Here is a 72,089-nt window from a genome sequence, read left to right on the forward strand (position 1 = left end):
ATTGCTTTTCACAAGAGGACCTCAACATCACGCCAACAGTTCATTGTGACACGTGCCATGTGTGACCAAGCATTGTTTTGTAAAGAAATGGCTCCACAATACTGCGAAAAGTAAAATATCAGCTCCTGGCATTTCCGGACATACCGTTGTTCCGTCGATTTGTCTCAATCACTCAAGTTATGACCTGAACTCATACACGATAGCTCCGATACCATGACGCCAGGAGTTAATACCACAGTGCCTCTCAAAAGCAATGAAGTTACCAGACCTCTCCACGTGGCCATCATACTCGGCGACGATGGTCATTTGGAACGATGAACTGAGATTCCTCGTTGACGCCATACGTATACAGTCTATGTTTCCCACTCGCGTTAGCAGTCCAAAGCAGTTGTTATTTGTTACCGTAAAGAAATTTACATAGTTCAACAAAATAATTTTAAAACGATTAATTAAACCGTTATGAAAATAACTATTTTCAAGGTCGCATTGCCGGCCGCTGTAGCCGAGCGCTTCTAGGCTCTTCAGTACGGAACCGCGCTGCTGCTATGGTTGCAGGTTTGAATCCTGCCTCGGCCATGGATGTGTGTGATGTGCTTATGTTATTTAGGTTTAAGTAGTTCTAAGTCTAGAGAACTGACGACCTCAGATGTTAAGTCCTATAGTGCTGAGAGCCATTTGGACCATTTGAAGGCCGAATTATCTGTATATGTGTAGGTTCCTTTATCAGGCAACACAACCCGTTTCACACCATTATAGGTGTATGCTCAGGTGATAATCTGTCATACAAACAGCAGCAGGAAGTGGTATAACTGGAGTAGGATTCGTTATGAGTAGGAAGGTAGGGCAGAGAGAGAAGTACGTTACCGTCAACAGTGCAGTAACAGGGTTGTTTTTACCAGAATCGACAGCAAATCAACACCGACAACAATTAGGTAAACATGCCGAAGCCGGAAGATGAAGAGATAGAGGAAGTATATGAAGATATTGAAAGGGTAATGCAGTACGCAAAGAGAGAGGAAAATCTAAATGTCGTGGGGGGACTGGAATGCAGCTGAAGCGGAAGGAGCAGAAGAAACAGTTAAAAGAGAATATGGGTTTTGGACAAGGAATGAGAGGAGAAAAGCTAACTGATTTCTGTAATAAGTTCAAGCTATTAATAGCAAATACTCTGTTCAAGAATCACAAGAGGAGGAGGTATACTTCGAAAATGTTGGCTGATATGGGAAGATTTCAGGTACATTACATTATGGTCAGGCAGATTCAGAAACTCTAAGGCTTGCTGGGAACAGATATGGACTCAGATCACAATGTAGTAGTGATGAAGAGTGGGCTGGAGTTTAAGAGATTAGTCAGGAAGAATCAATTCGAAAATATGTGGGATACCGAAGTACTAAGTAACGACGGAATACGCCTGAATATCTCTGAGTCTCCAGATACCGAAATAAGGAATAGTTCAATAGGCAGTACAGTTGAAGTGGAATTGATGTCTCTAAAAAGGGCAATCAGGGACGTTGGAAAGAATAACACAGATACAGAGCTGGTTGAAACGTAGTACTCACTGGACTTAAGGAAAAAGTGGAAGGGAAGGCTCACCAATATAATATTCTTTTCACACAACTCGTTTATTTAACAATATATATGATCATAATTTTTGTTACAAAATGAACAAATTTGCAAAAAGAATAAGCTTTTCCAAGAGAAATCAAAGCAGCACACAATATGACAATAATTACAATTCGCTCGGTTCTACAGCCCACCAGTTATCCGGTGAAACGGCGGTGTTTACTACTGCGCTGGAAACATTTTCTCTTATTAAATGCCCTTCTGCAAAACATGAAAACTATATAAGCACCATTGGTGACAAGTGTGATTCAGTTACAGAAAACACATGACGTAACTTTCAATTTGAAAGTTGCATGTCGACAGGTTCGGGGTTAAGATGCGCACGTGTTCTCGAAGGTTACACAGATTAGGAAACAATATGACAATGATAAGGATTACTTCAAAGCAATCAACCTCTTAATATCAATCGGCAACCAAGATGCGACTGGATCCAAACCCATCCCTTTTGACAATCTTCTTCTGACTAAAACCCTGATGACAGTTGGCTGTTAATAGTTTCAAATTTAAACTGAGTGTCAGTTATTAAGACCGTTCTGAAGGAAAGTCTTAAAGTATTACTTGTGGACAAGAGAACGCACTCCGCGGAATCACAAAATCCAGATAAAAATACACCAATAATGACCCGGTCTTTCAAAGATAGCAACGCACAGCATAGAAAACCAGGTTGTCCAGATTGTAACTAATACAATTATAATCAAATAATCAACCCATTAACATCTAAATCTAACCACAAGTCCCTGTTTAACGGCAACCTGTGCCTTAGTGCAATTGCTACAGCTGTATTTACGATCAGGAGCTAATTCATTAGAACATTAACGATCGAGTATAAACCAGAAAGGAAAGGCAATATAATAGGGGGACAAATTTTCAAAAGAGTCGTAGTACAATACTATGGTCTATATTTACGACCAAAGAGCCGACCGAATAAAAGTTTGAGGGTCTGGTACAAATACGAAAATAATTAGGAGGGTAGGTAGACAATGACAAATCACAACGAGGATTACAGAATGTTACTCCCCTTTATCACCAAGCAGTTCCATGAATCCACGGTACGCCACTGCGGTTACTGAATGGTGTTGATGAAAGCCAGGTAAAAGAGGGCAGCCAGGCCACGAGCGGTCGTCCGACACGAATGTTGCCAATCAACGGAGGGGATGTCGGCCTGCCGTTTGTAGTCGACTCTGATCCCGGTGAAGTACTCCCGTATCTTCGCTGTGCCTGTGCTGTGCCTGCGCGCAGCTTGTGGCCCCGGCCGCTCGGACATCGTTACCACTTCTTCTCGCGACGCTGCCGCCAATCCCCAAACATGATGCCTCCTTTTGTACCAGCGAACGCCCTATATCCATCGGCAAGCAAATACCTTCTATGGACACAGCTGACAGATACCAACTCTCCCTGACAGATAACGGCAATGGGGCCGCAAGAGGGATAGTCGATACTGCACCTGAGCCAGTGACACCATATAGAAGAAACTACAAATTCAGTGGTGCCACGGCTCACAGGTAACTGTAAAGCAACCATGAGTAACACATGAAATATTTCAATTCATCAGTGTAAGAAGGAAGTGCAAAAATGTTTAGCGAAATTCACGAGTAAAGAAGTACAAGTAGCTGCGAAATGAAATAAATAGGAAGTGCTGTGGAGCTAAGACGAAATGGCTACATGAGCAATGTGAAGACCTCGAATAATTATTTTTTTTAAATCCCATTTTGTTCGTTTTCGTTCGTTGTATCTGCTAGGGGTGGACGTCCAATGACACCCGTTTCATTTCATTGTCGATCCATTAACTCAGTTTGTTTAATACAGAGGGCAGCTAGCCCTCTGAACAAACACGCTGACTTACAGTGCTGGCGCTGTCGAAAGGATTGTCTCAGCATATAGGAAAGTCAAAAAAATTCGGTGTACTTCAGAGTAAGGGTGGTAACATTTATACTACTACTGTAATTCCACTGTTAATGCAGAGCAGAGAGCAGAAGTGAAAAGAGTACATTGAAGGCCTCCATGAGGGTGAAGAATTGTCTGATATCATAAAAGAAATAACAGGAAGTGATTTAGGAGAGATAGTGGATCCAGTATTAGAATAGAATTTAAGAGAGCTTAGGAAGATAAAATAAGGCACAAGGGATAGATAACACAGCATCAGAATCTCTCAACTCATTGGCGGAAGTGGCAACAAAACGAATTACTCACATTGAAGTCATACCATCTGAATTTCGGAAAAATATCGTACACAATTCCGAAGAGTGCAATAGCTAACATGTGCGAGAATAATCGCGCTATCAGTATAAGAGCTCATGCATCCAATGAACTTAAAAGGACAATATACAGTAGAATGGAAATGAAAATTGAGGATGTGTTAAATAACGATCACTTCTGCTTTAGGAAAGGTAAAGGCACGAAAAAGGCAATTCCGACGTTGAGGTTGACATGGAAGCAAGGCTAAAGAACTATCAAGACACGTTCACAGAATTTGTCGACCTGGAAAAACCGTTCGAAAAATTAAACGGTGCAAGATGTTAGAAATTCTGAGAAAATAGCAGTAAGCTATAGGGCGGGACGGGAAATATAAAATATGTACAAAAGGCAAGGGTGAATAATAAGAGTGGAAGACCAGGAACGAAGCGCTTGAATTAAAAAGGATGTAAGACAGAAATGTAGTCTTTCACCCCTAGTGTTAAATCTGTACATCGATGAAGCAAAAATGGAAATAAAAGAGTGGTTTATGAATGGGATTAAAATTTACAGTGAAAGGGTATAAATGACACGTTTCGCTGTTGACATTGGTATCCTGAGTAAAAGTGAAGAATAATTCAACGGTTTGTAGAATGGAGTGAACAAGCTAATGAGTACAGATTATGGGCTGAGAGTAAATCGAAGTAAGAAATAAATATTGAGAAGTAGCAGAAATGAGAACAGCGAAAAACTTATCAATAATGACGATCTCGAAGTAGATGAAGTTAAGTAATTCTGCTACCTAGGCACGGAGGACATCAGAAGCATGGACTGTGCGAAAACCTGAACAGAAGAGAATGGAAGCATTTGAGATTTTGAGCTACAGACAAGTATTGAAATTTAAACGTACTGACAAGGTGAAGAAATTCTGCACAGAATCTGAGCGAAAAGGAATACGTGGAAAACAATGACAAGAAGAAAAGACACGATGGAAGGACATCTGTTAAGAAATTATGAAATAACATCCATCGTACTAGGTGTAGCTGTAGAGGGTAAAAACTGTAGAGGAACAGAGACAGGAATATAGCCAGCAGATAATTGAGGACGTAGGTTTCAAGTGGTACTCTAAGACGAACAGGTTGTCACAGGAGAGGAATTCGAGACGGGCCACATTTCTATATCCTTCTAGTGATCACTCAAAATCCGACGCTGTTCATACCCGTTGTATACCATACCTGACCTGGTGACTGCGTTAAGCGCGTACAATGCTAATCGGCTCTGATAGTCTTCTATGTGCTATGCGAATCCAACTCGAATCATTTACACACCAACCGATGGTATACGTGTGCGAAGTTATATGAAATACAATCATATCTTCTGCATGATTCACGGTTTTTGTTAGGCGTATTTCTTTTTTTTCTTTTTTCACATCCTTGCATGTTTCGTGTAAAGTAGGTATTTCTTTCTTTTCGGCAGTGCTATGTAATTTACTCTAAGGGTTTGCGTAATTTCTTATAATTGTTTATTTGTTTGTACTTGTTCTTATATTTCATTTTTATACTTAGAGTGCATCTTCATCGCATTGCTGCCTCTTTCATTTACCTTAATCAGTTTCTTACTGATTTAGTTAGTATTTTTGTTATGCATGAGGTGGAACTGTGGGCCTCACGGAAAAAGGGTGACCCGGCTAAGTCACGCAATTTGACTCTCAGTCTCATCACGAGGTGTGGCCATTAATTGCACTCGTTGATCACGTAGGCTGACGTGAGGATCAATGAACTATACTTGACGGGATGGATCTGGAACACCTTAGGTGATTAGAAGTTTGTAGACACGAATACAATTAAATACTTAGCTTTAATTCACCATTAGTGGTGAATGTCGATCTTGATTTTGTACAACAATATTTACAAGTACAGTTATAGACTGAACTGCGAATACTTCTTTACAATTCAAATTGATTCACACATATAGATCAATTGTCAATGCATAAACTGTATGTGCCGCCTGGCTAGGTCGTAGCTACTGACTTATCTGAATGCTATGCAAACGAGATTTCTGAAGCTATATCAAGTGAACCATTCCTATTAAAGTCAGCTGTAGAACGGGCCAATGAGCTAGCTTGCCTTGTAAGACCAGCCGCGTGGCGGCGCTCTGCTAGTGTCGACAGTGGTGATTCGCGGGTCCTATGTGTACTGCCTATTTGAAGCCTAAAACCTAGCAAGAGTGGTGCCTTGCGGTGACAGCACATTCCTACCCGACAAATCGGCGAACGGCTGTGGAATACGACATACGACCACCTGGGGGAGGACTCCATGCTGCCCTATGCCAGGAGGTGGGGAGCCGAACTCCAGGCGAGGCTCTGCCACCCGAACCCCGCCATTTGGACCGCGGGGAGAGAGGAAACGCCTGGAAACCTCGCCGGGGGTTCACGCCAACATGCGGTGTTAGCGCCATTATAGCTATGTGAGGGGTCGAAGGGTCGATCTCCGTTGGGTCGAGGCATACGACGGAAGAAGAAAACGTCATATCTGGAGTATGCAAGAGTTCCACTCCAGAGGGCATGTGTTCACGTGCACTGATCTTCTTCTCTTGACCCAGGGGGTTGCCAGACTCCACTGCGGGCGCTTCTGGCGCGCTACCATGTGCCTGCGCCGGCGCATCGTCGTGTGGCCAAATGGTAAGAATCACCGGTAGCGCCAGGGGATGAGACGAGCCGGTAGGCGTTTCCAAGGGGCGCTGACCGAACGGCACCGTAGCTGAAAGCCGAGGGCGAGAGGCAGCCTCCTTGCGACTACATAGGCGCAACTGATTGAGATGCCTGCGCACCTCACCAGAGGCACCCACAACCACATACATAGCAATTCCGAGGCAGCGAATAATGTGCCCTTGAAGCCAACGCTTAGACCCACGATATTGGCGATAATAAACAACGTCGCCCGGAGCAAAACTAGGAGTTCACCGTGGCCTATTAACACGATGCGGTGGATGTATCAACGTCATCAAAGTCCGATGAGGACGGCCATGGAACAATTCAGCCGGAGAGCGGCCATCTCGGGACTGAGAGCAATATGTGGATAAGAAGATCAACAATGCGTACTCCCGAGAACGAGAGTCTCGTAATTTTAACATCTGTGATTTGAAAGTTCAAACCAACCTTTCATATGCACCGCTGGACTGTGGCGAAAACGGCGCCGACGTCAGATGTTGAATACCATTGGTTTTGCAAAATGATTGAAACTCTACGGACATGAATTGTTGACCATTGTCGGAGACAATTGTCTGTCGAAGACCTTCGATACAAAGCATAACAGATAATGCTTGGATGGTGGCCGATGATGTGGAAGACGTCCGGACAACAAAAAGAAAGTTACTGTAAGAATCAATCACAGCCAACCATCGAGCATTCCAGAATGGACCAGCAAAATCTATGTGTAGGCGCTGCCAAGGAAATGTTGCTTTCGGCCATGAAACGAATTTCTGTGGTGGTGCTGATTGTTGTTTTGCACTAACGGTGCTAGAAGAGCAGACCTTTCTAAGCGCTACATCGATTCAGAACTAAGTACAGTGTCGGCGAGCAAGTTGTTTCGTCCGTACTATACCCCAGTGTCCTTTATAGAGAATATTTGAAACAGAGGACTGTAAAGAACGGGGCACCACCACCCTGGACTGATCATTATCAGTAAACAACAACACACACTACCGAACAAAAAGTCTATATGAGCAAAAAATCGACGTAGCGACGGGTCCACCGATAACGAAATCAGAGGCGTCCACCATTAACAAAAGAGGTTTCTTTGGATCGAATGGCGTGAGACAAGTATTAGAAAGCAACGACGATTTCAACCGGTGAAAGCGCGTTCGGATTCCGCCGACCATACAAATGGAACGCCTGTACGCCTCAACCGATGAAGGGGAGCGGGAATGGAAGATGCATTCGCTGTATATCTATGATAATGGTTTCTTGCCGAGGATGTATTGCAGCTGCTTCACGTTCTTCTAAGATGGTAAGTCTCGTATGGCACGGAGTTGCGTGGTAATGGTATGTATGCCTAGGGCATTAAGTACATGTCCCACGTATGGCAAGTCACCGACAAAGAATACGCATTTGTCCTTCCGTAAGCGAAGACCGTTCTGTCGCAGAACCAGTAATGAGGTCCGGAGATTAGCTAAATGCTCTTCCTCCGTTCTTCCCGAGATCGCTATATCGTCAAGATAATTGACGGCTTTAGGGAACGAAGCACAAACAGTCTGAAGGTATTGTTTGAACAATGCATGGGCCGACACGCACCCTAATGGCAGACGTCATAACTTGTATGAACCCAGATGCGTGTTAATTACCAATACGCGTTGAGATTCTTCGTCCACCGGTATTTGCAAGTACGCATCGGCCAGGTCCAACTTCGAAAAATTTTAGCCCGGACATGGTTTATCAAAAAGATCTTCAGGAAGTGGTAACGAAAACATCGCAATCACTAACGGCGGATTCACAGTTGCCTTGAAGTCCACACAAAGTCTCAATTTTCCTGAAGTTTTCGGCAAAATGACCAAGGGCGAGGAACAGAGGGAAGCCGGAATACGTTCAATTACATCTTGGGCTTCCAAAGGGTGTAATGTTTTTACGACCTCATCACGCAATGAGTGAGGAACCGTGCGTGCTCTGAAAAAATTCCGTTGCGCGTTTGCTTTAAGTTACAAATTTGCTTGATAATTTTTGGCGCAGCCCAGTTACGGTGCAAAAATGAAGGCAAATTCACCACAGAGACGTGAAACACTGTCCGAAGGCACAATCTGGTTCACTAATAAGACATTATCCGAAACGGACAAGTTAAACAAATGAAAAGAATCCAAACCAAACAAGTTCACTGAAGAAGTAGAACGAAGTACTTAAAAAGACACAAGTTTTGTTTGTCCTCTGTACGTGGCAAGAAGGCTGCACTGACCTATTACAGGGAGCTTAATAGCTAGTCAACGTAACGTTTGCGTCACGCAAAGGGGGTTTGTCCAATAGTCTATAAGTGTCTGGATTCATTAAAGAAACTGCAGCTGTCGTATCGAGCTGGAAAGGAATCACTTCGCAGTGAATGTCCAAATCCACGAAAAGTTTATGGTCTTTCCTATGACACAATCTACTGTCACGTGCAACATTGACAGACACAGGCTCGAAATCACAAGCAGTGGGGCGGGATTTCCGTCTATATCTACGGGCGCTATTGGGGAAAGAACGAACACAGTCACTATACGGTAGAGTGTCACTCGTCAGTGTTTGGAGAATGCTGTCGAGCCAGAGCAGTCTTACTTCGATTCCGATGCTGTCGAGAAACAACGTTGAAACCTTCCCGTCTAATATTGGATGAACGTTTGCTTGCTGACTGAACGCTGCGTCTCTTAAAATCTTTTAACTGCTGCTCTGTCAAGACTACCTGCTGATTATTACGACGAAACATAAAATGTGTTGTCGCCGTGGCCCTCAGTCGTTACCTGAAATTATTAAGACTGATTCTTACCGTTAATTATTTATACTGGATCGCCATCTGACTGCTACAGCAAACTGTGGAATGAATATACTTACTTCTCTTTAACATAATTATAAGCTGCTGGTGGAGTTTCATAATACTTTGTGACTGGAATTCTTAAAGTTGAAGTTAATTTAGATTTGATAAAAGCTGAAGCTCAGTTTAGACTTTTCTTTTAAGATGCAGTTGCGAGTAAGATGTGAGACGAGGCAGTCGTAGCTAGCGAGACATGAGAGGAGGTCGCTGTAAGCGAGGTATGAATTAACACTTTGAAAGAAGCGGTGTGCTCGCCAGCCACTCGCTATATGTAGCGCAATGCTAGTTTTTAAGAATTTTTGTAAAGAACTATGCCCCTTGTAATTGTTTGTCAAGATCGTTCTCAGAATATAGTTATGTAATTTTGATGGAAAATTAGGTATGTAGCACAACGCTACTTTTTAAGAATTTTTGTAAAGAACTATACCCCTTGTAATTGTTTGTCAAGATCGTTCTCAGAATATAGTTAACTTCTACCAGATTAAATGCATTAAGAATTTTCTATCCCAAAATCATTCACGTAAATGCTTTACGGAATTTATTGTTATCTTAAAAGAAAAGTCTAAACTGAGCTTCAGCTTTTATCAAATCTAAATTAACTTCAACTTAAAGAATTCCAGTCACAAAGTATTATGAAACTCCACCAGCAGCTTATAATTATGTTAAAGAGAAGTAAGTATATTCATTCCACAGTTTGCTGTAGCAGTCAGATGGCGATCCAGTATAAATAATTAAAGGTAAGAATCAGTCTTAATAATTTCAGGTAACGACTGAGGGCCACGGCGACAACACATTTTATGTTTCGTCGTAATAATCAGCAGGTAGTCTTGACAGAGCAGCAGTTAAAAGATTTTAAGAGACGCAGCGTTCAGTCAGCAAGCAAACGTTCATCCAATATTAGACGGGAAGGTTTCAACGTGCCTTGAATGAATTATAGTTTCCGATTTGACCTTTCCTTAACAAACAGATTGAACATGCCCATTTTTGTTGCAAAAATAACAAACAGCCTGACGTGACGGGGAAGTCTGTCGTGTATGCTTAGTGGCACACGACGGGCATGATTTCGAAACAGCATTGGCCTGCCGGCTGGTGTAGAGCGAGACGGCACAGGCGGGGCCGGGCACGAGGGCCGTTTACGGCGCTGCGCAGCGGGCGCTGCAGGCTTGATAATCTGAAAAGCTGCCGGGAGAGTTTCAAACGACTACTGGGCAAAATCCAGTGTCTCCTGTCGACCCAATATGTCCATCACTAGGGCACGTGTATCAGAAACCTTATGTGCGATGGCGTCACGTACCATGATATCCGAGTACGTGAGGCCACATTGACATTCAAAGGCGCAATCGCGAGTCAGGCATTGTGAATTTGCCGCCCACTCCCGATTAGTCTGTCTCATCGCACGTCAAGTGCGGAAAAATTGGTACCTCTTTGCTACAACATTAATAGTCTGTTTGTATAAGGCATCCAATGCTGACAGAATCTCTTCGTATTACAAAGTAGCTATTGCTCATCGGGAAAACAACTTGACTATCATACGATATGTGGACGCTCCGACACACGCTAAGAGAAGAGGCTGCCGCTCGTTGAATCCTGTAGGCGCCGATATGAAAGCCAAATTGTCCCGAGCAGTCCGTCCAGCTTTCCAATGCAGAATCAAAGGCTTGATACGGAGGTATTACTGCGTGCTGGGGCTGCAATAGCGATGGCGCACCGGCGGCCGCGTCTTGTTGTACCGCACGCTGGCCTTAGACTAGTTGTCCAAGAGCATCCAGTAACACCTGCGTTTGCTGATTCTGCAAGCGGTAAAATTCTGGCACTACATCTGGTGATTGTGGCGTAGACCTTGTACAGATGAAATCGGGACAAACTCAACTGGGCACTATGGGAGCTACGCAAACAACAGTCACACACAATCACTCGCCTGTCTTGCGTCTATAATCCGTTCAACAGTGTAGTTCGTTAGAAGACAAGAAAAACATATTTTTTAACTTTGTATAATAGCTAACTAATTAGCAGAAGACTCGTCTCCAGTGTTCTACCTATGAGACGGAACTATGGACTTAATGGAAAAAGGGTGACCCGGCAGAGTGACGCAATTTGACTCTTAGGCTGATCACGAGGTGTGTCCATTAATTGAACGCGTTGATCACGTAGACTGACATGAGGGTCAATGAACTATACTTGGCTGGATGGATCTGGAACATCATAGGTGATTAGAAGTTAGTAGTCAGAAATACAATTAAATTCTTAGCTTTAATTCAGCATCAGAGGTTAACGTCGATCTTGACTTTGTACAATAATATTTACAAGTGCAGTTATAGACTGAACTGCGAATTGTTCTTTGCAATTCAAATTGCTACACACATATAGATCAATTCTCAAAGCATAAAGTGTATGTGACGCCGGGCTAGGTCGTAGCTACTGACTTAGCCGAAGGCTATTCTAACTAGCGTCTCTGCAAATGAGATCTCTGAAGCTATAACAAGTGAACCGTTCCTATTAAAGTCGGCTGTAGAACTGTCCAGTGCGCTAGCTTGTCTCGTAAGACCAGCCGAATGGCGGCGCTCGGTCCGCTAGCGTCGACTGTGGCGACTTGCGGGTCCGATGTGTACTGACGGACCGCGGCCGATTTGAAGCCTACAACCTAGCAAGTGTGGTGTCTTGCGGTGACACCATAATTTTATTATTATTATTGTTATTATTATTTTACGTAGCGTTAAAAGAAAATTTACCGAGGCCCAGGAGTAGCGTCATTCACCAGTAATCAGATCGTCCTGGACCGGGGTTAGATCTGGGGCATTGCTTAAATTTTGAGTAAAAATCATCAGCAACAACGGTCGGTAATTTCTAAAATGACAATTAATCCTATTTCTGCCAGCGACCTCGTCAAAGCGGCGAAGGAGCGAAAAGAAGCTTACGTGCTCCCTCCTAGACTTGGGATGAGAAGGTGCCTCCTAAAATCGAGGAGAACTCAGTCCTGATCAATGGTATAAAGGCAATGGAATGGAATGGTAGCCCACAATACATGTGAACCTTCTGTGAAAAAATATCATGATGAAATCTGCACTGGATCCGAATTAGTCCCTCATTCGGTTCTACGGGAAGAAGATTGTATAACCAAGGAAGAGGTCACATTAAGAGAATCGGGGACTGATGTGTCAAAAATCTGAAAGAGGTAGTGGAACTACAAAATCTTGAAACGGAAGTGAAAAGGCTCAGTGAAATGATATGGAAAGCAGATACAGATTTCTGGTCAGACGATTGTAAGACTATAACAACGGCATCAGAAAGCGTACAACAGGAGGTAGATTCATTATTAATAACAAGGTAGGTCCGAACAATTTAGTGATAGGATTGTTCTCAACGAAATCGGTATAAAACAAAGGCCAACAACGATAATTCGTGAATATAGACTGATGTCACATGCAAAAGATGGAGAATGGTCGAGCGCAGTGGACGGTTGACTTATAGCATGAGGAGAGATGATAAGCTAATAACAGTAGGAGATTTTATCGCTTTAGTAGGAGGAGAAACTGATATTGACAGTATGGCCGAATATGGCATTAACCAGTCGAGTAAATGTACTCCAATGAACAGTGTCATCCCTATACACCTTCAATCCATTGTAACAATATATCACTCTCTCTTTCCGGCAAAACAGAATCTCCACAACAATAATTTGCTTGAGGTTAATACCAAGAGCTGGCACTACCTTGACAGAGTTCTACGAAACGCGAGTTGGGGAAACTAGATGAAGTAAATTTGAATACAAGCTGGAGGAATGTTAAGGTGATCTCCGTGTATAGCAAAGCTGCAGGACAATAGCTGGAGTTTGTAATCAAATGTTGTGCATTTCTTTTGGAGTGACCCGTGTACACTGTGGGAATCACACGTTTAACACAGGTGTCACGAATAACTTTACTTCGAGCAGGTAGAAAGCCAACGCAAGAGGGCAACATGTAGGACACCACAGCGACAAATAAAACGAAACATTTGCAAAAAGTTTACATTGAATGACTGTGAATGTTTGTTCTCTTTACCGACGAGACCTCATTCTCCAACAAAGAACTTGTCAATATGAGGAATATGCATTATTGGTCCACAGACAATCCAAAATGGCTCCGTCAGGTAGAGCATCAACGTCAGTGGAAAGTTAATGTTTGGTGTGGGATTATTGGAGATAACATTATCGGACCTTACTTTATAAATGGCATCCAAAATGGCAGACAATACTTCTCATTTATACGACACAATCTTCCTGTTCTCTTGGACACTGTACATATGAACCGGAAAATGGCCTTGTGGTATCAGCATGACGGATGCCCTGCACATAACGCCTTACGAGCACGACGACTTCTGAACCATAGGTTCCGTGGTAGGTGGATTGGACGAGGTGGCCCAGTTAGGTGGCCTGCCCGATCTCCGGACCTTACACCGCTGGATTATTTTCTTTGGGGAGCAGTGAAGGATGCTGTTGCCAACATGAACCAACAACACCAGAGGACATGAAACAACGCATCATTAATGCTTGTACAACCGTCAAAGAGGAAACAGTAGCACGAAGCGGGGCACCCTTCATCCGCAGAGTGACCCTATGTATACAAGCCAATGGGCATCACTTTGAGCATGAGATGTGAACGCTATGTTTAGTATGTAGTGCTGGTATCACAGTGGAAGTTTCTACACAGGTCCATTTTACCCAGTGACGTTAAGAAACGTTTGTTTGCAACTATTTGTCATTTAACGCGTTACATGAACATAACATTGATAATTATGTGATAATAAAACTAATTGGTTAAACATGTTTACACTCATCTTCTATGTCCTACCTGAACTTCTCAAATGAAAACATTTTTACCTAAACAACGGTAAAACTTTTAGTCTTCTTGCTCGTTTCACTAAAACCATCAACATGAATTTTACTATTATGAGTTAATGATTAACTGTCACTAGCGCTAGATCTACGGTAAAGTAAAGTTTTAATGTTGAACAGCATTACCTTTTTAGTAACGGATTAACGATAAGTGAAGTTAACTTTCTGACCAACGTTGCGGCATACAGATATGTTACAGAACCGCATCACCCCTAGCCTATGGGACAAATACCTACTGGAATGTAAGGCGTTAATGCAGGATGCCAGCAGACCGTATTATTCGTTTCGGACCTCTTGATAAGTATGGAAGTGTAATTACGCGCGTCAATCACATCGCGATTACGGGCAGCATGGGGTTCACGCCTGAGCCTCAGGATGTGCGCTATCAGCTCATGTCGGGTGTTTCAAGCGTCAACTTCACGTCTTAATATCTCGGGATGTAATGGGAATATTGCGATGCAATCAACGCCATTGTGTATGTGCTTTGTCATGCTATGGATTGCTGAAGAAAAAATATAGGAGGTCCATGTAAAAAAAAAGTTTGTGTTAAAAACACATATGCTTTCGTTTTAGAATGTTTCCAAATATGTATATTCATGGGCCCCAGCCCTACATTGATACCGGTGAAAGTCGTTTTCCAATAGCTGTTATTGTTCCAGAGATATTTTGGGTGGACAAGATAGCTGGGACACCCTGTATAACCTACAATTTCTCTAAATTTAATTCATTTAGGCCAACAGGAAATCATCTATAGGTTTTGATGAGTAAGTTTGTGAGTGTTAAAATACATGGTATAAGTGGCCGCATCTGATGATTGCATTGGCTTCGTTGCTTCAGTGTTTTACACCACCAAGGAAGCATAGGCTGCAGTATGTGCCATACATTTCAGGTTTACACGTCTACTCGTTCCTGAGAAAAAAGGGCTTTTAGCAGTCGGACAGGCAGACAGACAGACATACAACGAAGTGATCATATAAGATTTCCAATTTTACCGACTGACGTATGGCACGCTAAGAAAAAGCCAACAAAGATCGCCACACGTTCGAGGATCCAAATTAAAATCTCCTTACTATTTCCACCAAATTAATTTTCAGTACTAACAAGCTGTAGCAGGAATTGTTATTGGTCATAAGGCATGGCTTGTTAACAGATAATACCATTTAAGAACTTCAGTTGATCAGATAACTACGCTTAACAACTGCACAAACAGCTTAAAACTAAATGACGAATCCCTACCATGGCTTAACTCTTTCTAGTGATTAAGTTTTCCATTCAAGAATAAGATGCCGCGCCCCTAAAGACCAGCTTACGGCAACACTGACCAACATCAACTGAAAACGATTCAGCACTCAGAATATTTGATAACATTTGAGAAAGATCCAAGTTAACAGCATCAATGGCCTATGGTTACCGAAGCAAGTTTTACAATTGGTGAAGGTGGTCTAGGATTTACACGAAATTGTGTTAAGAATACATGATGTCCGTTACTAGTTATTTTAAAGGAGCTGAGCTTACCGCAAAAACGCCTTCACGAGCTAGCAGGCTATAGGGCTTTTAAACACAGAACACTTTTAGGTGCAATAGTCGATCATGTACTTCAGTACAAGGCGTGAACTTTACGAGACCTGCACGGTGAATTGCCTGGAACCACACCGTTGTAGAAAATGGCCAAACCCAATTTTTAGCAGAAGCTCCTTCTAGATAGCGTGTCTCAGATTTATTTAAGTAGGATTTAGAAGCAATCAGCTGTAGTAAATCATAACTGAAAATAATTTCAAATACATAGGTACCCTTCCCACCATCATATGATATGGAAAGCACAGGCTGCTACCAATCAAATCACAAAATAATTACTACGTAAGAGGCTATTTCGGCATTCAGCTGATAGCAAGTAATGCGGAATTACCAGCATCAGCTGGCCTGCTATCTTACCAATACGAATATCTCCTCTGCATATTTGCATAATTAGGGTTAGCATAACTGATCTAATGAGAGGAGTAAGAGCAACTGAATCTTACAATGAGGCCCCTTTCCGGAATCACTTTTGAACGTACGCCCCTAATTGTCCAGAAAGTCGGCCGATCACAGCCTTGTAGAAAAGTATAATGTGGTTCCATCGGTGACTGTGCAATGTTCTTCAGTCAAGCATGCACAAGGCAATGACAATAATTCTCCTCCTAGACTAAATCCTGGTAATTTTACAAGTACAGGACACAGATACATGGTAACACACTGGGGTTTTAGTCGGTCCTAGAGGCTTGCGCTCACGTAAGGCGTGAAATCCGAGTTAGAGTACAAGTCTTACACAAATTTTCATTGTCACCAATACATTGTGTAGCTCGAGTCCGATCCTACTCGCAGCTGCCTATACATTTCCTTTGGCATACGGCTTACTGTGTCTAAAAGCAGAAAGGTTGCTTGCTCATGGGACTATGTTTGGATGTTTGGACACAGTCTTAAGGTCCAATAAACTAAGTAGTCCTCGTAATGGGCATCTTGTATTCTTACCCAAATTTCGTGTAATTCGTAAAGCACCTTCGCCCAGTGTAAAACTTACTTGCATGGGTGCAGGCCATTGATTCCGTTATTCAACATCTTATTTAGAGGTCATTAAAGATTTTAAGTAGTGAAATCTTCTTCCACCTAAGGTAGATCTGTGCTGCCATAGTTGGTTTTAAGAGGCGACACATCTTATTTCTTAATTATATTTGTAAGTTAGGTCTAATTACTTCAAAGACTTTTCAATGGCAGGCATTTTTACGCCGTTTGTGTAGTTGTTAAGTTTAGTTATTTGTACACCAAGTGAAGTTCTAGGTTTGTAATTGTTAACAACCAATACCATTCATCAATTAATAAATCCTGCTGCACCTACTTAGTACTTTAAGATATTCTGATAAACAATGAGATATTATTTTGTGTTCTCCAACACTTTTTCATAAATTATTGCCTTGCACCAATGCATTTTTAAGAACTGAATTTATGATGTGGTGAGCCCTTGATTTAACTGCCTTGCTTATTAGTCATCTGTGCTCTTAGTTTTATGTTGTGTATTTTACAAACTTCAAAGTGTTCAGTTGTTTTTCTATAATAAACTGCTCTTTAAGTGTGTACAGTTTTGTTAACCCAGCGGCTTGCAACTCCCAAACCAGATCCCTACCACTTATAAGGTAGCAGAGTGTGGTTGCATTTGAATGGCATGCTTATGAACCCGTATAGTGGCAGGACTGAACAATTATCGGAGGAATGGCCACAAATAACCTCTAGATCCGAAAGGAACTAGGATTCAATGGGTTGCAAGTTAGTTAAGAACAAATGTACTGCCAGTTACAGAAAAGGGCTCACCATTAGATCACCAACAGGAGTGCAACAGTTCCGTTAGTAGGCTCTTTCTCCGACGGCCAAGACCTGACGTCTAAGCTCCAACTGGTGTGATGGCACCAGTAACACTCCATAGGCTAGGCAGCAGCGTACCAGCTATATTCGGCCAAATGGAGAGCTCACACGCCTTACATAAATCGAACTTCAAAGTCTCCACACTGCTGCTAGCAAGCCCCTTCCCTTTCCTGGCAGCGCAGGTCTCTGTCTCTCCTCCACTTCCCGCTCACCCTATTACAGACAGGCGCCCCCAGTTTCTCAGCAACGGGGTAGAGATAGACAGGTTATATACTATCGGTAACCAAGATTAGACGCGCAAACGGCACAATCCTAACGCCTTTAATTTCGAACCAGCAGGGTCGGGAGCAACAAAGTAACAGAGAATTTCCCAGAATCCTTGTTCCCAGTGGCGAATTTCCACTAACACAAACCATGGCAACATGGTACAAGTAACCTCTTGTCCTCCGCTTGTTTTGCACCCAAATGGTCTTCTAGATACACGAAAGTCCGATGCCTGCCCTGGTTACACCGGATAACCTCCCTCTGGTCTTCAAAGCCGATGTTATTTCTTGCTAATGACGTTAGGATCCTTACCCTCATGAAGGACGTTATTAATCAGCCACACGTTGAAAAGAGAATGTAAACGTAAATTTGGAGGAAACCATCCTATGAGTCTCATGCTCGTATATCTTTAAAGAAAATTAAGCCATCCAGTGGATACATGCAAATTCGTCTGCGACTTGCGAAGGTAGATAATCAAAGTAGACTTCAAATAAAGGTTTACATGTTCCGCAAAGTAGGTAGCACGTGGTGCTGGTAAAGCAAAACCTTTTAAATTCACGAGACACGAAAGGCAACACAATGTCGCTAACCAGAATTTCCATGGTCCCAAAGATAGAGAAAATACGACCGGTGTACCTACTGGCTATACTCCTAGTGCTTAACCTACCTGACAACAGCCAAACAAAACGCGAGAAGGCGTCTGCCACCACCAACATGAGCCAAATACTCTGTCCAGTGCGATACAGAGAACGCAGATAGTAGATGAACATTTCGTCCTCAGTGTTCTCCACCGTATGAGCGCTAAGCTTCCCTACCTGAGTTTTGAGGTTGGGTTTCACTTTCAAAAATTTCTCTCACTAGCCCACCAATATACTGACGTTGCCTTTTAGTGATGGACAAGTGAGGTGCTCTTCAACGCTCAATTTTGTCTTATACATCACAGGTGCCCTCCACACAAAGAATGGTAAAAGCACATAAACAGCTGAGGGATTAGCTTCCAATAATATCGAATACAGAAGCAAAGCAACCCCTTGTTAAACAGATACCTGCCACCGCTTTCCTTCCTTTAAGCAACAGCGTTTTACTTTCCATAATCTAGGATCAACGACAATTTCTTCGGCTAACACTACAAGCAGTCCTGGAATCCTCCCAAGAATAGTCCCTAAGCAAGCTGCTTGGTCCTCACCTACTAGGCCATCTGCTGCTTCAGATTTTTGTCAGCCACTCGACTAATGGCATCTTCTGCATGGCTATCTGTGCCTCCTATATGGTCAGCACTCAAACGGAAGTTGAATATCCGCACAGTCCGCTATTCTTCCTGTCTACTGTCGCGTAGCTAGCACCTACATAGGGCGTCAGTCTTTAAGTAGAGTGGCTTGTGTTCAAGATAAAACCTGAATTACTTCAAACAAAATAAGATGGTTAGCGATTCTGCGTCGTATCCCGTGTACTGTCAGCCTGATACCGGTAATGACCTGGTAGGGTAGCCAAAAGGTTTCCACTCTCCCTCTTTCTCCTCACGAAGGATGGTCGTGATAGCTGAGTTTGAGGCATTTGTCACTAAGACAAACACTCTATCGAAATATGGCATGTCTGGGAGGGGAATCAAAGCCAATCAGACTTTCAATGCATCGAAATATGCCAGTTGAGTATCACCGCACTGAAAAGACTCAACCTCCCTCCACAGGTAATGGGAACTGCCAGCTGTATAAAGCTGGAAATGAATTAGCAGAAAACTAACCTTCCCTATGAATCAAGCTATATTCCATCTATCATTAGGTCTCACACGTCCACTGGAGACAAGGTAATCAAGGAACAATACCTCTTTTCGGGCCAGGTTGCCGTTAGGAGATTTTACAGTCAGCCCAGCTTCGTGGAGTCGCTGAAGGACTTGTTCTCTGTGGTCCAGGTACTCATTTAATGTTTTGCTGTATACAATTGTAAATTGCATATATTTGTAGAAACACTTAAAATTTAAGTCGTCCAGAAAAGAATCTAGTAGACACGACAGTTCGATTGCTCCAGTAGCCATACAGAATGGAACTCTGTTATAGTCAATGAGGTTCCCATCCCTGCAATAAGCTGTAAGAACTTTAGACATCTTCGCGGGAGGCACTTGAAGATAGGTGTGATCAGGTTGAGAACAGTAAAATCTTGCGCATCAGAAAATCAAGTAAAACAGTTATCAAGAACAAACAATGTTAGGCATTTTTGAATCACCATTTGATCAGCGCACTGTAAACATTGTTGGGCAGTACCACTCCACACAGGGTATGGGAACCAAATGGACCGTAGGGGGAGATCAGTGTCCGAATCTTACTATCAACCAAATGCTGACAAAAATATTTTAGTACCCTCGTCTTCAATTGTGATAAACAAAGGGGCAGCTGCCGAATCGGCAGCTTATCCACCACTAAGATCTTATACCAGATTTAGTCAGTGATCCCTAGCCAATCAGTGAGTATTTCTGGGTACTTTCCCAGGTTACGGAGCAAGGTACGTTCCTGCTCTTTAGCCAAAATAGTATATATTAAACGGTGCCAATGCTGCCTCGGCAAGACAGTCTCCACTATTTTGCCAGAAAAATACTTCTCTCCTTGCCTAAATATGGACATAATGACTTTCTTCAATGTTTTCTCATTGTAGCCACTGTACTCAAGGAAATCACATCCTAGGAGAACATTGTTGCTCAGTCATTCAATAATGGTGAATTTCGTAGTCCAAAAAGGTTCATGAATGCCAAGATGGAGTCGCACCGTCCCCACTCACTCTGAGACTCACCATACTATATGTTTCTGTACCAGCTAAGTCACAAAAATGAGAAACTTGACTCCACCGTTGCCAGTTCACTAGTGACATATTACTATCAGAAGACGACAGTGCACGGATCAGTTCATGATTCAGTGTAGCACATATGAACACCTTTTGCGAAAGCCTTGATGTTACCGCAACATTTTATCAATCTGTGGAGATCCATACAAATCCTGTGACCACGTGGTATCATCTCTGCTAACCTTTTCCTCGCAGACCAAGACTTGACCTTCGGTTGAATATGTCAGTTGCTCTCGAGTCCTAGAAGCAGAGCGTTCTGGAAAGCGATTCTCATCGGTTAAGGATAAATGTTTGATGCTGAACACCACCTTTTCTCACTCGGAAGTCTGCGCTGTGCTAAAACGTAGAATCCATTACTTTCCCCGCATACAAATGTTATTAGCTCTGTTTGATTCAGAAACATCAAGGAACAGAGCCACCATTAGGATGAGGACATCTTGTACATACCACTCCGAATTTTTATCACATTCCTGTACATGATAAAAGTATTCACCCGCTAAATCACTGATTAGACAAATATCCCCTTAACAACCTCCATCGAAAGCACTCAATGCGTCACCCACACCAAGAGTTTCCGAAACCGATTCAGCTTCTCACGAGTCGAGGTGTCAATAACGTGGAAAATTATGAAACCATGGTGTCCAAGAGAACCATTTGATCTTGAAAGTGTAGAGTCAGCCATAGCACTTGTTCGTTGGTGTCACCAGATACGTTCACAATCCCATGCACCATAGACCGGAGAGGGTTAAGTAACTTGTTACATGATTTGCATCATTTTTTCCGACCTCCTCCAGTGGACTCGGACATCTTTTATGATAATCCCCCCCAGGAAAGAAAACCCCTCATCCCGGACAGCCTTCTCCCTCCAGTTGATCACTCTCCCGCTGCAACTGGATCACCTCATCACGCAGCCTTATGTTTACGTTCCATATTAATTAAGACGAGATCTTGCACTCGATTACCTAATGATTGAAATAAACCTGTATTTTGAAAACATCAGCGCGAGTGGTGACATTATCCTGCAACAATTCAGTGTAGGCTTCCTGATCAACAGGGAGGCTGCCACAGACTGAACAGGCTTCAATTACCTCACCGAGGATGTTTGTTGCAATGATTAGACTGTGGTCCTGCACACCATGCCAGCATAGCCCGAGCCCTGCAAAGATGCTCTCTGTTTCCGCGTTCCAGATAGCCAGCCCATAGTGAAGTTCAGCATTTGTAAAATAAAATGTCCCCAAAACACCTCTCTGGCTCATGACCAAATTCCTCTTCATTCTGTTCTAAAACTCAAAAGCCGAAACATACAGTCCACAGCAAAACTGTTCAGTCCTGCCACTATGCGGGTTCATAAGCATGCCATTCAAGTGTAACCACACTCTGCTATCATATATGTGGTAGGGATCTGGTTTGGGAGTGGCAAGTTGCTGAGTTAACAAAACTGTACACACTTAAAGAGCAGTTTATTATAGAAAAACAACTGAACACTTTGAAGTTTGTAAAATACACAACATAAAACTAAGAGCACAGATGACTAATAAGCAAGGCAGTTAAATCAAGGGCTCACCACATCATAAATTCAGTTCTTAAAAATGGATTGGTGCAAGGCAATAATTTATGAAAAAGTGTTGGGGAACACAAAATAAAATCTCATTGTTTATCAGAATATCTTAAAGTACTAAGTAGGTGCAGCAGGATTTATTAATTGATGTATGGTATTGGTTGTTAACAATTACAAACCTAGAACTTCACTTGGTGTACAAATAACTAAACTTAACAACTACACAAATGGCGTAAAAATGCCTGCCATTGAAAAGTCTTTGAAGTAATTAGACCTAACTTACAAATATAATTAAGAAATAAGATGTGTCGCCTCTTAAAACCAACTATGGCAGCACAGATCTACCTTAGGTGGAAGAAGATTTCACTACTTAAAATCTTTAATAACCTCTAAATCAGATGTTGGATAACGGAATCAATGGTCTGCACCCATGCAAGTAAGTTTTACACTGGGCGAAGGTGCTTTACGAATTACACGAAATTTGGGTAAGAATACAAGATGCCCATTACGAGGACTACTTACTTTATTGGACCTTAAGACTGTGTCCAAACATGCAAACATAGTCCCATGAGCAAGCAACCTTTCTGCTTTTAGACACAGTAAGCCGTATGCCAAAGGAAATGTATAGGCAGCTGCGAGTAGGATCGGACTCGAGCTACACAATATATTGGTGACAATGAAAATTTGTGTAAGACTTGTACTCTAACTCGGATTTCACGCCTTACGTGAGCGCAAGCCTCTAGGACCGACTAAAACCCCAGTATGTCACCATGTATCTGTGTCCTGTACTTGTAAAATTACCAGGATTTAGTCTAGAGAATTATGATTATTGTCATTGCATTGTGCATGCTTCTCTGATGAAAATTGCACAGTACATCGTAAAAATGCAGACACTGCAGTGTAGTATCTTGAGCCCTTACGCACGTCGATGAAAAGCATCAGGTACACGACATGAAATACGTTAGACCTTTAGGGAAAATTACCTAGAAAATGAGGGGTGCCGCTAACGGCCAAAGCAAACTTATACGGAAATGTTTTTAAAGGAGAGCTTAATCACCGTTGACAGTAGAAACTACTGACTTCACTATTGGAGTTTCGGCCTTTTGCCCATTTTAAAGTGCCACTGTAAAATATTTTGCTTCAGCACATGTCAGACGTTCAAATCCTCCGACACGTTTACATCTCATAGGGAAAAATAGACAGTATACGAAAATCTGCGTAGACGGTGTCACTTCGATTTCCTTAAGCGCGATTGAGTAGCAGTCAGCTGTAGTAAATTCCCTCCCCCCCCCCGCTTCCCCCAACTAGTATCATATTAAATTGAAATGCAGAGCACCAAAGTAAGGCTAACAGTCTCAACAACTACACTCAAGCTAAGGACGACAGTAGCCGATCTAAAACAAATAAGGAAAAGAACTATCTAAGCCCGACTGGCAGAAATGGAAAACAAACAAATCACACAGTAATTTCTACAAAGGTGGCTACTTCGGCAAACAGCTAATAACAAGCTACGCCGATATACTAGAATCAGTCAGACAGCTTCTTACCAAAATAAATACCTTTTTCGCAGGCGTATGTGAAATTTACAATATCAAAAACCATCCGATGAAAGCCGCACAACCAACTAAATTATGCTGTGGGGCCCCTTTCTGGGTTTTGCTCGTGAATTCAGTAAACAAGGTATTAAATAATAGTTAATCTGTCGTCTAACGGATACACATTACCAGAACTACACACTATTCAAATAAAGTACAAAATACTATTAGATAAACCAAGGCTGACCGTCACTGAACGGGCAATACTCCAGACAAGTAGTTTACACACACACACACACACACACACACACACACACACACACACACACACACATACACACAAAGAAATAGCTGTATGTTTTAGCTTGCGTATACAACAGCAAAGTCACGCTACCCTATCACGTGATAAGCAGCAATCAAGTTGCGATCCACGTTCGCCACCATAAATCACGTCTATTTGTTCAGAAAATTAGTTTAACACAGCCTTGTAGGAAAGTAGAAACGAATTCCTTCACTCTCAGCTTAAGATCGGAGGAATAACCACAAACAGCGTCTAGATCCAATGAAACTAAAATGCAGTCGGACACACGTCAGTTGAGAACAAAATTACTGGGAGGAACACAAGAGGACTCAGCATAAGGTCCGTAATATGGGCACGCAACAGTTGCCCATGTACGCTCGCTTGCTCCAGTGGTCGAGTAGGTGATAGTTGAACACCAATCGACGTGATGGAGCCAAGAACACTCCATAGGCTAGGAAACCACGTTCCATCTATTTCCGGCCTATTAGGGACTCAAACTTATTACCTAAAATCGAACATCCAACTGTCCGCACTGCTTCTCTTGCCACAAACACCCCTATGTTCACTCACACTGCTGCTCACACGCCTTCTTTCAGGCCGGCATCTTCCACTGTTCCAGAAGTTGGACAGAGATACACACATAACAGATAATATACACTCCTGGGAATGGAAAAAAGAACACTTTGACACCGGTGTGTCAGACCCACCATACTTGCTCCGGACACTGCGAGAGGGCTGTACAAGCAATGATCACACGCACGGCACAGCGGACACACCTGGAACCGCAGTGTTGGCCGTCGAATGGCGCTAGCCGCGCAGCATTTCTGCACCGCCGCCGTCAGTGTCAGCTAGTTTGCCGTGGCATACGGAGCTCCATCGCAGTCTTTAACACTGGTAGCATGCCGCGACAGCGTGGACGTGAACCGTATGTGCAGTTGACGGACTTTGAGCGAGGGCGTATAGTGGGCATGCGAGAGGCCGGGTGGACGTACCGCCGAATTGCTCAACACATGGGGCGTGAGGTCTCCACAGTATATCGATGTTGTCGCCAGTGGTCGGCGGAAGGTGCACGTGCCCGTCGACCTGGGACCGGACCGCAGCGACGCACGGATGCACGCCAAGACTGTAGGATCCTACGCAGTGCCGTAGGGGACCGCACCGCCACTTCCCAGCAAATTAGGGACACTGTTGCTCCTGGGGTATCGGCGAGGACCATTCGCAACCCTCTTAATGAAGCTGGGCTACGGTCCCGCACACCGTTAGGCCGTCTTCCGCTCACGCCCCAACATCGTGCAGCCCGCCTCCAGTCGTGTCGCGACAGGCGTGAATGGCGGGACGAATGGAGACGTGTCGTCTTCAGCGATGAGAGTCGCTTCTGCCTTGGTGCCAATGATGGTCGTATGCGTGTTTGGCGCCGTGCAGGTGAGCGCCACAATCAGGACTGCATACGACCGAGGCACACAGGGCCAACACCCGGCATCATGGTGTGGGGAGCGATCTCCTACACTGGCAGTACACCTCTGGTGATCGTCGAGGGGACACTGAATAGTGTACGGTACATCCAAACCGTCATCGAACCCATCGTTCTACCATTCCTAGACTGGCAAGGGAACTTGCTGTTCCAACAGGACAATGCACGTCCGCATGTATCCTGTGCTACCCAACGTGCTCTAGAAGGTGTAAGTCAACTACCCTGGCCAGTAGGATCTCCGGATCTGTCCCCCATTGAGCATGTTTAGGACTGGATGAAGCGTCGTCTCACGCGGTCTGCACGTCCAGCACGAACGCTGGTCCAACTGAGGCGCCAGGTGGAAATGGCAATGCAAAGCGTTCCACAGGACTACATCCAGCATCTCTACGATCGTCTCCATGGGAGAATAGCAGCCTGCATTGCTGCGAAAGGTGGATATACACGGTACTAGTGGCGACATTGTGCATGCTCTGTTGCCTGTGTCTATGTGCCTGTGGTTCTGTCAGTGTGATCATGTGATGTATCTGACCCCAGGAATGTGTCAATAAAGTTTCCCCTTCCTGGGACAATGAATTCACGGTGTTCGTATTTCAATTTCCTGGAGTGTAGATAATTGTGCGCCAAATATGTCGTGAGCACATGACACGAGAAACTATGTAAGACTGAAAAGCGATCAGTTTAAAGTTGCTGTTGTGCATACTAAAGCAGTGTCTATTCTTGTCCCTCACATATCTAACAGTCATAGAGCGTCTTCATTCTTGAAAACTACTCGAGTTACTTAAAATTCCAGTAACATCTGCGCAAGTGGACATTTCGTAAAAATCGAAAATTCTGGTATTAAAGAGGCTGCTCGTTCCGTTCAGCACTTTCACTTTCACTGAGGACACCAGTGTCATCTGTGTAGCTTATCATCAATCACATGGCAATATTGTACTGGAGAAGAGGAGGCTCAATTCAAGAGGGTAGTCAGGAGGAATCAGTATCCAAAGAACTGTAATATGGAAGTAATAAGGAATGAAGACTCACGCGTAAAGTTCCCTAAAGTTATACGTACTGTAATAAGGACTAGATGAGTAGGTAATGTAGTTGAAGAGGAATGAACGTCAATAAAAAGGGAAATCGTGGAAGTTTTGAAGAAACTATGACTAACGCAAGAAGTGTATCAATTGATCGATGTAAGAAGGAAGTAAAAAACCGTCAGGGAAATTCAGGAATATAGAAACACAAGTCACTGAGGAATGAAATGAATAAGATATGCAGGGAGGCTAATAGGAAAAGCTAAGATGAAATGTCTGCATGGAGAATGTGTAGAATACGAAAAAGAGAAGGTTGTCGGAGGACTGACCGAGCATACAGAAAAGTCAAAACAAGATTCGGTGGAATTAAAAGCAAGGGTGCAACGGTAATTCCACTGTTAAGTGAAGGAGAGAGGGCGGATGGATGGTAACAGTACACTGAAGGCCTATAAGAGTGGGATGATTTCTCTTATGTTACAGAAGAAGAAACAAGAGTATCTTTAGAAGAAGTAGGGGATACAGTATTAGAATAAGAATTTAAGAAAACTTTTTGCGACGAGTGATCAAATGAGACAGAATATCACTATTGGACTTAACGTCTGAGGTCATCAGTCGACTAGACTTGTAACTACTTAAACCTAACTAACCTAAGGACATCACACACATCCATGCCCGAGGCAGGATTAGAACCTGCGAACGTAGTGGCAGCGCGTTTCCGGACTGAAGCGCCTAGAACTGCTCGTCCACAGGGGCCAGCAACATTCAATCAGAATTTATGAAATAATTAGGGGAAGTGGCAACAAAACGACAGTCCACGTTCTCATCTTGCAGTTGATGATGGAAACAATGGTAAATAAAAATAAAGACTCGTTCATAGAACCTGTAGACCTGGAGAAAGCTTTCAAAAAAAGTACAATGGTACCAGATTCTCTAAATTCTGAGAAAAATAGTGGTAAATTATAAGGAGAGATACGTAATACACAACATGCACAGCAGCGAAGTGCGACAATAAGAGTCGAAGATCAAGGACCAAGAACTTGGATCAAAAATTGTATAAGGTAGGGATATAATCTTTAGACCCTTCTGTTCAATCTATATGTGGTAGAAGAAATGAACGAAATACAAGAGAAGTTGAGGAGAGGAAGTAAAATTGAAGGTAAAAAGATGTGAGATTTAGGATTCGCTGATGACACTGTTGTATTGAGTAAGAATGACGAACAATTACATTATCTGCTGAATGGAATGAACAGTCTAATGAGTACTGGGTATGTATTGAGAATAAATAGACGAAAGTAACGAGAAGTAGGAGAAATGAGAATAGCCAGAAGGTTAACATCAGGATGGACAGTCAAGACGTAGATGAAGTTAATAAATTCTGCTACCTGGGCAGGAAAATAACCAATGACGGAGGGAGCAATGAGGACATCCAAACAGACTGGCACTGACAAAAAGGGCATTCCTGATCAAGAGTCTACTAGTATCAAACTTAGACCTTAACTTGGGGAAGAAATTTCTCAGAATATACGTTTGAGCAGAGCATGGGCAGTGGGAAAACCGGAACAGAAGGGAATAGAAACATTTGATATGTCGCGCGGCAGTCAACTGTTGAAATTTAGGTGGTCTCATTAGGAAAGGAATGACGAGGTTTTGAGCAGAATCTGAGCGGACAAGAATATGTGAAAAACAGTGACAAGGAGAAGAGCCAGGATGAAAGGACATTTGTTAAGGAATAACATCCATGATACTAGAGGGAGCTGTAATAGGGTAAGAACTGGAGAGAAAGGTAGAGAATGTAATACATCCAGCAGATAATTGAGGGCGAAAGTTGCGAGTGCTAGTATGAGTTGAAGAGGTTGGAACCGGGGAGGAATTCGTTGCGGTCGGCTTCAAACCAGTGAGAACGCTCATGACTCAAAAAAGTAAAAAATAATTGTTTTACTTTTACCATGACTTTAAACCCAGTTTTGCACATTTCTTTTACCCCCGCCTTCATCCTTTATAATCCGAGCACTTCGGTCTTGGTCTTCCGTTCTTACTCTTCAGCATTCAGTACATAATTCTACGATCCCGAATCGATTAAATGTGGTTATGTAAACGATTCTTTGGCGTCGGTATGTTTCTAGTACTTGCCAGGGAAGCTGTCTTCAACACTGAGAAGGATGTGCGTAATTTCACCCTGCTCCATCCAATATCTGTTTGTGGTGGTTGCGCGATCATAGCTTAGGAAGGCCTTAGACCTCTCGTGGAGATACAGCGCGACGCCTTGCTCCAGTCGCCGGGCGTAAAAGTCATTACGGGACAAAAAAATGGTTCAAAAGGCTTTGGGCACTATGGGACTTAACTTCTGAGGTCATCAGTCCCCTAGAATATAGAACTAACTAATCTAAGGACATCACACACACATCCATCATTAGGAGTCACATGGATCTAATTTTCTTGCTCGTGTTTGTACTTAGTACCTCTTACACGTTTTCTTCGCGTTATGACGGATGTGTCAGGGTTTTTGCAACCGATATACTCATCCAAGTAGAGAAAGTCTCTTACGAACGTGCCTGTTCGATAGTGTAAGACACTGAAGTAGCCTATTCGAGTCCTGGTGGTGACATAAATGCTCAACACAGTATCTGACCGCAAAGAGGATGCCAGGTAGTGCCGTAAAGCAGTGCCAATACGTAGGACTAAACTGCTAATCCCTCCACACTCTCTCGTGGCCACGAATGATGATCGCTCTCAGTCGGATGTGTACACTGAGCTCGACAGTAGTCTTGGCCCGATTCGAGAAGAGTCGGACGCTTTCCGATCAGGCTGCTGTATCTACGCCTCGTGGTCACAAAGCCACTGAACGTCATACGACTCTTCATTTTCTCCCCTTTGCAACCGTTATTAGTGGTAAAGCTCTGCCTTAATATTTATTGCTCTCCCTCCAAACATCTTTTTCTTCCTCTAGTCGTTCGTTATGTGAAATAAAAAAAAAACCTGATGGTAATATACACACGTAATTGCTGCTCATCTAAAACCTGACTAGTCCTTATCCTCCAGTTTTACTACTTCCACTTCACTGTTGTTCGTACATCTACACCTACGTGATTATTTTGCTATTGAGAATAAAGTGCCTGGCAGAGGGTTCAATGAACCACATTCATACTGTTTCTGTACCGTTCCACCCTCGAACGGCACTCGGGATATCAGTGACTTCTGTGTATTTCATCGTCATTAGTTCTTAAGCTAACGATAATTTTATTTCACAGTACACTGAAAATAGATAAATAAACGGATTCTGTTCACGTAAGTATCCTGGTAAAGGGAATTTTGTATCAGATAATATTACTCCCCGTGCCTACATGGCGATATTCGTGAGTAATAAAGAGCGCGCGGGACATAAACGCTCCAGAAGCAACATACAGATTTTTAAGTTATTCCTCAGAGGCAGGTCGACGGCATTGCACATCAGGGGTATCGTTATTGATGTAGGGCTTATATCCCTTCTACAATAAGAGGTAATCATTCTTACGTATCGTGAAAAGTGCTTATGAGTTGGTTCATTTGTATTAAAAGAATTGCGGAGTGTAATGAATTCAAAATGTTTATAAGATATTCCTTTCGCGGTCATTTAAAGACTCATATCTTCACTCTGTTCAGTAATCTAGTTACAGCTTCAGGATGAACTAGATTTTTACCAAAATCTGAGCTTCAAAATAGTTTCAGATTTTGTAGCTACGTTCTTCAGCACATTTTTCAGCACTCGTGTGGAAGCTAGGCAAAGAGCAAAAGTAATAAAAAGTCACACATACAACAGCACCAGCAGTATTTTGGCTGGGAGTAGTGGGGGGGGGGGGGGGGGTGTAATGGCGAATACCACACACTCACAGAATGCAGCCGGAATTGCTCTCTTGTTCATTCTCATTCTGTGTGGGTGACAATTTGTTTTGCTACGCGTGATAATTTATCTGCAATTAGCCGTAAATGTGCGGCCGTATTTCATCAGATGCGCAGCTATACATTGCGTTGCTGATGAATGGCTGCGTTTGCGTTGACGCTTCTAGCAAAGGCTTTTCAACAGTAGTACTTGCGCTTCCTTGTCTGCTTAATGGCTTCATTAGTATTGTGGCAAAATATTAGAGAGACGACTGATATAAGTCAGGAATACCCTCGGACATTTCCTTTTCGCGCCATTGTCCAATAATACCAGCAATTTTTGAGACCCTGAGAACCTCTTAGAAAACAGACTCTTAACGGTAATAAAAACCGTGTTTACCATCTTTACCCCAAACAAAATTAATCGCTCCTGAAGCCATGAAAGTACATTAGTTCCGTATTTCTAAAGAAGTTAATGCAATATTAATTTTACCACATAACAGAACAGACCTCCACAATAAGCTAATGAGTTTCACATTATTTTCTCGTGACATATACCACTATTTTCACAGCCTACCACTAACGTTAGAGATCTTCGAACTAGAGTTACTTCTCAAGCCTCCAGATCACACACGTTCTACCACTAAGAGACCAGTGGCTTTTTCATAGTCATCTTTTTACAGTGACTAGCAAAATGAAACTGAATCTTGAACGCCAACGCTCATCTATCCGTAGATATTTCTTCCCCCTCCCTTCCCCATATTCCACGTTCTGAAGCTCCTACATCATGAACCACAAGAAAACCCCAGCTGGGTTCGTATCATTTCTAACCCCTGCAAAACTCAAGTTCAGTTACCCACATTTCCATTCCCATCCTACCTACTTGTATACTTGCCTAAGCAAATGGAACGACAACATGTCAGAGGGTAGTTCCCACTCTCCAGGACCGGACTTACGACCTGGAGGTGACCACAAGAAAAAGATGGAATAACCGAAGAAGAATGCCATTTCCACAGACGGAGCGTGCTAAGCCGTATGTTTGAACGTGATAAGTAAGTTAGAAAATCTGAAAACGGAGATGGAAAAGTTCCTTCATCATACAGTGAGAGCCAGTGAAGTGGAACTCAATGATGATATGGGTAACTGTTCAGACGAATATGGCCTTACATCAAAATCAGCAGAAAATGAAATAAAAGGAGTGGCATTCCTCACGAATAGAAATGTAGGACAGAAATTTCTGTTACTGTAAACAGTTCAGTGATGAGATTATCTTCAAGAGAATCGACTGCAAACCAGCGCTAACAACAACGACTCAGATATAGGATATCACTGGCAGAAAGTGAAGAGAAAAATATATGAGCATACGTAAAATGAGGTGAAAATAATGATGGATAAATGGAACGCTGTAGTAGCAAGCAGCAGAAGAAAGAGACCGGGATTGAGGGGATGAGATAAGTTAAAGGTTAGCAGTAAACCTCAACTAGTAACAGAAGATACAGTGTTCAGAAAACGCAAGTGGTCGTGGTAAATTTGGGAAGTGGTGAAGACGTGAGAAAATACCGGCTGTATAACATCATGGTGAGACAGAGATTCTCTGATCATATAGTTTGTAAGGCGTGTCCATTAGGAGATACAGACTCAGATAACAGTTTGGTTAAAGTGAAAATTTGAGTTCAAAAGGGTCATGTATGGGAGTCAGTGTGGGTAGAAGTGAATACTAAAGTACTGAGACACGATGAGATGCATTTGAAGCTATCTAAGGCGATAGGTACTGCTATATGATGAACGATGGCTGGCATTAAAAAGGGTGTGTGTCAGGTAAATAGTTTGTCGCCTTTACTGCTCAATCTATGCTTAGTGTATGATATTGAAGAAAAGATGTCTTTGGTGAAATGTCTGCGAATGCAGAGGATAGTCATTACAGGATGTTCTGAATAAAATGGCCTACAAATTACAGATTATGGATTATGAGTAAACTGAAGAAAGCATAAGGTAATAGGGAATATCGATAATGAGATTAGCGATACATTTAACATTAAAACTGGAGACCACAAAGTAGTTACCTGAAAGATATCTGCCACCTTAGAGGCCAAACAATGGATGATGGATAATGTAGGAGGACGTTAAAGGTAGATTGGCAGAGACATAGAGTGCATTTAAAGTACAAAAAAAAGTTGTATCAAACATTAATCTTAAGTGGAGGAAGAAATTTCTCAAAATGTGCCGCTGGAGTACAGTACTGAACGGATGTGAATCACTAACTACGGAGATCCGAAAAATAAGAAAATTGCACAGTTTGAGATGTATTGTTATTGAAGGATTTTGAAAAGAAAGACATATGTATGCTCTACACAGAATCGGTGAGGAGACTATATGAAGGAATCATTATGTAGTAGAGAGGAGAGGCTGATAGGAATGGCAACATTAGGGAATACTTCCATAGCACTTGAGGGAACTATATCTGGTAAATCCTGTAGGCATGACAGACTAGAATATATCCGAAAAGTAAGTGAGGACGTTGATGAAAGTGCAACTTGAAAATAAAATGTTATGACTTTGAAAGGAATTCAAGACGGCCTGGATCAAACCAGACGAAAGGCTGATATCAAAGGAAGAAATAAGATTTACGTTTTTCTAACAGGAACAGTAACATTTAATCCGAAGTGTACAGTATCTCGTTACTAACATCACCATATAAATTATCTCTGTTTATATTTTTGCAGTAATTGTTGATGTTCTAAATTACACGACCTGTGGAAAATGTGAAGCACACTGTTTATATTTTTGAAGTAATTGTTGGTATTCTAAAATACACTACCTGTGGAAAATGTGAAGCACACTGTACACTTCACTGAAAAACAATACAGTAGTGGGAATCCGTATTTAGGCGAGAATATCTGTAAGCAAATTAACATTTTCGGTTGCCATAGTTGTACGCAATTTGTGTGCAATAATATGAGATTCAGTAGACCGTCAAATGCAGTCAAACGGTGAAGCATTTGACGTCAGTAGTGAAGTATATAACAAGAAATTACCGATTTAGGTGGTAGAGTATGGAACTCCATACAAAGACAGTCGGCCCTCTGCAGTGTTAGTGTGTACGTACGTGCCTTTACTGCTGTCAGGAAACAGACATCACCAGTGGAAGAGCGTATTGTCCACACAAACCACGATTTTCGTAATGCTATACGGAAACAGTCACTTATGGTAATTGGGACTCTCTAATCGTTAAATTGCCAATATGCTGAACCGTTCAAGTGTAGTCATCGATTATTTCGTTAGATTGTGTACACCACGTGGACAGAAAGCAAAATATGTTGATAGTAGAAAATTATCTGAGATATCGAAGCGGTTGCTTTTGCGCAGGCAACAGCTACAAACCGTTATTCCTTTCAGCTTCTTGCTAATTTATAGTTGCCAGTAACTGTCAGACGTGTACGACTAATTTTGGCAAATTATGAATGTCTTGCATTCAATAAACGACTGCAGAAAGCTGCTGTATCACCCAAACAAAAGGAGCTAACTTGGTGTACGCTGCATTTATGTCGTGGACTTCACAATGGGATACAGTGATCTACAGTGATAAGGAGAAGTTTAATTTCAATGGGGGGGGGGGGGGGGGGTACGGATCTAAATACTATTGGTATGATCTGAGAACAGAGCAATAGGTCAGAATGAGCAGAAAATTGTGTAGTTGAGTTGTTATGATTTTACTAAAGGTAAATGACGCTTTTGTTGGGAGAATACTACAATCAACTCAAGCTTGTACACTGAGATGTGCAACAAGGGAGCGAACGTCTAGTGTTTCAACAAGATAGCGATTGAGCATGTTTTTGCATCAGCCAAAAAATGGATTAAAGACACAGATATCGATATTTTGCCCTGGCCTGCTAGTTATGTGGATTTGAACCCCGCGGGAAACCTTCGGGGAACACTTTCATGGCGTGGTGGACAAACCGAAAAATAGTTGAAGCGAAGCGTTTGAGACGTGGTGCTATTGGAGAATCTGCATATGCATCTACGAGATTCTGCTGTTCAAATTAAAGTGTCTGGCAGCGGGTTCAATGGACCACCTTCAAGCTGTCTCTCTACCGTTCCACTCTCGAACGCCGCGCGGGAAAAACGAGAACTTAAAATTTTCTGTGCGAGCCTTGATTTCTCTTATTTTATCGTGATCATCACTTCTCCCTAAGTAGGTAGGTGCCAACAGAATGTTTTAGCAATCGGAGGAGAAAACTGGTGATTGAAATTTCATGAGAAGTTCCCATCGCAATAAAAAACGCTTTTCTTTTAATGATTGCCTCTCCAATTCACGTGTGGCACCTTCTCCCCTATATTGCGATAGTACAAAACGAGCAGCCCTTCTTTGAACTTTCTCAGTGTCATTCGTCAGTCCCACCTGATGCGGATCCCACACCGCGCAGCAAAACTCAAGAATAGGGCGGACAAGCTTAGTGTAAGCAGTGTCTTTAGTAGCCCTGTTACACCTTCTAGGTGTTCTGCCAATGAATCGCAGTCTTTGGTCTGCTCTACCCACAACATTATCTATGTTATCTTTCCAAATCAGGTTACTTGTAAATGTAATCCCTAAGTATTTAGTTAAATTCACAGCCTCCAGATTTGTGTGACTTATCGCGCAATCGAAATTTAGCGCATTTCTTTTAGCACTCATGTGAATAACTTCAAACTTTTCTTTGTTCAGGGTCAAGTAACACTTTTCGCACACTACATTTATCTTATCTAAATCATTTTGCAATTCGTTTTGGTCATCTGATGGCTTTGCAAGCCGGTAAATGACAGCAAGAGATGAAAACAAGCTAAGACGGCTACTCCGATTGTCGCCTATGTCGATAACATATATCAGGAACAATAGAGGGCCTATAACACGTCCTTGGGGAACGCCGGATATTACTTCTCTTTTACTCGATGACTTTCCGTCTATTACTACGAACTGTGACCTTTCTGACAGGAAATCTCTAATCCAATAGCATAACTTCCATAGGCACGCAATTTGGTTAGAGAAGTTTGTGAGGAACGGTGTCGTAAGCCTTTTAGAAATCAATTTGATTCTGGGAATCAATTTGACATCCCCTGTCGATAGCAATCATTACATCATGAGTATAAAGAGCTAGTTGTGTTTCACAAGAACGATGTTTTCTCAATTCTTGCTGTGAGTCAGTAAATCGTTTCCTTCGAGGTAATTCTTAATCTTAAACACAATATATGTTCTAAAACCCTTGTGCAAATCGACGTTAGTGATATGGGACTGTAATTCAGCGGGTTACTCCTATTTCCCTGTTTGGGTATCGGTGAGACTTGAGCAATTTTCCAGTCCTTAGGTACGGAACTTCGTGTGAGCGAGCGGTTGTATATAATTGCTAAATATATCAGCAGACTCTGAAAGGAACCTGCCGTGTATAATATGGACTGGAGGCCTTTCCTTTATTAAGTGATTTGCACTGCTTTGCTACACCGAGCATCCGTCATACTTCTATGTTTCTCTTCTTGTCAGTAGTTCTTGATTGGAATTCAAGAACATTTACTTCGTCTTCTTTGGTGAATGGATTTTGGAAAATATTAATAATTATGTCGACTGATAAAATAAATAATAGGCGAAGAAAGGAACTTACGGAAAACACTGAGAAGACATAGGAACTGTGGTCATGTATACATTACGACATCAGCGAATAACCGCTGTGGTATTGGAGGCAACTGCAGAGGGTAAAAACCCGTACATCCTAGAAATGAAACAAGAAATGAAGACGTAGGTCGAAGTGCTACCCTGAGATGAAGAGGCTAGCGAAGGATAGGAATTTGTGGCGGCCCACATCAAACGACAAAAAAAAAAATGTGTTTGGGCATATAAGTGTCGGATGGTGAATGATCACAGTGATGAACTCAGAGACACAGTGTACTAATAATGGCACAACGGTATTAGGTGATGGCAGAGACTGAAAGGGGCCACATTGTGGGTATCAATTTGGCCATCTGGGGAATGTTGTAGTATCCAAGTTGGTGGGCAATCTGTTGTGATAACGTACGAAATACAGGTCAGAGGTAAGGAGATGGACAGTTCATAAAATACCAGGAAACGGTCATATTTCAAACGGAAGTACGTTAACTGTATTGTCATCCCGTGGAGATTTTTTTCCAGGTTGGACATCGATCAGTCGATTGCGCTACAAACGAGTTAAGGGGCATCTGCCAAAAAGAAGTAACTGGAATATTGATCGTTTCTTACGTTCACGAAAGTCCAGAATATTATAATTTCTGTGAAAAATTGTGGCTGTTTGTCACTGACGAGACAATTTGGATGTTATTTACCCTAAACCATCTTTCTACCCATAGCACGTCAGACAGGGCACAGCGAGGTATAGTGTGAGTAACGTTCTCCAGATAGCTCTCCCCTAAGCATGTTGTTCTTCCTTCTCCTAATCTCACTTTTACAGCATACTATTTATAGATTCTTGACAGTTTCACCTGCACTGTCGATGTTTACTACTTAAGAAATGGCAGAAGGTGTCCGAGAAAGTCGCCTCTCGAAACGAGTAACAGATACGTAACTACAGACTATACCAGGTGATTACAGTTGTTTCCCAGTGAAACGTCACAGGAAAAATTAAACAGTAAAGTATGTTTACGAAATTTGCACAGAAAAAAGAATACGGCAAAGAAAAAGTCGTAAGATAACGAAGATCGTTTGTTAACAGAAACACTTAGCAGATAATTATAATCTCAATGTTGATAGTCGTGCAAAGTAGTGCACAAACTGTACAGTACTCACTGTATTTTTCTCTATTGTATCAACAAGGTTTTTAACGTCACTTCAGAGCAGCTATTTTATCTAATGGTACTGTGATTGTGATACTGTGTTGCTTGTAAACAATGAAGCCATTCCCGTTTTTAAAGTAGTATCATCCCTTTATGCAAACCAATCTACGTTTTGCCAAAGCTTACGTGAAAGTTTCTTTATTTGCATATTGAAACCGTTAGTCCTGGCGCCATTTGACATATACGTGTCATCTCCAGACGAAATGTCACGCTCATAGAGGCGGAATCTGCCCACTATGTGACTAATGAATGACAGAGACCACATTGGTAGTCAAAATGGATTTAGCTGCTCGGTAAGTGATTGATGGTATTCAGTGGACTATTGGAGTGCGGTGTATTCTGCCCTGTGATGCCAAATAAGGAGCTATTTCAGCGTGTAGTAGCGGCTCCAAGTTACGAAAACTGACAACGGCCGGGATAGTGGTGTGCTGACCGCACGCCCATTCCTATCACATCCAGTAACGCCATTAGCACTGGATGACACGGTGGTTGGTTGGTACCGATGGGCCCGCCGAATTCTATGAAACGACTTTACATTAGAAAGCTACAGTGCCTTAATAATATTAACTTTTATTTGCTTTCAATTATGGGCAGCTGTTACAGGGCGCAGATCCGTATTGCATACACTGGTCAGTCAGTTTACTATTACCACCGACTTACTATCGATATAAACTCGTGTAGGGTAGCTCTGTCATCTGGCGAGGAGTGACTGCTGGTCAGACATACGCACGACGCGTGTAGTATCAGTGGGTGTACGGAACGAGTATTTCTGAAGCTGCACGACTTATCGGGTGTCTGAGCAGCACTGTTGTGTCTTCAACACGTGGCGTAGCCATGGTGAAACCACGTCCAGACGTCGTCGTGGGGTTGGGCGGCTACCTCTCATTGCAGATGTCGTAAGTCGTACGTAAGTTGGACAGACTAGTAAAACAGGAAAGACAGCGAACTGTGGCGGAACTAAAATCAGACTTTTTTTGCTCGGGAGAGTACAAGAGTTTTTGAAGACAACTGAGCACCGACACTCCTAAAGACCCATGCATGTGCCAATGTTAACACCACGACATCGACAGCTACAAATGAAATGGGCACGTGACCATCGGCGCTGGACGTCGGCTCACGGTCTGATGGATACCGATACCTCCTTCATCTTGCGGATGGGAGGGCGCAAATCCGTCGTCTTCCAGGGGAACAGCTCCTACGAAACTGTACTGTGGGACACTGAGAAGCTTCCGGCAGCTCCATTACGCTCTGGGGATCCATGGGTCCAGTGGAGCTCGTGCAATGCCAATGAGTATCGTACGCTGTTTGCAGGTCACGTACAGCCCTTCACGACAATTGTATTTCCCGACGGCAGTGACATCTCTGTATAAGATAGAGCGCTACGTCACTAGGACAGGAGTGTGATGTGTGGTTCGCGGAACACAATGACGAGTTCCAGTTGACGTGCTGGCTCCCTAAATCATCACATCTGAGATCTGATTGAACGTAACGTCAGAGCTTATGTCCCCCTACCAGGAATTTACTGGAATTAGGTGACATGCGGGTGTGGTGTTAACTCCCTACAGCGACTTACCAAGGCCTCGTTGTTGCCATACCACGACGCGTCACCGCTGTTACCCATGCCAAAGGTGGACATACGGGCTAATAGGTAGGTGAGCACAATGTTGTTGCTGATCAGTATATCTCTTCAAGACATAATATTTGAATTTAGGGATGCTATAATCGCAATGATGGGAATTACCACTGCTCACAAACTGATTGTGTAATTTTGTCATTGAACGTTTCCTGTGACCATTTAGCCTAGTCTGCAGAGAGTAGTGTGGCGTTCATATATTGGTGGAATTAAGTATGTACTTAAGTTTCGCATACAGTTATCGAGACTTTATTCTGTACTCGTAAAGCACACTGCGCATGATTGGTCATAAAGACGCCAGGAAACGATATGACGCTCATCATAATCTAATGGTGGCCCTATGACAGTCTCGCATACTTGTTAGTTCTGTGTTATTTTCATTCACATGAGGAAGGTACATTAGTTGAAGTACAATACCGCAAAGTGAGAAGGAAAGCGACGGTACATAATCAAGTGTTGTGCTCGAGTTAAGCCACCATCGACGCTTTCATGCAGGAGGGATTATGATCACCCGCCGAACTTCCACTGATCAGGTGAGTGTTGAAATCTGGGATGAGGAAACGTCTATCAGAAGCGAGGATTTTGGAGAAACATTTTTTTTCCCTCTCTATTTGTATTGCCAATTTTACGAAGTTTTCCGTTAATTTTGTACGCATAAAGATTTCACTCGTTTCATTGTGGTTACATAAACTTGATTAGATCAACGTACAAAGTCATAAAAGGTGCAGAACATAAAACTGCGTTATATTTGAGTTGTCTTGTAGTTACAGTACAGTGAATGAGGTAGCTCTGACAGACATTACATGACAAGGAAAGGGCTATTTTGTAAGAGATGGGTTTTCAATCCAGCTTAAAAAATATTGTTGCAGCTCCATTGGAAATATTGCAGGACTGGACATTTGCGTATGTGAAAGGGGCTGTGGTTTTTCCGGTGCTAACATCTGACCGGGACACCATTGATCTGGACTCTCTCTGGTATCCCGTTGTGTGTTGCTGAAACACTTCCAGTAGGATCAGGTAATCAGAGGAGGTCCACGCGGCTTACGTCTCGTCCTCCACTACCGGCAGAAGCGACCGACAACGGGCGAAAGCTTCAGGTGACGAAACACGACTACAGGTGTAGGAAGAGAAGTGTCCTTGACTAGAGACGTCCTTGTCGCTGTTGTCGTTCGCCGCTGTCGGCAACGTTTGGGTGCAAACGTGTCTGAGCCTGGTCGCTCCAGAACACAAGGCAATGACAGCAATGTGTATGAGACTTCTAGGTGAAGTGCTAGAGTACATTTGGCACCGGGTGTGAAAAACATATCATCCGATTTTAATGAAATAAATGAAGATTCTGTCGCATATTATGGCCTTACATCTACGCTCGATAAAGGGCATATTTTCTTTTCGTTACGCGTTAGAGCTAGTGTCATGCACTTAGATTAACTGACACACTGCACAATATTTTTATGTTTGCAGTGATAAACACGTACTGCGTAGCCCTTGATTTTGTTTCACGTAAGATCACACACTACTGTGTATGGAATGTACCTAACGTACCTGCTTTGTATTAAAATATGAGTGTAGAATGATATTTACCTCAGTTCTCGAGATAGTGATTTTTCTATCTGGCGGCCTGGTCGCAATTGGTACGCCGAGTTCTGTCTGTGCGTATTGGGAATCACGTAGCGATAGCTTTCATCATAATCCACAACTGGTTCATGATAAGGAAATGAGGTTTGTTGAAAATGATATCTCACGAAGATGAATGTACTTTATCGTATGGTTCTGTATATAATGGAAACTGTTATAAACATTATTTATGCGGATTATTTATATTATTTGAAATACTTCATTCGCAATTAACATTGATTTCTGATAGATTATGTGCCGAAAAACTAAATACCAGCAAAATTTCTCGGTTATTCATTGTAGTTTCTTAAGAATTTATGGTGTATTGTGTGCTGGAATATGTGTGTTTATATTTCAAGGTACAGAACCTTGGTAAGACCTCAAAAATATAGATCGAGTATATTGCACAGTTAGAACTTAGTACGTACAAGACTTGGCAGGATTGTTATACTGTTACATTGCTATCTCAGCTAAAAGTTTAGTAGAAAAATCATGTGTCGATGACTACACAATGATTGTAAGCTACTGCAATGTTCTGTCATCTTGTTAAGTCCACGTGCATGAAGTATTTCAGGTTTCAAAGAAAACGTAAGCGAACGCTCTGTAGATATCGTTTATATAGTGCAGTAAACACCGCTCTTAACTACTTCAGTTAACAAATGTTTGTAGGAAAATATCCATATCACACATTGGTTCCAGTATTAAAACTCTAATCTAATTAAGAATAAAAGCTCTATCATGAATGCAAATCAAATAATGTTAAAAATCAGATGTTTATGTTCTCCTTTCTCTGTTCTTAAGAATTAGAAACGGTAACACAGGTTTTTTTCACTTAAACATACGTCAGTGATCATGTGTGCCTATGAACCACTTAGTAAGGAAGATATTAGTATGCACAATGAAATCAAATGTATTCTAAGTATTCTGTTTGAATAGAATCAACATAGTAAAGGCACTTTAATACAAGTTGCCTTTCGCTGAGAGGAATTTAACTTTACTGAAGTGCTTCAGGTCGCACTCTTGAGACATTACTGACTTCAGTAATCATGGAGCCGATACCTTCTTGGGCAATATAATGTTATGTAAGATAGTAGCAAAGTTTATAATCACCATCGTAGTGTTAATATCAGCATAAATCGCTTTTAACGAAATACTCCAATTTGATGCATGAATTCCAAATGAGGAATCAACAACTCGTCATGCGCTAGAAACTCTGTCTCATAAAGATTGTCTTTTGAGAAGCTAGAAGCACCTTGTGCGGCATTTTTGTCGAATGAGGGTTTTTAGAGGGCTCTACTCCTCTCCGTACTCATCGGAAGACCAAATGCTCCCGCGCATTTTCATAATCGATGTCGTTGTGCAAAACGTCAGCTAAGCTTCATCCCCTAGTCCACCTACAAGTATGAAAAATTTACTTTTATACCAGTAGTACCATTTGGGTCATATTTTACGTATACGGATTTTAATATCAGTAACATCGCGCCTAGAGATATTCACGAGATGCTGGAGTATATTACGATACTTTGGACCAAAGGAACGTGAAGTACGAAGAATTCGGGTTCTGGCGATATTTTATGTAAGCGCGTTTTTCCGTTTTCTATGGTTTGGCGACATGCACCCTACGAAGAGGCAATGGGAGGCCACAAAGTAACTTTAAAAAGACTCGTCGCCCTCTCATCGACACCGCAGTCAGGCTAGCTGCTAATAGTTTTCTTACTTCACAGCAGATATCAGGCGCGTCGCAATTACGGAAGTTACCTTTCAGTACATCTTTGTCTTTGGGCAAGCCGAGCGGGCTGAAGCAGTCCTGAACCTAGCGACGTGAGCTTGAAGTTTATTTTCGCGAGTTCTCGTTATTGAAGCTACGATGGCAAAACTACGTTGCCTTACGGAGACCGAGATCCTCTACTTTCTAGAGAAAGATTCACCGACGCCATCGAGTGATAAGTCCGTTAGCGAGAAGAATTCGAAGGTGGAAGACGATTTGGTTTTCAATGGAAACTGGAGTCAAATGATTCAGAGGCATCAAATGAGCAGGAAGCTGAATGTGATGCATCTGATGATGACCTCCTTCCTGCAAAAGTGTGAACCTTTCTATTTAAGTTTCTGAACCAGTGAGCGCGCAGTCCACTGGACGACTTTCTTTCTTCCATTCTTTAGGTGACGGATTCACGGATTCTACCGAGGGTGTGGGTGTGGGTGGTCCTAACAATGACGAGCCAAACGTGTGGTCAGTGCAGGATGAGGCCTTTGACGAGGACGGCGAAGTGGAGGAGTTACCGGACAGCTACGCGATTCAAAAATGGTTCAAATGGCTCTGAGCACGATGGGACTTAACTTCTAAGGTCATCAGTCCCCTAGAACTTAGAACTACGTAGACCTAACTAACCTAAGGACATCATACACATCCATGCCCGAGGCAGAATTCGAACCTGCGACCGTAGCGGTCACGCGGTTCCAGACTGTAGCGCCTAGAACCGCAAGGCCACCCCGGCCGGCAGTTACGCGATTGAGTCAGTACGTCACTGATAAATAAACTCATATTCAAAAACATCTAATGTAAAGGCGTAAGTCATATTACGTCGTGGCTGATCTTTTTCCGTCATTCTCTGTCTCTCACCAGTTACAAAGAATTTTGACGTACTGTTCAATTTGCAGCTGACAGTGGCCAAGATCCAGCTGTTGTGTGGACGACTCACAAGAAGGCGACAACGTGGCGATCGGCAACTGACGGAAAGGCGACAGGTGGACGTGGTTGCAGTACAGCGGGTGCCAAAGGTGGCGCAGCGGCTCGTCATGAAGGGGGAAGAGAAAACGCCTGCGGCATCCCCTCCGAGGAGAGAAAATGGAGAGTTACAGTACACCAAGTGGATACGGATTGACAGGCGGCACAGCAGATAGGCACAGTGCCGCTATTGCCTTGCAAGTGATACTCGGGTTGACGGGACACGCCAAATGACGTGTTGTAGACGACTAGCCTCTCTCTGCGTTGCGGCTATACGTCAGCTACCCGATGATGAAACTAATGAAAAGTACACTGAAGAAAAGGCTTACAGCACAGTTGGTAATAATGAGTGGTCTCTAACCTTGGAAGGACTAAATGCTTTCATTGGATTACTTTATGCTTGTGGACATTAAGGCGCTTGGGGTAATTCATATAAACACTTTTGGAGCAATGTGTGAGAACCTCTTTCTTTCAAAGCATCATGCCAGGGCCAGATTTGCAGAAATATGCTGTCATCTTAGGTTCGATTCCACAACCTAAGGAAACTGAAAAATTTTACCGTGTTTCAGAAATGTGGACTCTATTTATTGACAATTGCACTGCTTGCTACAAGCCAGGCAAGGACATGACTGTGGACAACCAACTGTATTCTTACAACTGCAGGTGCCCATTCATACAGTACATGCTAAGTAAACCTGATAAGTATGGGATAAAGTTCTGGCTTTTGTGTGATGTTGAATAGCGTTGCATCCTGAATGGATTCCCTTCTGAGGCAAACATGAAACTCGTGATCAGAGCAAGGGTCTTGGTCCAATGTCCTTGTGAAGCTGGCGCAGCCATTACCCAACTGTGGTCTAGCATCACGTCACTACTAACGACTTCTTCACCTGCGTGGAACTAGCGGATGAGCTGAAACAAAAAGGAACACGTTTACTTTACACTCTCCGAATGTCAATGAAGTCCTTCGTGTGGCACGGAGTGGAGACGACGAATTGTATGCAACACACAATCTTTTCACAATATACAAAGGGAAAAATTAATGTCCTTATTCTGCGTAACATGCATGCTAGATGTCCGGTGAATGAGAATACTGAGAAGAAACTTTCAGGAACTGGGAAGAGCAATAATGAAACGGCTAAACACTACATCGTACGAACTGGAAACCACAGACGCCCTGTGCATTTCTTTTACAATATTCTTGATCCTGCCAGTATCAGTTCTCACACGGTTTTTAAGTTACTTACCTCTAATAAGATTTCACTCCGAGATTTTATCCTCAGAAAAGCAGATAAGCTTGCTGCGCATTAAGAACTGCAGCGAGGAGCTAATATCCCCTTGTGCAGTGCAGTAAGTACCTGTTCAGAAGCCGCCAAGCAAAACCTATTGTCCAATTTCTGAACTTTGAGCCCACCCCTGGCTTAGAAAATTCCCGCACCTCTTTGTTCCTAAATATTTATGATTATAGACGGAAGTCATTTGAACTTATGTTTTATTTCCTTGACTGCAATAAGCAAGAAAGCACCCAGAGCAAAAATATTTGGTTTCAAGTAAGCCTTTTTTCTAAAAAACAATTCATTCTGATTAGCTAATTCGTAAATGTTTTGAAATATTGGGATAAGCGATCAGTTCTACCTTAATAAAGACACCGGCAGTTAAAAACGAGCACCTGCAACTGACTTAACAAGTGGACAGCATCGTTGAGACACCACTGCATCTGTATGTTGCCGTTTACTATCCAAAAGCAGTGATCGTTTCCTTTTGTGGGAGCACATAAAAGGTGCATGCCAGCCTTGTCATTTACAGCTCAACAATACTTCTCGTTGATAGAATTTTCTGTGGATTATGAAAGATTAATATCGTATTTGAATGACATTTTTTCACAGACAACTAACAGATCAAAACTTTATATAATGTGTGCTTATGACCAGATTTTACAAAAAATATTAACTACTAAGCTACCAACTTTACGTAAAACTTACATGTCTACCGTTTCTGAGAAATAATGAAAATGAAAGGAATCAAAGCAATAGTAATGAATGATAAACTTAACAATTAATAAATAGTTTATAATGAAAATACAACGTAGCCTATTCGCTTTCTGTGTATAAGCAATAGGCCTCTATTTCTTGTAAGCTTTGGAGTCGGACAACATAACACGAAGAATAGGGTTCTCCAACATCCTGTTTCACCCTTTAGCAGTGACGCTTCGTAATACCCAAAATGGTGTTATGATCATCGATAACAAAATGAAACTTTAGCAGAATTTCGAACAATACTGGTGATTTCTGTAGACGTCAACCACTCATTGCTTTTCGAGAAAAGCAGCGAACAATAGAAGGACGAAGTGTCTCTGTATTTACCTATTTTATTTGCCATCTTGTATTCTGCAGATATCTTCTAATTATGATGCAGAAGAGTGTGGGAGTCGTAAAATGTTCCTGTATTCGTTCGATGCCAACTTTTATTACTGAAAATAAAAGCAAGAAAAATCTAAAAAACAGTTACTTCAAACCACTTATCTTGAAGGGTTTTAATAGTCACGTTAAACAAGAGATAATAATCGGTATAACCGAAACCCGTTGTTTCAGAGATAACCGCCATCACTAATGCACATCCCGCAGGAAACAGACTGCTGTAATTGATAGTGACAGGCATAGTACACACAGTACATACAATCCAGAAGTGAAAGCTACTGGGAAAATAGCCGTAAGTCACGTGCGCTTTGTATATTACGGTGCTGAAATATCGGGTGGCAGTGATATTTTTCATGTCTGGTGCAAAGTGATATCAAAAGTGCGCGACAGTTTTTTTTTTTTTGGGTCATGTGTTGTTTTTTATCTTTGCCGTAAGACTATAGGATCTCCTAGTTTTTGTTACTTCTCTGTTGTTGTTTTTTTAGTTTCTTATCATTGTGAGTTTTAACGAATAAATATTTTTTCGTTAACTCATTATACCGGACGGCTATGCAATTATTTGTTGTAGGTAAGTCTCCTACATAATTGGTGACCTCCGATTAAGGAACTTTAAATCTTTCGTTAGCTACGTCGAACATTAACTGCAAAAGCAATGAACGACGACGGCAAACGATACGGTTCGACAACGTAAGACATTCATAGGCTTCAGAATGAGATAGAAACTTTACAGTTGCATATTTCGAAAGATATGAACTTAAAGCATATACCGGACCAAAGTAATGACGTTGGTTCAACAACCATGGCAGCACAACCACAGAAAGTAACAAAATTGGAAGTACCCGCTGGTTTCAACGCTTCACCAACTCAACGGTTGCAATTACGGGCGCCCCATTCATGCCTTCTCGGCCATACACATGGTTCGCGATAATGGGAAATATGTTTCACCTTGGTGATAAGTAATTTGGACCATCAGATCTCGGTTTTGATATCTGACATTATAGTGAACCCGCCTACTGAAGGAGCATACTGTAGACTGAAAGAAGAATTAATTTCTCGGTGTGTGAAGTCAGTCGACAGCAGAGTCAAACAAGTACTGTACCAAGAGAAACGGGGAGATAGGACCCCGTCAGAATACTGGCGTCATTTACGCAACATGGTAGACAGATCGACAGTCTCTGGTAGACTGTTACTCCACGTATGGCAACAAAAGCTACCAATGCAAGTATGAACTACACTAGCTATATACGACGAAAGATCAGTTGACAAATTGCTGCTCGTTGCAGACAGAATATACGAGACGCACGAGCCTACTGCAACAGTCGCAATAACGTCGACAGATGCCACGTACGGTAACTACCATTACCAGCAAGACCAAACTGACGATATAACAGTAAACTGTGCCGCGGTCGCAACGCGACAAACAACATAAAGTTCAAAAGAAATTAGAGATTTAAAAACAGCAATAGAGGATTTGCGAACGCAACTACGCACGCTACAGCGACCACAAGTTATCTTTAAGCGCAAGAGAGACCGGGCTGGGCGTGAAACACGAAGTCAACAAGAGTAAGAGCGTAGGGTGTGTTGGTACCATAAACGTTTTGGGAGAGATGCTACAAGATGTACATCACCATGCGGCTACTCAGACAACCAAGGTATGTACAGAAACAGTGCAGTATTTTCATGTCAGCGAAAACAGTCGTCAATACATATGCCTCCTGCTTCGAAAAGATTGTATGTATCAGACGTACTTACGGGTACAAGATTTTTGGTGGATACCAGGTCAGACATTAGTTCGCTTCCTGTCAGCCATAAGCCACATAACGAAAAAGACATACAGCCACGTTTGAAGGCATTGAATAACTCGGTGATTAACACGTACGGATGTAAAGTGAGCAAGATTTATGTGGGTTTTTCCAAACAATTTACCTCGTCTTTTGTAATAGCTAGTATATCAGAACCTATTTTGGACACTGATTTTCTGGCACATTTCGAGTTGGCGGACGACTTACAAGGAAAGAGTTTGTTAAATCTGACGGACAACAGTGCAATATCAAACACTAAAGGGCATACAACTTGTGAGAAGCTACAGTCGATTGGCAACTCTGTAGCCGAAAAGCTACATGACGGAGAGAAGATTCGGAGAGGTTCTGACGGACAGACAAAAGAAGTTAAACATAGTACGGTTCACTATATTCGTACCACGCCAGGACAACCAGCTTTACAACGAGCACGTAGAATCGCACCAGAGAGATTGACAGAAACAAAGGCGATATTCGAGGAAATGTTCCAGGCGGGAATAATTCGCCGGTCAGACAGTCCGTGGTCTTCACCCCTACACTTAGTACGTAAGAAAGATGGATCATGGAGACCGTGTGGGGTTTACCGAGCGTTAAACTCAAGAACCATTCCAGATAGATACCAAGTACCTAATATACATGTGCTTCGACCGGCGCGAAAATTTTTAACGTCCTCGATTGCAAGAAAGCATACAACCAGATACCTGTGGCTCAAAGAGATGTTCAGAAGACAGCAGTGATTACACCATTTGGATCATTCGAGTTTTTATTTATGCATTTTGGCCTTAAGAACGCAGCACAGACTTGGCAGCGATTTATCGACGAGTTGATAAAGGGATTAACATTTTGCTTTGCTTATCTTGATGACATCTTGGTTTTCTCTCCGGATAGTCAAACACATGAACAGCATCTGTGTCAACTTCGCAGGCGTCTATCTGACTACGGAGTTGTTTTAAACGAAAATAAATGCGTCATGCACAAGAACCAAGTCACTTTCCTTGGCCATACTGTGTCATCAGAAGGTATATTGCCTCTGCCAGAGAAGATCGCGGCGATACAGGCCCTTCCGAAACCGACAAACGACCAAGAGCTACGACGATACATGGGATTAACAAATTTTTATAGACGTCACCTACCAGAAACGGCGGCGGTGCAAGCACCACTCACTGATGCACTCAAGGGACACGACGTCAAAGGTCGACGAATAGTTAAGTGGACACAAGAAATGGACAAAACATTTAATGATCTTGAAGCAAGCCTCAGCAAAGCAGTGTTGTTCGCTCACCCAGTTCACTACGCACAGCTAGCTATTGTTGTAGACGCGAGCCAGTGAACAATAGGGGCGGCTCTGCACCAGTGTGTAGAAGGGCAATGGCAACCGCTACGGTTTTTCTCTAAAAAGTTACAGACTGCACAACAGAAGTGGAGCGCGTATGACAGAGAATTGTTCGCGATCTACGAAGCAATTCGATACTTCCGCCCACAAATAGAGGCTAGACCAGTGACTGTGTTTACAGGCCACAAACCCATAACATCGGCTTTTAAAAACACCAGTGATAAATGCTCAACAAGACAGTTCCGTTATATTGAGTTCATAAGTCAGATCACGACAGATATACGTCATTTAAGAGGCGCAGAAAATTTTGTGGCTGACTATTTTTCACGTATTTGCGGGATTTTAGAAATTATAAACTATGATAAACTTCTTGTGGAACAGATCAAGGATGCAGAGCTACGACAGCTGTTAAACGACACGTCTACGCGTCTGAAGTTCGAGCAAATTCTGGTGCCTAACTCCAAGCTGAATCTGTGATGCGACTTTTCTCAAGGCAGACCAAGACCAATGATTTCAGAAATATTGCGCAAGACGGCATTCTACAGTGTCCACACAGTATCGCACCCAGGAGCCAACGCAACAATAAAGCTGCTGACAACGGCTGTGTGTGGCCCTCTATGAAACGAGACGCGCGCCTTTGGGTACGTTCCTGCATTCCTTGTCAACAGAGTAAAGTAGGACGACATCTGCATGCTGATACTGCAGATTTTCAAGGTACCTCTGCTAGATTCGCACACGTTCACGTGGACCTGGTAGGACCTCTCACACAGTCATAGGGTTACAGATATTTGTTTACGGCCATAGATAGATGCACAAGATGGACAGAAGCAACTCCAACAGTCGATATTTCAGTCGAAACTACTGCTAAGACGTTTCTGTGTACGTGGGTTGCCCGTTTTGGATGCCTCCATCATGTTACAACTGACCAAGGACACCAGTTTTAATCTACGTTGTTCCTCGAACTATCCAAAATGTGCGGTTTCCAACGACACCACACGACTGCCTATCACCCTGCCACTAATGGTATGGTCGAATGATGGCACAGAACACTCAAAGCAGCATTCATGTGTCATCAAGAGAGGTGGACGGAAGCATTATCTTTAGTGTTGTTAGGCCTGCGGACAGCTCACAAACCCGATATTGGTGCATCAGTTGCCGAGATGGCTTACGGCGAGCCGCTACGGATTCCTGCAGATTATTTAGTACCAACCGCACTACCTGGATCAGAGAGCCTCACACACTGGGTGCAGCAGCTAAAACATCACTGCACAAATATACGTTGCCCGCCACCTTCTCGCCATGGTAACCGTAAGGTGTTCGTACACCAAGACTTGTACAATTGCTCTCACGTAATGTTGCGAACAGAATCAGTCAAATCGCCTTTACAACCACCATATACGGGCCCATTTCAGGTGGTGATTAGAAATAAGCATACCGTGGACATAATGTACAATGGTGTTCCGACAAACGTATCGATTGAACGTGTCAACCCAGCATGGGTTTTACCCTCTCCGACCTCTGACACCACGCCTGTGCATCAGCACATGATGGACGCAGAGCATACCAAATCACCGCTCAGTACATCGTCCGAAACAGGTGAATCACTACCACAAACAACGTTACCGCCCCCAAGACCGTCATTATACCGGACGGCTATGCAATTATTTGTTGTAGGCAAGTCGCCTACAATCTTATAGAAGAAAGAGGCTACATACGTATTGACTGTAGTAATATAAGAAGGATTGAGGAAAGAAAGCGGTCTCTTGTGTAAGCGTTATACTTTATGATAGTATTTGGGGATTTTTATTTTATTTAACTGAGATGTGTCTTCTTAGACAGTTCGTTTGTCGTTCACTTTTATCCTAACGTAAAACAAGCTTCACTCTGTTTGTAATTTTTTGCAGCCAATTATTTTCAGAGAAATGTTATTATTGTTGAATCTTTTAATATAGTTTTTCCTGCAAAATGATGGAGAACGGCAGGTAGTCTATAACAGTTAACGTCTTCAATTCGTATCAAATATGTGAGTCACATGGAAGGTTAAAAATCGCAAAACATTTGTCCAGGCCAGATTTAATTCGCCACGTTAGGGTCGTACAGCTGAATACTGAAAGGCTTTGACAATATTCATGGTTTAGAAAGGAAAGGCAGATGAAGACGTGAACAGCTTAGCCGCATGGGCAAGTAAGCCGTATATAGACTGTCTGCAAACTGAAGAGCACCAGAGACTCCTCTGCCACAATCGCACTACATCATCTTCTGTACACTGTTATCTTTTCGAATCAGTAATGTACTAGATAATGGACTTATAACACGAAACCTAGATTCTGCAATAACATTAATAGCAAACTTGTGAAACTTAAATGTTAGTTCGAAATTCACCATTAGGCTATGTCGATAATGGTTCACAGGATTGACGTTGCCTGTTGTTGTTACGTGTTTTTCAATAATGTTTCACCATAGTAGGTGCCAATTGAAGGGGCGAATAATGTATTGCGTTGTATATTAGTATAATATAATCAGCAGTATTATTTGACCATTTCTGCTTGTTATTAAGAATGATACAGGAACATTACAGATTATGTACAAAAACAGCTTTTGAGGAAGTTTGCAAATTTTATTGATGAAAACTGTTCTCTAAAACGGTTACAGATTGTGTTTCTGATAATCGATTACTGACATTACCACAGAACCAATTAAAATGCTCCAGAATGTGACTTGTAGATACATACATCATAGGTGCACAAGAACCATACGGTCAAGCAGAAGCATATAGATGGGAACGAAATGTTTTGACGAGGTCTTTATTTCAATTTATTACTTAAACTCCATATCTTCGTGATTCATGATGAGAAGGTCATAATATGAAATCTGTATGTACAACAAAATGTGGCCAAAGACACTAGTGAGACAATACAGAGATGAAATATAGGCAAAGACAACTGTGGATCTGTTAGAGGCAATACAGATATCAATGGTCGATATTTCTAAAATGCAATCTTTGCATCGAAATGAGACTATTTATCGAAACAAGTAAGGTTTTAATGTTCAGAAACGCTCACCAATGTAGCTTACTGTAATACACCAGCATAAAGTACAACAAATCTCTGATTTTAACCGAAAATTTGAACTTTGTTGCAAAAGAAAACTACTTCTCAAAATATGTAGGACTTTACGCACAAAACAAATGTAACACTGCCGTTGTAACTTAACTGATCAGTAATATTAAATAAATGGAATGTGCTTCTTGAATTGGCACTACTGATGATTGAAGAGCACTAGTCGATAACGAAAGGTTGATATCCATACGACAATTCACATGCCAGTGGAGCTCCCTATTAAATTTTCTTTCACATTCAAACTGTCTATATTACTCATGAAGACACAAATGCTCACTAGTTGATGCCACTGAAAAGGATGACGAGTATACATTAGTCTCTCTACCACGCACAATATTCAACAATATACATAAAAACTGGCTCTATAACATTAAAAAATACTTCCCGATTAAAATGCACCTGGATTTGAGAAATACCATTGTAAATTGACTAACATTGTAAAAATAAAATCTGTAAAACCAATATCAAACCCTGCCTCTGAACTGAAATGTTGTTCTAAAACTTGAAGCAGACACTCCACGTGCGGTAACTTGATTGTGGGTGTCAGTTACTGGACCTTAAACCAGTAATCTAACACCAGTAGTCAACAGCGTGTAATTGCAGTGGGTGTCAGCCACTGCGGCGTCAGATACTAGGGATGCGTGCCACTGAGGCTACCAGTGTGTCAGCTAACTGTTCTCGAAGCTTTATCGTAGTACAAGTAGCTGACTGTGAGTATGGACCCTAAACGTATGGTTGACGCTCTTGATTGTGGCAAGAACAGAATAGTGTAGAATGGATTGGAATTCCTTTAAAAATGGGAATGAAATGAAGCTGATTAGAACAGAATGAATCTTCATTGAGCTAGACAACTAACAAAATGGAATAAACGGAGGGGAATGGAATAGAAAAGAACGAATCGGAATTTCATGAAAAAATAATGTACGAAAACTGATCAAAACAATGTGGGCGATTTCCATGAAAAAAAATCTGAAAGTACTGATCAGGACAATGTCAGCGATTGCTGGGCAAACACTTTCTCCATGTACGCGTACACCATAATTACTCTACCATGCAAACATTGGTGTTCCACTCGACTGGTGTGAGACGTTCCCACGGGGGTCCACTGGGGGCCTAACCGCATTATAACTCTGGGTTCTAGGTGGGGCGGCGGTGGTGTGAGTGGACTGCTGTAGCCTGTTGTGGGATTGTGTACCACTGTGTGCTATTGCGGAGACGAAGCGTCTCCGTAGTTTCTACGTCTCCAATTCAATACAATACAATACTGATCAGAAAGGAGGGGAAAACATCGGAATTTCATTCACACAGACCATTAAGAAAACGTAACTAATGGTACCGAACGGAACAGAATACAGTGGGTCGGAATTTCTTTTAAAAATGGAACAAATCGAAATGGATCAGAACGGAATGGAGAGGATCGTAATTTCATTCCAACAGTCATTAAAATAACCGAGATACCATTAGCCCAACTCCAGTTGGGTGTGGGGGTGCAAAAACAATCAGTTGGTATAGTAATCACCAATAACCACGAAGTTGATATGAGTGGTGTCGATAATGGTCAGTTAACTTGATGAATGCTATTACCTTTCATGTGTGTGTGTTTCGACACGATGGGTAGTGAGTCGGCACGTAGACATATGGAGAGAATGAGTTAGTATTCATGTATAGAGTGTTGTGGGTTCTAAGTGATCGGATGTTAAATAAATTCTTAGGTTATGTTCTACGAGTTCTCTCACATATAAACATGGTCTTACGATTTGACAGTGATCTCTTTGGTGTTTGTATGTGGTTCAACATGTGAGATGGTGGACTGACTTGTAACGTGTCCTACGACAGTTTTCACAAAGGAATCAGATCTTTGAAGCTTCCTGGCAGATTGAAACTGTGTGCGGGACCGATACTCGAACTCGGGATCTTTGGAAGGTAGGAGACGAGGTACTGGCGGAATTAAAGCTGTGAGGACGGTTCGTGAGTAGTGCTTGGGTAGCTCTGTTGGTTGAGTCTCGGTCCGGCACACAGTTTTAATCTGCCAGGAAGTTTCATATCAGCGCACGCTCCGATGTAGAGTCAAAATTTCATTCTATTGCAACGTTGCTTGGTAATGACTATAAAATCGAAACTAGTCAGTAGCAAATGAACAGAAACGTGTGCAGCACATAACGGACAACGTTTCCTTTTGGAAAATAAATAGAGGCTGAGGACCAAGTAGTAAACAATATTCTGATAACGTTTCTCGTCATCTGGTGGGTCAGCTTCTTCCTGTGGCCCATTAGCTTTCTCAGAGTAGTCAGCACTTGACTTTCTCCGCTCTCCCCTGTATCATTTAGTGTACCTTAGATAATGAGCATACACACATTCGAAGTAACGAAATAAATTTCTAGTAGACCGATACGTGCGATCTTGCCACAACTACTGTGGAAAGGAAATACTTCTACACAGTGTGAAAATTATGAGGTCCCACAGATGAACATTAAAGATGTCGTTAAATTTAGATTAGACGATACATAATAGAAAATATAAGGGTTAGCGATTCAACTAAATATCTAGGTATCATTATTATTAAAAATTTAAAGTGCAACCTGGAAACAGAAAATTACAAATTATAAGCAGAACACTTAAAATATGTAGCGAAATATACTAAACATCCCGCCTACACTACGTTTTTTCCTTCATATTGTATTGCAGTGCTGCTCCATATGAAATCCTTACAAGTGAAGACTGATGGAGAACATCGACAACGCATAAAGAAAAGATAGTTTTTTATTATCGCGGAGTAGGGGAGACAGTGTCAGATAGGCTAGTTACAGGTAGCAGTCATGAAAACAAATTAATTTTTCGTTGCGCTGAGAATTTGGAAGTTCTATGTTACTATTGCCAGCTTCCGTGTATTACCTTCATGTAATTGTTATTCGTGAACAGTCTGCCACTTTAATATCTGCACCACCCAAATTATTGTGCTTGTAGTCACTGTATTGGTTTGCTTAACTGAGGACTTTGAGGGTAGCGGTACTCAGCCAACGAATTTTCTTGGAAATTTGTGGTATGGTCTTACGGGACCAAACTGCGGGGATTATATTATATTATCGGTTCCTAAGCTTACGCACTACTTAATCTCACTTAAACCAACTTACGCTAAGACAACACACACGCCCATGCCCGATTGAGGACCTGAACCTCCGACGGAGGCAGCCCAGCGGAACGCGGCAAAACGCCCCTGACCGCGCAGCCAATGAAACTGCTGTAGAGACAGCACAGCCTCCAAGTTTAAGACAAACAACGCTTTTGCTTATCTATTCTTTGTGGATCTGTTCTGTGGGTTGATAAGAATAGATGCTGCCAAGAAATCCACTTAGGAGTAAAAAAAAATGGTGCAAAAATGGCGTTGACCACTATGGGACTTAAAATTTGAAGTCATCAGTATCCTAGAACATAGAACTGCTTAAAGCTAACTAACCTAAGGACATCACACACATCCATTGCCGAGGCAGGATTCGAACCTGCGACTGCAGCAATAGCGCGGTTCCGGAATGTAGCGCCTAGAACCGCTCGCTCACCGCGGCCGGCGAGGACGAAGAAGAATTATATACAGGGTGGTCCACTGATCGTGACCGGGCCAAATTTCTCACGAAATAAGCATCAAACGAAATAACTACAAAGAACGAAACTCGACTAGGTTGAAGTGACAAAGCGGATGGTGGGATGGTTGTCCCGCTAGATGGCGCTGCCATAGGTCACACGGATACCAAGGGCGTTCTTTTTCAAATAGGAACCTCCATTTTTATTACATATTCATGTAGTACGCAAACAAATATGAATGTTTTAGTTGGACCACTTTTTTCGCTTTTGTGATAGATGGCGCTGTAATATTCACCAACGAATAAGTACGTCGTATCACGTAACATTCCGCCAGTAGGGACGGTATTTGCTTCGTGATACATTACCCGTGTTAAAATGGACTCTTATTTCGTGAGATATTGATCCGGCCACGATCAATGGACTACCCTGTATAACTGCATACAGGATTTGCATCAGTGGTAACACGGAGAGGAAGGCGAACAGCATTTCCGCTAAGATGAACGGCGTAAACGAACCAATACCGTAACAGCAAGCGAGCTTAGTGACCCATGTTTGAGACTGTTTTGTCTTGTTCGAATATTTCCATGAAGATTTACAGTACAGGACTTGAAGTGTTTGATTCATGTCAGCCATTATCCTGCTTTCTCTTAAGTATATTGACTCGTAACCGAAAAATGTAGAAAAATTCTCATTCGTCCTGCATTTTCATGCCTTTTGATTGTTTTAAGACTCATTTGTAAGCGAAATCTTTCTCTGATAGTGGGATATGCACCGCGTGATTGATATTACAGTAATTTTTAATATTCTATGTACTCGAATTTTCCTTTTAGCAATCACAGATTTATATCAGGTCTTCAGTTTCCGTTTGCAATTCATTCTTTCGTGAAATGAAATGAAACTATTCCGCCATTGATGCCTAGTGTAGCAATGATAAAGGAGTATAGCCTTGTGTTTTCCGCAATAACTTCTTTTGTTTCAGACATTTCCCACTTTATATGTACGGGTACGAAAGAACAAAGAGCATGTGCAATTTTCAAAGAGTTTGTTGCCAGGTTCCAGAAGATAACTTTGCCTTGAGGACTTACCAGTAGTAGTTACGCCGTGTGTTGGTACAACCACTTTACAACGCAGTCGTCATCATTATAGTCGAGCACCCAACCATATTACAGGTTCTGCGTGTTAAGCGTAAAGTACAAAATGTTCATGGAATCAAAACTTTGATTTAGTGGTAGTAAATTTTCTCATTAAATTGTAGTAATGTATTTCACGTGCCAATGTACATCTATTGTGTTTTGCATGTGTGCCTTTATTAAGGTATTCCGAAAGGGCAAATTTTTTTTGCGTCGCATCGTAAAGTGACATCTTTTCTTTCTCCTGTTACTTCATAAATGCTATCGCGAAATTTCAGTCGCTAATTTTTTCTTCTCTGTGCGACCAAACAAAAGTGAAGCACATAAATGATACGATCAGAAGTCATTGTAGCTTGGTACACTTACACGACACTGGTAGTATGAAATTGATTAGGGTTACACTTCTTTGTGACAAGTGGAATAGCCACAAGAGTGCATTAGTGTCACTCGTCTTTGGTGTTGTTACCAGATCTGGTAAAGTGTGAATACACTCCTGGAAATTGAAATAAGAACACCGTGAATTCATTGTCCCAGGAAGGGGAAACTTTATTGACACATTCCTGGGGTCAGATACATCACATGATCACACTGACAGAACCACAGGCACATAGACACAGGAAACAGAGCATGCACAATGTCGCCACTAGTACAGTGTATATCCACCTTTCGCAGCAATGCAGGCTGCTATTCTCCCATGGAGACGATCGTAGAGATGCTGGATGTAGTCCTGTGGAACGGCTTGCCATGCCATTTCCACCTGACGCCTCAGTTGGAGCAGCGTTCGTGCTGGACGTGCAGACCGCGTGAGACGACGCTTCATCCAGTCCTAAACATGCTCAATGGGGGACAGATCCGGAGATCTTGCTGGCCAGGGTAGTTGACTTACACCTTCTAGAGCACGTTGGGTGGCACGGGACACCTGCGGACGTGCATTGTCCTGTTGGAACAGCAAGTTCCCTGGCCGGTCTAGGAATGGTAGAACGATGGGTTCGATGACGGTTTGGATGTACCGTGCACTATTCAGTGTCCCCTCGACGATCACCAGAGGTGTACGGCCAGTGTAGGAGATCGCTCCCCACACCATGATGCCGGGTGTTGGCCCTGTGTGCGTCGGTCGTATGAGGTCCTGATTGTGTCGCTCACCTGCACGGCGCCAAACACGCATACGACCATCATTGGCACCAAGGCAGAAGCGACTCTCATCGCTGAAGACGACACGTCTCCATTCGTCCCTCCATTCACGCCTGTCGCGACACCACTGGAGGCGGGCTGCACGATGTTGGGGCATGAGCGGAAGACGGCCTAACGGTGTGCGGGACCGTAGCCCAGCTTCATGGGACGGTTGCGAATGGTCCTCGCCGATACCCCAGGAGCAACAGTGTCCCTAATTTGCTGGGAAGTGGCGGTGCGGTCCCCTACGGCACTGCGTAGGATCCTAGGGTCTTGGCGTGCATCCGTGCGTCGCTGCGGTCCGGTCCCAGGTCGACGGGCACGTGCACCTTCCGCCGACCACTGGCGACAACATCGATGTACTGTGGAGACCTCATGCCCCACGCGTTGAGCAATTCGGCGGTACGTCCACCCGGCCTCCCGCATGCCCACTATACGCCCTCGCTCAAAGTCCGTCAACTGCACATACGGTTCACGTCCACGCTGTCGTGGCATGCTACCAGTGTTAAAGACTGCGATGGAGCTCCGTATGCCACGGCTAAATGGCTGACACTGACGGCGGCGGTGCACAAAGGTTGCGCAGCTAGCGCCATTCGACGGCCAACACAGCGGTTCCTGGTGTGTCCGCTGTGCCGTGCGTGTGATCATTGCTTGTACAGCCCTCTCGCAGTGTGCGGAGCAAGTATGGTGGGTCTGACACACCGGTGTCAATGTGTTCTTTTTTCCATTTCCAGGAGTGTAGTATGTGTTGAGTGATCAATGTGAATGACGGAAGACGCTTCATACTCATCTGAGACAGTGTTATCAGCTTGCGGCACAGATTGGCTGTCTGCCAGGGACCTCACTGTGTAACGATTTGGCCGGCTACGCGAACTGTACAATATCGGTATTTGTAGTGCACTCGGATGTCGTGATATTGGACTACATGAGAACATAGGGTGTGGTACATTCGTCTTCAAGGTTCCGGTCGACATGGCCGACAGTCGCAGTTGTGCATCGCTATACTGTGCACATCTGCGTCTGCAAATCAGAAACAAGTATCGCAATTCCAGAAACATTTTGCGTCTTCCTGCACTACTAGTCTGAAACTAGTAGCAACCGGTCTAGGGAATCAACCGTCTCATGCACAGGCCTCCATTACTGCCACAATACAATCATCTGGGTTTGAAGGGACCCTGTAGCTGGGAATATCATCACATAGTGCTTAAGAATGGATCGTGGTTCTGAACTAAGTCAGGGGCCATTTTCGGCGATTATGGAAGTGAAATGCGGAAAAACCCCACACTTCTGATGTTTTAGAGAGGCAAAGCGATGTTACTTTTGAGGGAACTCATATGGCACACCAGCAAGTGACGGACTTTATGCATCTTCGTGCGTTCACTCTCATGCAACAGATTGCCACTTTCCAGTATGATAATGCTATTCCTAAGACGGAAATTGTATCCATGAACAGTCTGCGTGATGTGATGTTGTGCTGTTCCCGTGGCCAGCAAGATCGCCTGATCTGTCATCCCAGCCTAAATAATGAAGGTATCGTGGACCAGTTACAACTGTTGAGTGCAGCTTGTGTCAGGAGAGAATAGAATGGATTCATGTCAGCATTCTGAATCCAATCGGTACGTGCACCCGTGGTCTAGGATTCGGGCCGGGTTAGTTATATATGACTGATTGCCTGGGAACATCGTCTGCTGTTGACTTCCCTTCATTTTGCCGGCACCGTAGCTCAGCATGTTCGGTCAGGGGGCTGCTTTACTTCTGAAAAAAAAAAAAAAAAAAAAAAAAAAAAAAAACTCAGTCCAGAGGCGGTGCAACATCATACTGATCACTGGGATCATACTACCAACAACTGACAATTGCACTTCTTCGGTCGGCCCATGGACAGTAATAATAAAATAAGAGGAATCAAAGCTTTCACGGAAAGAAATAGGTGTTCATATTTCCCTTGTACTTTTCGAGAGTCTAACAGTCGAGATATAATCTGAAAATTGTTTGGTGAATCCTGTGCCAGTGGCTTTCATTCTTACTGCAAAATACCTAGGTAGATGTAGATGCTTTAGTACCCTTATTAGCACCTCAGACATTAGATTCAGCGTTACAGTTGCATCAGACGATGTTGAAACTGTGCACTGTTTTAAAAGTTTTTTGTATAAGAGAGCAAAACATAGCTATTGCCTTAAGAGAGTTATATTGTTTCTCAATGGAGGGGAGAAATTTTTCCAGGCAGTTATGAACACAAGTGTGGCACGTAGTCCCTAAAAAATTAATATGGAGGCAGAAGGCGACATTAAACCAGATAAACGACGTCATACAATTTTAAACTGCTATTGAAACTTCTAGTGGCTGTTTATGAACTGTGTTCTCCCACAGCACGTAAATAAATTATGATCCACCTCAGCAAAGGCTGTTAACAAATTATAAAAACTACCATTACCTCACATAAATACTAAATCACTGCACTAGAATGCTTTTCCCGTACATTCCCTGATTGCAGCTTATTGCGGTAACGATGAAGGACGCCGTAATTCCATTTTATGCGTAGGTAATTCAGAAACGGATCGCTACTTTAGAAATCAAAGTTCCACGGTAATACAAGCATCGAACATTTTTCTCATGTGTTAGAAGTTTCTCTACACTAAGAAATTAGAATGCCACCAGAGGCACGTTATTAGAGAATATATGATGCACCATATGATTGTGTTAGACTGTAGACAAATGTGAGCACACAGTGGGGTGAAAGCAAAACGGATTATTCTTGTTCCTTTGACCTAAACATCGTAAAAAATACATTGCAAAAATAAGAAAGAAGTCATGTATTTGAACCTAAAGTCTACGAAATTAAAGTAAGCCAGGTAAAAAAATTCCAAGTGAAGATACCTTATTTGAATTTTCGATAAATTTCTTTAAAATAAAGAAAAAAGTGCTGGCTCATAGCAGATAAGTGTCAAATGACTTCCTAAGTCTTTTCACCAAAATATTGCAGTACCTTCGCCATCATAATCTTCGCAACACCTTCCCTAGGTAGACGTATGTTGCAGCATGTGAAATAGATGCTCTGTAGACTCTAGTTTCTGCGCAAGAATTTAACTAAGTATGACAGCATCATTTTCTCTTATTCTTTCATCGTGGACAATGATTTCTTGGCAGTTGCTTCGACTTACATCTCTTTAAATTTTGTTTAGTTGTGGGCAATATAAAGAAAGGGAAATGGTTTCGCTATGTTACAAGACTTGAAGCAATGTCTAGAATCCTATATCGCGATTAAATTTTGATTTGTTGCTTGGTACAGATAATTTGAAACAGTTTGCATCCAGTTCTTTGAATTTATCAATGTGGAACTTCATCACGCTTCTAATTTCTTGGGTTCGATCCGTACCCACACTTGTTCGTAGTTTTTCTTATGGTAGGTAAATACGTGTTCTTCTCTCTCCTCAGCTACTCACCAGAAGAAGAAAGATAGATAAAGTCATATGCCTCTCTCTTCACTTACACTCGCGAGATAAAGTGATAAAAGGCATATTGAATTTTTGAAAACGGAAAAACTTCTGACAACAGCTCATTCCTCCTGCTTCACACCTTTTGCTTCTGGATGCGAAGTTGGTAAAGGTTTCTAAACAACTGATATTGTAATGTCAGTTTAATTTCTGCCTTTTAATTTGATGTTCCTTACACAGAATCCACAAATAAGATAAGTAGCCACATTTGTTACCTGATTATGTTGTATTCTTCAGTTCTTGTGGTTATGAAACGATTCAACATTTTAAAAGTTTTTGACCGATTACTGTATGAGGTAGTATGTTAGCTGTAATACAGAATTACAATTTGTGGCGCTCGCATTCCTGAAGCACTAAAAGTTGTCGTTCATTTGAAATGTAAGGTTAAAATTTACTTGAAATATAGGTGTTTGATAAATTACATTAATTAACTGATTAAAGTTTTTTGAGTGACATATAACTGATTGTGAGAATACACGAAGCATGTAAATAATATATCAGTTATATACTATAAGGCACTAAAATCTTCTGAGTTTGATTTCACACCAAATTTTCCTACGAGTTTGCTCGTCATTGTAGTGATGTTTAACGTAACCCAAATACCATTGCATTGTTTAGTGCAGGTTATAACGAAGATAACAATATAGAACAATATAGAACATAAAGAAGCTTGAGGTACATATAAAGCTAATAAAGTAGTCAGCACCATATATATATATATATATATATATATATATATATATATATATATAGTTATTTATAGTGGTTACCGTCAACTGTACGCTTTCTTAGTAACGTGCAGTTATGTAACTTGATGTGCCAATTAATTAGCTAGGGTAAGTTATTAAAACGGCTAGGTGCGTACATTATAACAATATTTAACACCTCATAAAGAAGCATTTTTTGGAATCTCATGCCGGAAGGAAATATTTTTCACGTATAACGATTTTATATTTATAAGAATTTTACCTTACCCGTGAGACACAAAAAAAATTTTTGGTTTGGTATCCACTCATTGTAATGTAACGAAGCGACTCTATCGGTTTGTTTGCCACATAGGTCTAAAAGGTAGATCGCATCACCGTTTTATCAGTGAGATTACGGCAGGACATCTGACTTGTGTACTGCCTGTTTAACAATTCATTCCGCTATTATATCTTGTACTCTACGAGTGTTCTACACATTTTTATTACATTTACAGTGTTGTAGTATATTGACCTGACTCTTTTCTTACCCAAAATAAAAATAAATACACACTTTCGTTACTATAGAAAAACAAATAAATATATGCATTTTATCGTGGCAAAAAGAGTACAATATTGTTGCACATCCATACGAACTTATTTGGTTGTTAACAGGTGTCATATGCTTCTGCTCCATTTCAGTTCGCTCATTTATCAATGACACAGCTACAAGCATACACAACATACATGACAGTTCGAAGTTTTTCATATCAACGCAATGTGTAAAACTTGTTTCTGATAGAACGCCAGAGATTTAGATAATTGTAATTGGAGGCCTGTCAGAAAAAAATGTGGAAATTTTATAGAAATCAAGTAATTGTACCGTTATATATAATTTCTGTTTTTCCCGAAGTAACAATTACATTCCCTATTCAATACATTCTAAATCAACAACCAACATAAATATGTATAGTTTTGGCTGGAGTGGCCGAGGGGTTCTAGGCGCTACGGTTTGGAACCGCGCTACCGCTACGGTCGCAGGTTCGAATCTTGCCTCGGGCATGGATGTGTCATACACTCGGAATGTGGCTAAGTATGCCGCTGATATCGGCAAAGCTTGATGTGCAATGATTGTTTGGTACACCGGCTAGACATCGTTTTCCTTATGCTGCTGTAATGCCCTTTGTCTCGTGGTCACTCCTCTATTATTCTTGATACTATTATAACACGCGTTCTGTTGTTATCTACTGTAAACATTCATTCACGCTCTGCATTTGTCGGTTAATTAATTTCTACCAAAGCTAACAACCAACTGTGTTTTCGTTGTAGCCCATAATATTGCCGCGCGGGCAGTAAAATGTGACAAGGCAACACATTTGAAAATTAAAAGAAACGGAAAAACGCGTGTGAGTGATATCATTCACGAAGAAAAGACGAGCTTTGGAGCCAAGTTAAGTCAATCGGTTAGTCGCACAAAAAAGAGTACTGTGGAAGTATTCTATCTTCCGAACAACGGAAAATGGAAAGGTACTCTTTTAATGGCTAGTTCCATTAGCAGTCTTCAATAACACTAAAAAAAACTAAGACTACACTTGGTATTTAAATGGATCTCGCAGCCTGAGAAAACTTCTACAAACAGCAAAGAAATAACTAGATGAGAAGCTCTTTCCAAACTCACATTAATGAATTCTATCATTGGTAACTCATCCGCCTCTAATTGGGTCGCCGATGGCGGGGCGTCAAAGCCTGATTTTCCTACTTTTTTGTTGCACAAAATCCTTATGCTCAGAACGGCAAGAGTGGAACCGATGATCGGTAACAACAACCAGCTACCAGCATTATCTCACTTAACAACTCTACATTCACAATTACTACATCACAATGACATTGCAGAATTTAGGATTCTGTGCTCGTAATAGCTTTAATTACCGATAAGTCGTTATATGACGTTTAATTACAATAATGCAAATAATGAATCATACCAAGAATGACCTGTTTTTAGAAATCTTCGCTACTGTTTGTGACTTCAAAATGATGTCCTGTTTGCTGGAAGTCCTGTGAAATGAGTGTTTCCCTCTGTTGAGAACGGCCAACGAAGTCACACAAGGCCGAATGTCTGTCGCTTTACTGCTAGGAATCCAGAAAAGCCTTAAGATCACTGTGTATCGTCAACGCATACTAATGCTGTTCAGCTGAACTGACTGCAGTCTACAGTATTATTTTTCGTATAAATTCAGAGCGCTGCCGTTGAGATTACAGATCTCAGAGACAAAGAACATGGAAGCGAAATGTTATACGTGTTGCATAGTTACTGTTGTTGAATAAACATACTCTCCTTTATAGTGCATTATGCATTTCACCATTTTACAAACAAATATATTACGCAAAAAATTTCTTGTGTTAGCGCACACTGCTTGATCATGGAACGAATACAGCAATCAGCTTTATCGTTTCCGCTATCGTTATGACAAAAGGAAATGACACTTATTAAAGCACGTATGTCACTCATACGACATAATATAACAGATAATAGATACTTATATATCAGGACGCCTGCCCTTTAGCGGATCCATCGGCCACACAGTTGCGACGCTTCGTGTCTGAGGTAAACCCTACAACCAGCACCACCAAAGTGTGTGATGTCCCATTCCTTGGAAAAGTGAAGAATACTTTTTTGTGCTTTTAATATGTGGTATTGTAAAAGCTCGAAAATTTGTTCCAAATCAGTATTCAAAGCCATGGATTCTGTTTGCCGCTAGCAGTTGCCTTGAATGTTAGCGATATTTTGCACCCGCTCGGGATCTCTCCTCCAAAATCAAAGAAAACACCCAATACCGCATTTTCCGTACTCCCTATTCGTCGTCTTTGAATAGATGGATGTAAGGATAGATGGTTTAGTTAGATAGTTAAAAATTTAAGGGTGGTACACAAATTTTCAGTCATTAAATGATAAATGTAAGTAGAATACAATCGCTATTCACGGATCTTCTCTCGTTGCATGACATTAGGAAATTAGACTGACGTATTTAATACGTCTGCCACTGCTATTCGCAGACTGTTTTTGGAAGTGACATTGTATTTTGCAGCAAAATGATTTTTGAGTAGGCAGTGTTGCTGAAGTATGTAGTCGTGTATGTAAGGGTTTATTGTATTCAGCGTGTAGTAGTCGCACTTTTCGACCAACCAACTGTATGTGTAAAGCTTATCTCTATGGATGAACTATCAATCTGGTAGTAACAGGGTCGTGATATCTGTCTAATGCGGAGTCATTCGCGTTATCATTACCAGTTTCATTCTTGTCCGTCTCCATATTTTACAAAGACAAAAGCCCACATCTCGTGGTCGTGCGGTAGCGTTCTCGCTTCCCACGCCCGGGTTCCCCGGTTCGATTCCCGGTGGGGCCAAGGATTTTCTCTGCCTCGTGGTCGCTGGGTGTTGTTTGATGTCCTTAGGTTAGTTAGGTTTAAGTAGTTCTACGTTCTAGGGGACTGATGACCATAAATGTTAGGTCCCATAGTGCTCAGAGCCATTTGAACCATTTGAACAAAGACCAAAGGGGCAATGTTGCCTTCCTGTTAACAAGAACTAGAAAAAGTACTCGCTATCTATTTTAGTTTTAAATTTTATTTCAGGTGTTTGTATTTTTTTCTGAGTCTATCTCATCAGAGGGTTCTGATGTTTATAAGCAACAAAGAAGCGTGAATATTTCTCCAGACTAGCGTCCACGATGTCATTCGACCTTTGACAGATATGGGGTGACTGCGAGTAATATGAGGATTGTTTACCGACATCAATTTAAATAGTACACTGAATAGCGAAAGAAACTGGAATATGCATGCGTATTCAACAGGCAGAATACGGCACTGCGGTCGGCAACGCCAATATAAGATAACAAGTGTCTGGCGCTGTTGTTAGATCGGTTACTGCTCCTACAATGGCAGGTTATCAAGATTTATGTGAGTTTTAACGTGGTATTCATAGTCGGTGCACGAGCGACGAGACACAGGATCTCCGAGGTAGCGATGAAACGAGAGTTTTCCCGTAGGACCATTTCACGAGTGTACCGTGAGTTTCAGGAATACGGTAAAACATCAGATCTCCGTGATCGCTGAGGCCGAGAAAAGATCCTCCAAGAACGGGACCAATGACGACTAAAGAGAATCACTCAACGGGACACAAGTGCAACCACTCCGCAAATTGCTCCAGATTTCAATGCTGCGTCTTCAACCTGTGTCATCGTACGAACCATTCAACGAAACATAATCGAAAGTTCTACGCCTCACCTGGGCCCTTCGACTCCGACATTGAATTATTGATAACTGGAAACATGTTGCCTTGTCGGACGAGTATCGTTGCAGATTGTATCGAGCGTATGAATATGTACGGGTATGGAGACGACCTTATGAATCCATGGACCCAGCATGTTAGCAGAAACCGTTCAAGCTGGTGGAGGCTCTGTAATGTTATGCGGCGTGTGCAGTTGGAGTCATATGGGACCCCTGATACTCCTAGATACGACTTTGACAAGTGACATTTATGTAAGCATCCTGTCTGATCACCTGCATCCACTCATGTCCATCGTGCATTCCGACAGACTTGGGCAATTGCAGCAGGGCAATGCGACACATACCACAAAAGGGATTATTACAGAGTGGCTCCAGGAACACTCTTCTTCCGCTTGTTACCTGACTCCCCAGACATGAACATTATTGAGCATATCTCGGACGCCTTGCAAGGTGCTGTTCAGAGGAGATCTGCCCCCCCCCCCCCCCCCCAGCCGTACTGGACAACCTTTCAGAATTCATGGTGTTAATTTCCTCCAGCAGTACTTCAGGCATTTGTCGAGTCCATGTCACCTCGTGTTTCGGCACTTCTGCGTGCTTGAGGGGGGCCTAACTATATTTGCCAGGTTTACCAGTTTCTTTGGACCTTCAGTGTTGTTTGTCTATGTAATGCGGCGATGATCTCAGTGTATTAACATCTGTCGATGGACGAGTGACTGGAGGCTGGTAAAAGAATATCCAGATTTTTCTCTTACACCGGATCATAAGACTATGCGTACTAGGGTTTACTCAGTTCAAAACGTCTCAGCCCCCCCCCCCTCCCCTCCCCCCTTCGTTGGTGAAGGGTGAGGCAGTATCGATAAAATTTGTTTCTGAATCTACTGCTGCAAGTAGCACTCCAGAGGACAAACTTCTTACAATTACAATACACCGAGCAACTTTTAGGGGGCGGAAAAATTTATATGTATTTCCCATCTAGTGTACCAATACTATTGGGATAATTTATTTCCGATGAAAGTCGTTTTTCAAATTTTGGACATCAATGTCTTAGATGTCATTTTCCACAGTGCTGCATATGTAGTATTCACGATTTCTTGTACTGATGTTTATGCCAAGCGAAAAGATTATGCGATAGTCCTGAACGAATCGGCATTAGCAAGGAGCCAAAAGCAAACAAAATGAAAAATTAATATTTTAATTTTGAAATATTCACTGCAAAGAAATATGAAAAGCTTTGTGAGACGTCTATCATAGAAGTGTAAACAAACGCAAATGCAAGTATGTAGGTGGTGCTATTAGAAGTAAAAAACGGTGGAAGAGGTGCATGACTAAGGAATTTATCGCTAGCGCACTCGAGCAGATGTAATTCGATCGATTGCTCACGCGCTGCCTGCGATATGAAAGCTGTAAAAGAATCTCAGACCAGAGAGCAGTGTTGTCGGCAGTAGGAACTGTGTGGCAGTAGGAGTAAGTAGTAGCTAACAGTCGTGTGTATGAAATTGGCTGGGTCGGTCGTGCGAGGGATTTCGGTATAAGGTAAAATCACCCTCGCGCATATGTAGTATTGTTATATGAAGTCCCATGTAAATGGTTTTAAAAAGAAATCTCTTAATAATAATCTTTCTTATAAAAATTAGGTTTTGACAATTATTGAACTCAATTTAAAGATTTAACTAATTTCTCCAATCCATGGTCAACCTGATTATTGTAAAGAGAAATCGGTTGTTTCTTTTATACATGACAAATCTATCGGCCAGCATTGCACTGGGATGTGCCAGAAAAATTTCTTATAGGAGCAGATATATATGCGTTATCCGGCGACCTTATTGAGGTAAGACTCTTCAATTTGTTCAGTATGATGTTTCAAAGCCTTGACGCAACACTGCTGACGTCCAAAATTCACCACTTTAAATTAACAGTCAATTATTGAAAGGTTATAAATAAGCCACACTTTTATTGAGAGATTAGTCACGTTACTATTGTGAGGTTTATGCGCTGGTAGGTTACGCTAAACTGTAAATTATATAATTATATTTTATCTGTTGGGAGGATACACTAAATCTGAATGTTATATATGTGCGTGTGTGTGGAGAGGTTACAACGGAAATACGAGAGTGAAATGGAGTTATTACTACCAAATCTTCTAGATAGTTGAAGACGTTAAGTGATTTAGTACCGATGATGATATTATTAATAACAGCTCTCTTTCGGCTTTAATGGCAGTAAACTCAACCTTTTATTTTTCATTGCGATCGTCACTGATGTTCACAGATATAACGGTGAGGGAATGTACCGAACGCATCAATTATGGGTAGCTTGTGTCCTGCCCATTGCTTGAATTCTCGGCCAGCGACAACTTCACCGGCAACAGCAGAAAGTGGAGACCTATAGAGTGCTTTTTCGGAGCTCTGGCTGCCACCGTCGAAACCTTACCTCCAGGAGTTCACCTTAAAGATTCAAAGGGCTCAGAGCACTAAGGGACTTACCATCGGAGGTCGTCAGTCCCATAGAGCTTAGAACTACTTAAACCTAACCTAAGGACATCAGACACAACCATGCCCGAGGCAGGATTCGAACCTGCGACCGTAGCGATCACGCGGTTCCACACTGAAGCGCCTAGAACAGCTAGGCCACACCGGCCGGCACAACTTAAAGCAAAAAAATAAAATTTATATTACAGTATCAGACGTAGAACACGAGAATCTGCTAAGGAGCTCGACATCATCCACTTGACAAGCCACAGCAGTAACAAAGAAATCAAATCTGTCTACTTCTTGAGACTCAAATAATCAATTTCTCGAACCAGTTCCGTCTAAATCTGACCTAATAAACTTCTTCTCAATGCTCCAAATATAGCGGAGAATATCTAAACCCAGTAAGTTCGGATTGCTTCCGATAATTTTCAACATAATATTTCTGATACAGCCTTCGATGACTATTCCAGGAGCCCGCATCTCGTGGTCGTGCGCTAGCGTTCTCGCTTCCCGCTCCCGGGTTCCCGAGTTCGATTCCCTGCGGGGTTAGGCATTTTCTCTGCCTCGTGATGGCTGGGTGTTGTGTGTCGTCCTTAGGTTAATTAGGTTTAAGTAGTTCTAAATTCTAGGGGACTGATGAACATAGATGTTCAGTCCCAAAGTGCTCAGAGCCATTTTTGACTCTTCCAGGAGAACGGATGACAGTTCTCAATGCAAATCCAAATAAACAAACCACATAAATTGGCTTCCAAAATTAAAGCAACAAACCGCTAGTTCCCTAATTCACGATATAATCATACGAACTGTCAATATATGTCTGTACGATCGTGTTCTTCACGGAAGATGGCAATCCGGTCAACGAACGACCACGTCAGGTTATCTATCATACGGCGTGGTGCTTGCCAGGTTGTCCCGCATGGATACTCTGTGTGTACAAAGCTACAGATGGTGCAACATGGCACGGAGAAGACGCCTTCCAGATTCTTTGAGGTGAAGGGCTATAGCAAGAGTGGTGGCAAGAACGTCGCATACTGATGCGGCTCGATGGCTTGAGGTAAATTGTTCTGGTGTTTCTCGGATATGGCGACAGTTTGCAGAGACCGTAACCGTATCCCGAAGACCAGGACAGGGGCGACGCCGTGTTACATCAGAGAGAGGGGACTTTTATTTAGCTGTAAGGGCAACTGCACGGCAACGGCAACGGCATCTGTCGTCTGACATCATAGTATCCACTGGTCATGTTGTATCGAGACAAACGGTGAACAGAAGGTTTCAGCAGGGTGGCCTTTGTTATCAGAGTCCTACTTTACGTGTGTCTCAGACGCGTCTTCACTGATGGAAATTTCTACATTGGTGTCTTCCACATGCCACCTGGACAGTCGAACAGTGGGCTAATGCTCATTTCACAGATGTGTTCCGATCTGACCTTGAGAGTGATTCTCTGGTGGGACCGTGGAACTCTATGCCGGCACCCAAACATTGTGGAAAGTGAGCAATATCGAGGAGAATCCCTAATGGTGTGGACAGGGATTATGTTGACCACTCGGACACTACTTCAAGTGCGATTGTTGCGAGGTGCTGTGGGCCCTGACTTCGTACTGATGGACGATGATGCTCGTCCTCGTAGAGCACGAGTGATTGATGTTCTCTTGGAAAGGGAAGATAGTGCACGCAAGAAGATCACGTCTGGGATCCATTAGGGAAACAGGTTGCATCACTTCAGCATCTACCAACCAAACTCCAAGACTTGCCATCAGCTCTGTAGGAAGAACAGGTGATCATTCACGGCATGCAGCGTCGCTGTCAGCCCTGTATTGCTGCCATAGTGGGTCACACCCCATGCTGAGAAGGTTAACAATTTTCGAGATGTGTGTGCGGCAGATGTTTACGTTCTGTATTGTTTACATGTACCTATGCAACAAATAGAGTGTACATACCTTAATATTAACCATGAGTTTTTCTTACACGGCCGGCCAGGGTGGCCGAGCGGTTCCAGGCACTACAGACGGGAACCGCGCCACCGCTACGGTCGCAGGTTCGAATCCTGCCTGGGACATGGATGTGTGTGATGTCCTTAGGTTAGTTAAGTTTAAGTAATTCTAAGTTCTAGGGGACTGATGACCTTAGGAGTTAAGTGCCATAGCGCTCAGTACCATTTGAACCATTTTTTTTCTTAAACGCCTATCGATTTAGCCAAATAAGACTCTATGGTTTGTACTAATTCATTGAATTAATCTTGAGACACTCCAAAGTACGTATGAAATCGCTTGGAATCCATTTTGTTGTGGCCAGAAGTGTGCGGTACTCTCATCCTGTACATGGTGAATTCGAAATAATATGCAGCCATATTCTTCGCCTTTTTCCTGCTTGGTATTGCTCCAGCATTTCTTATTCATCACACAACAAAGAAACTATTACCACAACCATGACACTTTCGTCCATTTCCTTCGGAGATTCCCGAACGACGTACGTACATAATTTGCTGCACATTGTCGCGCCGACGTGCCGTTCTACTCCAGTTCAGTCCGTTCAGTGCGATATTACTTAAAAGCCCGGTTTACACGAGCAACTTTCTGGTCAAAATCGACTACTCGAAGTGCGTGGATCTTTCATGCCTGCAAATAAATCAGAGCGACGCCAGTATGTGTATGACGTCAATAATTTAATAGATTGTGGCGAAAGTGAAGTTCTCAATATCTGATTACGCAGCAGGCTGCGCATGCATGGAGACAGAGGACTACAGAGACGTCTGCTGACAAAGGCAGGTGTAAACTATTCTAGTCGAGTTCACTCGTGCTACGGAAATGAATTTCGTTTCCTGTTGGACTTTATTACGTTCCTTGCTTTGCTATCGTGGCACAGTAGAAGGCTACACAAGGTTATGGTACTTTTTTCCTACTTCTGTTCTCCTGAAAGAGAGACGAATTATTCGTTTTTACGTTTTTCAGAGAAAAAACCTACACTATGAATAATTAAGAAAATAAGTCGAAAAACTTATTTTAAAGAAAATTATTTTAACAGTACAAATTTCAGCATTATTAGACGAATAAATAATTTTCGTTGTTAGTTTCTTTCTGTGATAAGTTCCTATAGGACCAAACTGCCGAGGCCATCGGTCCTTAGACTTACCCACTAATGAAGCTAACATAAAACAACTTACGCTAAGGACAACACTCATACCCATGCCCGAGGGAGGACTCGAACCTCGGACGAGAGGGGAGGGGGAGTATGAGGAGGAGCGAGGGGAGGGGGTGGAACCGCGCGAACCGTAGCAAGACGCCTCAGATGGCGTGGCTTCTCCTCGCGGATTTCGTTGTTATTTGACAATTAGCAAGTAAACAAGATACAAAGGATAAAGCAGCTGTTTTATGC

This window comes from Schistocerca gregaria, chromosome 5 (genome assembly GCF_023897955.1).
Source record: "Schistocerca gregaria isolate iqSchGreg1 chromosome 5, iqSchGreg1.2, whole genome shotgun sequence".
Classification (NCBI taxonomy): domain Eukaryota; kingdom Metazoa; phylum Arthropoda; class Insecta; order Orthoptera; family Acrididae; genus Schistocerca; species Schistocerca gregaria.